The sequence below is a fragment of the Falco rusticolus genome, chromosome Z (genome assembly GCF_015220075.1).
Source record: "Falco rusticolus isolate bFalRus1 chromosome Z, bFalRus1.pri, whole genome shotgun sequence".
NCBI classification, from domain to species: Eukaryota; Metazoa; Chordata; class Aves; order Falconiformes; family Falconidae; genus Falco; species Falco rusticolus.
Genome location: NC_051210.1, coordinates 37,618,832 through 37,690,920, shown reverse-complemented (window position 1 = coordinate 37,690,920; position 72,089 = coordinate 37,618,832). Strand labels below are relative to the sequence as shown.

General features: G+C 40.0%; 1 protein-coding gene across 4 annotated transcripts; it reads left to right on the top strand.

The window, feature by feature from the left end:
* The first annotated feature begins 11,902 nt into the window (after window positions 1-11,902).
* On the top strand, window positions 11,903-61,006 carry SPIN1 (spindlin 1). Of its 4 annotated transcripts, XM_037373317.1 has the most exons (7): window positions 11,903-12,023; window positions 12,263-12,502; window positions 43,234-43,459; window positions 47,643-47,691; window positions 53,024-53,277; window positions 54,360-54,593; window positions 57,282-61,006. In XM_037373317.1, exons 3-7 carry the CDS (start codon window positions 43,408-43,410, stop codon window positions 57,479-57,481), a joined length of 789 nt encoding a protein of 262 aa, XP_037229214.1. In that variant the 5' UTR covers window positions 11,903-12,023; window positions 12,263-12,502; window positions 43,234-43,407; the 3' UTR covers window positions 57,482-61,006. The 4 variants fall into 4 exon arrangements, with proteins under 4 accessions (XP_037229214.1, XP_037229215.1, XP_037229216.1 ...); XM_037373318.1 differs by lacking the exon at window positions 12,263-12,502 and having other exon boundaries at window positions 11,907-12,023; XM_037373319.1 differs by lacking the exons at window positions 11,903-12,023; window positions 12,263-12,502 and adding an exon at window positions 13,238-13,682.
* The last annotated feature ends 11,083 nt before the right edge of the window (window positions 61,007-72,089 follow it).

The following is a 72,089-nucleotide window of genomic DNA, read 5'->3' as shown; positions in this document are numbered from 1 at the left end:
CTTCGAATAGAAAAATCAATTACCGCTTTAGAAAAATCTCTAAGATCATTATCTGAAGTGGTATTACAAAATAGAAGGGGACTGGATTTAATATTTTTACAACAAGGCGGGTTATGTGCCGCCTTGGGAGAACAATGTTGTGTATATGCTGATCACACAGGGGTCGTAAGAGATACTATGACAAAACTTCAGGAAGGCCTAGAAAAACGGAAACGAGAACGAGAAATGCAGCAGAACTGGTATGAGTCCTGGTTTAACCACTCTCCTTGGCTTACTACGTTACTATCTACCATTGCAGGACCCCTGATTATATTGATATTGATATTAACTTTTGGACCCTGTATATTCAATAGAATAATTACAATTGTAAAAAACAGATTAGAAGCAGCTTATTTGGTGTTTATAAGAGCTAAGTATGAACCTTTGGGAGGAATACCGGAGGTGGAAGAGACCTTCATATTAAGCCAACAGGAGCTTAAGCGATTTGATGAACAAAATGGTGAAAAGAAAAAGGGAGGATTGTGATAAATTGTGAACTGTTTGTTCATCAAACTTTGACAGAATAATGGAAGTTTACGTGAAGTATGCAAGGTCAGCCACAAGCATCCGGCTATGTAAACACGATATGCAGGAATGCTAAAGACACTTGAGAAAGAGAGGGAGTTGGGGCCTGAAACTTGAGAAAGAGAGGGGGTTGGGGCCTGAAACTTGAGAAAGAGAGGGGTGGGGGACTCATGAAGACGAGGAGGAGTCCGTGACGTGAGGAAGACAAGGAGCCTTCATCCCCACGACCACGAGGAGGAGGGCAGCAAACGACCCCCTTAACAACAAGGCGCACAGACGCAGAATGCACCACTAAAGAAGACACACATACTGGAAGACGAAGGGTATAAAACCAGTGACTTTCGGGAAGTGTGTGCGCGCCATTGGTGGAGCAGGAGACACCCCGGCCGCCCAGCGCTGTTTTGCTTACTTGTCGCTTGCTTTAATAAATTAATTTTTTAATTTGGCCAGTCTCTGTCATTTAATTGGACAAGTAAACTATAACAGAAGGCACCTATTGAAATGGTTGTGAAGATCTGCAGGTCTTTTATCCATTGTTCTGGTGCAATCTTGTTCCCTTTGTTGTATGCTCTCCTGGAAGCCTGGCCCTGATGAGTCTCATTGGGCTGAGGGGAAATGGGGCTTATGCAACATCCAAAACATCTTTAAATATATTTAATGAATTTTCTTAGAATTTTCAGAATAGAGTGGTATAAAATGACTGCATGAGTTACCACTTCATATTGCATTAATTCTATATTGGTGGGGTTTTTCTTTTTCTTGCAGTGCTGAGCCTCTCAAACTATATCTTACATGTGTTGCCATTATTCCTTGAATTCCTTTTAAGGTTGCATTGCAAGTGCAGCTGGTATAAAGTGATTGAGCCTATTGTGCAAGCATATGTTTTAGATAGCTGCTGATTTTATGAAGGTGTATGTGTTAATATGTGAGTTTAAGTGCACCTAGTAGTCTACAGGTTCCTATTTCTATATTCATCACCCTACTAGAAGCTTAGTAGATAAATACCACTATAAAATCAGCCTCATTTGTATTCTTAGACCATCATAGCTGAGACCACTAAAATACAGTAAATCATTCTGTCAAGGAATGGTCATACTCCATCTTCAGTATCAACACAGAACAGAGTAAAGGTTAATTTTCTTTTTACACAACTTGCATAAGAACTAGCAAATTCATCTAAACTGGAAGTGACGTGACTGTAATTAAAAGCAAAAAAAAAGCAATGAAAATATTATAAATAACAAGTGAATGAACAACAAATGAAAATACACAACTTTTATTTTTATTTATTAAATACTATGGAAAATTGAAACACAATGAGGCATTATACTCATTATGTAACTTTAAAATAGCCTATTAATATTTGCCAATTAATTCAACAATACTGGAAGCAAAACCACACAAGATTATCTACATTGTGTTTTCCACCTTGCAGGGAAAGAAACTTGGCTTCCTTAAATCAGTTTTTCATGTTTTTCTCTTCTCTCAGTACTAAATCTTTGAATGAACACAGTTTTCCTATCTTCTTTGAAAGCTATTCATAACTTGGGGTGCTCACCTTATCCTTGAATACACATCCCTTATATTCTATACAATCATACATGTGCATTACATTTCTCTGATATCCCATACATATTTCATTATCTCCCTGGGATTCGTTTATGTTAGTCCCTCCTGCTTTTGCACATGCATAGTTTCTTCTGAATTGAGTTGAAGGGCTACTTTTGCGACCATTGACCCAAATTCATTTCCAATTACTTCATGACCTGGTCATCTCAGTCCTTTTACAACATTTCTTGGAAAAAACCTGCTACGTTTTCATGAGACTCAATCCGTACTTTTCTTTCATGCTAGATGTTCAAGTTAAATCACACATCTTGTCCATTCAACACCAGGTCTTCTTGATCACTATCTTAACAATTACACTGATACAAGGACTTCTTTATTAGAATCTAATACTAAGGCTGTACATGTACTAAGATTATATATTAAGTGTAAGGTTATACATTAAACCTCTGGGATTACTGGTATCAGTCCATAAATCGGAAATAATGTAGAAAAGGTGTATTTTGGAGCACATATCTTCCTTATCTGTCATAGAGATTTCCTCCACCTACACAGAAATTATCAAGGGAAAAAACTTGCTATACTTTCTCCACCAAAAGGTTGAAGACTACTACTTTTGTGTGTGTGTAAAAAGGAGGAGGGAAGATACAAGAGTGGGAGGAGAAGGGTTTAAATTTCTGTAATAGTAGTATAATTCATTTGGTATTCTCTCTTGCTGTGACTAAAGCAAGTCTGTGAAGAAGAGTCTCATCTTACGTGACAGAAAGCCCTGTTTGAAAAGAATGTCATTTTTGTATCTGTGACCCTTCCCTCCAAGCACATTTATTAGACTTTTTTCCCCTTCAGTAGTTTATCATTCCTGGACACATAGTAATAGATCATTTACTCACAAAGGGATATAAATACACTGGTAAAAATGAAGACTTTTGTTGATAAGAAGAAAAATCTAATCATTAATTGAGACTGAGCTATGAAAAAAAAAATTTGCCACAGAAACTGCCCCATCAAAACTCTAAAACTCAGTGTTTGGATGTCATGGTTTAACCCTGGCTGGCAACCCCACGCAGCCGCTCGCTCACTGCTCACTCCCACTCACCCAGAGGGATGGGAAGGAGGACTGGAAAGGAATGTAAAACTCAAGGGTTGAGATAAGAACAATTTAATAGGGTAAAGCAAAAGCTGCGCACACAAGCAAAGCAGAACAAGGAATTCATTCACCACTTCCCATGGGCAGGCAGGTGCTCAGCCAGCCCCAGGAAAGCCGGGCTCCATCACACTTAACGGTTACTCAGGAGGACAAACGCCATAATGCCAAATGTAACCCCCTTCCTTCTTCCCCCAGTTTATATACTCAGCATGACATCCCACAGTATGGAATACCTCCTTGGCTAGCTTGGGTCACCTGTCCTCGCTGTGTCCCTCCCAATTTCAATCTCGAATGCTTCTCAGTCAAGTAAACAGTCTCCCATGCCAGCTCCATCATCACACTTGTGATGGGCATTGGGATGGGAATGCATGACCACACACTTCTCCTCCCAGGCATGAAAATGCAGGCTCCTTCTGTGGACAATTACTGGTACCCACAGAGAACTAGGAAGAATTGGCTCTTGAAAGAGTTGTTAGCACTTGATGATCCTATTCTGGGGCAGTTTTCCAAGGTCATGGCTTTCTGGAACTTCCTTTTGTTCGCAAAGACAGAGACATCTACAACCACTCTGAAGACAGAGCCCAGGATTAATAGTAGTTAAAGTTCCCCTTTTATGTTGCCCTCCCCCTAACAGGATAAAGAAACTACACTGTAAGTAGTTGTGTATTGAATCCAATGCAGTCATTGCTCCTGGGTGCCCCGAAATTACTCCTTGATTTCACATTTGGTCTGATGACTCCAGGAACAAGAAAACAACACTTAGTTGGACTTAAAACAGTATTTCATTCAAGAAGCAGCCAGATCCCATTTTTGCTTTGTGGCCAGCAAATTGAGAGACAAGCCCTGTGTGAAAATTGGAATGCTTGTGAGTGACGGTGGTAACTGCAGTTACTGGCAGTGCACACTTTGGTCTGGCTTTCTGCATATTCAGAAGCAACTGAACTCTATGAAGAGTGTATCTGGAATTGGTTCTTACAGAAAACAATGTAATTGTAACAGGCTTGTAATTTAGCTTTAGTGTTTGTGTAAAGGCAGTATGGGAAGTGCACAAGATAAAACAGCCCATGCAGGTTGTGCTAAAAAATATGGCAAAAAGGAAAAGGATGTTGTCAACCTCTAGAAGTGTGTGACTAAACAAAGGAAATACCCTTGGAGCATTGGCTGTTTCAAAGCAGCAGATCCCATCTTTGCTGCCTGTGAAGCATACATTAGTCATTGTAAATTGGCAAAATTGAAAGGCAGTAAAAACAAAGCCTGTGCCATTTGGACCCAGCTGTATGCCTTATATCATGCATAGGATGTCCCAAGACAAAAACGTAAGGCGGTAAAGAACTTAGAAAAAGAAATCCATAAACTAAGTAGGATGAAATTTCCAAATTAACAGCACAAAACATTACCTTAATCAGAAGAGAGGAAGATCTTAGATCCTGTTTACAAACTAAACAGCTAGAGTTAGCTGTTGGAAAAGTGCAAGATCATAAACATGAGGGTTTAGAAAATGATCTACAAAAATCTAGAACAACAGCTGAGTTTCTAGCAGAGCAAAGTCATCCAATCAGTGCACTGCACTCACTGAAGATCTAACAGAAAACGTTTCTTTGCATGAAGGGTTAATAGCTGTTGTGAGGGCAGAAGAAATTCCTGTTATTTTCCTAACCCTTGAACCTACTAAAATCCTCAGAAATTCAAAAAGTTATCTTGGTGCAGTCCAGGTGCAATTAAAAGACTTGAACATCTTCACAATCATACCTCAGTGTGCTTCCTATGTGAAAATAAGCCAACAGAGACAGAGAAGATAGACCAACATAGAGCACTGAGAAACACCCAAATCCAAGTTCAAGAGTTTCAAAAGTCTAGATAGGTCCTAATGGAGCAGATTTGTCTCCTGTTACTGCCAAAAAATTACATAATTGCTAATAAGCTTTCTTATATGTCCTGGTTTTGGCTGGGATAGAGTTAATTTTCTTCTCAGTAGCTGGTGCAGTGCTGTGTTTTGGATTTGGTGTGAGAACAATGTTGATGGCACATGGATGTTTTCAGTTGTTGCTAGGTAATATTTATACTAAATTAAGGACTTTTTGGTTTCTCAGGCCTTGCCAGTGAGAGGGCTGTAGGGCCACAAAAAATTGGGAGGGGGCTCAGCCAAGACAGCTAACCTGAACTAGCCAAAGGGATATTCCATACCATGGAACGTCATGCTCAGTATATGAACTGGGTGGGCGGGTTGGCCGGGGCTGTTGATCGTTGCCTGGGGACTGGCTGGGCACTGACCAGCGGGTGGTGAGCAGTTGCATTGTGCATCACTTGTTTTCTTTTCTCCCTTCCCTTTGGATTTCATTTCTCCCTCCTTCTCCCTCCTTTTCATTATAACTGTTACTGTTATTGGGTGTGTGTGTGTTGTTTTATTTCAAATATCAATTTGTTCTTATCTCAACCCTTGAGTTATCCATTCCTCTCCAATTCACCTCCCCACCTCTCTGGGTGAGGGGTGTGTGATTGAGCGGCTGCATGGTACTTAGTTATTGGCTGGGGTTAAACCCAGACAGTCCTTTTTGGTGCCCAACATGTGGCACAAAAGTTTGAGATAATGACAGGTCCAAATAGTGTGTCAGAACAGAATTGTTGTCAATAATAATCATTGGCCACAATGCTGATTTCTGTGCTTTTACAGTTTCTGCCCATGGTCTCACAGCTGCATTATTTACTTGTAGTATGTGTTCCCTGTTGTGCCGTTTCTTCTCATTGGGACCTGAACTACAGTTACCATTGTGTTGTACTGTATAGTACTGGTTTATGATACGATAGACTTGCTGATCATAAAACTAGTCTGGTCTGTGTATTTGGTGGTGTTGTCGCTCCTGTGTGTCTGGTGGCCCCTGGCAGGGAATGCCAACAATTGCACCTTTGGCTCTTCCAAAGAGTCATCCTATGGGTGGGATCTACACCTCTCCCTTCTCCCCAGGGCATTTAGAATTTTTGGAAATTCTGAATATCTATGGATTGTTGGAACCACCATAGCACTGATCCTGATCTTACTGTTAGGAGTACTGAATGTGTTTTTCACCTCCTGGATACAGTGGAGAATCAAGCGACTAATTGTAACTACTCTAGCCTCCCTGGCAGAAACAACAGCTGCTCCAGCCCCCTCAGCAGGCACTGTGGCTGCTCCAGCCCATGCAGCAGGCCCTGCAGCTACCTGGGCCCTCACAAGGAGTGATGCAGAAGACCAACCCAAGCCAGTATCAGTGGCACCTAAACAGAAAAAGAAATGGAAATGGAAAGCTTTGGTAGAGCTCAGTAAAGCTATTTGTTTGGTAAAGGAGGAGGATAAAGCAGGCCCATCACAGGATCAGGAGGAAGAAACTGAACAAGAGGTAACCTCTTGACCCCCTATCTCTGAATGAACTGTGGGATATGTGGAAGATCATGCCCATCGATCAGGTCACCTGGTTACTTCAATGCTGGAATAGTGGGGTTAATAGTGTAGAATTAGAGGGTAGGGAAGCCAAGCAACTGGGCCACTTTCTAAAGAAGGGAGCATTGATGAGGCAATGAGAAAAGGAACGCAAGTCTGCAGCCTCTGGAAGCGACTCCTGTCAAGTGTTAAGGAAAGGTACCCCTTCAAGGAAGATACTACATGTCACCCAGGCAAGTGGACTGCAACAGAGATAGGTATCCATTATTTGAGGGAATTAGCCATGAAGGAGATGATTCATTAAGACCAGAACAATCCAGTCACCCACAGATCCCGATGAAGTCCTATGCACCTGACGCATGTGGCAGTAACTGATAGAGAGCGCACCACCATCATATGCCAATTCACTGGCAATAATGGGCTGAAGAGACAACACACCACCAATGGTGGATGAAGTGTTTCACCATCTCTGGGACTACAGCATCCCTACCTCTATCATCCCATCTGTGGACAGCCTGGTCCGGTGACTTGCTGAGGTTATATCCCACTCTCCACTTGTACAGATCCACAGTTTGGCTATCAATGGTAGATGCCCATCTGTTTGGGAGGGAAAATATAGCAGATACACACCACAGGGTGCCCTGTGGGTTTTCTTGTGGACATGGAGAGAACATGAGTAGCTGTGATGGTAAACCTGCCTCAAACCTGGAGGCATGGGTATGTGAATTACATGGAAAAACAATCACAAACAGGGAGTCTTCCAGGAAGATAGCTGCTTCAGTCTCCAGAGGGTAATTTTCCAGAGTGATAGGGCTGACTTTACTCTTGATCCTGTGTAAAGGAATTCTAATCCATTCTGGTAAGACATAAGAGAGCAGAACTAGTCCACACTACATCCGCTTTGCACCACTGGCTGCCCTGGTGGAGAATCCTATGACGAAGATTAGGGGGAGCCTGCCTCCAGCCAAGTGGAGGACAAGGGTAACAGGGTTTACTGGACTGTGTGGATCCAATGGCCTGGCACATCAGACCCACAGGGATTTAAAGCTCTAGTAGATACTGGTGCACAGTGCACTGTAAGGCCATCAACCTATGAAGGGGCAAAACCCACTGGTATTTCTGGAGTGACAGCGGGATTCCAACAGCTAACTGAAATAAGGAAAGCTGAAATAAGCTTGACTGGGAATGAGTGGCAAAAATATCCCATTGTGACTGGCCCAGAGGCTCCATGTATCCTTGGCACAGACTATCTTAGGAGAGGGTATTTCAAGGATCCCTAAGGGTATCGGTGAGCTTTCAGCATAGCTGCCTTGGAAACAGAAGAAATTAGGCAGCTGTCTACTTTGCCTGGCCTTTCAGAAGACCCCTCTGTGGTGGGGTTAGTGAAAGTCAAAGAACAACAGCTGCCAATTGCTACTACCACAGTGCACTGGCAGCAATACTGCACCAACCGAGATTCCCTGATTCCCATCCATAAAGTAATTTGCTGACTAGAAAGCCAAGGAGTGATCAGCAGGACCCACTCACTCTTTAATAGTTCCATATGGCCAGTGCAAAAGTCTAATGGAGAATGGAGACTAACAGTAGACAATCATGGCCTGAATGAAGTCATGCCACCATTGAGCACTACTGTGCCAGACATGCTAGAACTTCAATATGAACTGGAATCAAAGGCAGCTAAGTGGCATGCCACCGTTGATACTGCAAATGTGGTTTTCTCAATCCCTTTGGCTGCAGAGTACAGGCCACAGTTTGCCTTCACTTGAAGGGGCATCCAATATACCTGGAATCGACTGCCCCAGGAGTGGAAACACAGCCCTACCATCTGCCACAGACTGACCCAGACTGCACTGGACCACGGTGAAGCTCCAGAACATCTGCAATACATTGATGACATCATCATCTGGGGCAATACAGCAAAATAAATTTTTGAGAAAGGGGAGAAAATAATCCAAATCCTTCCTAAAGCTGGTTTTGCCATAAAAGTCAAGGGACCCGCACAGTTTCAGGGAATAAATGGCAAGACAGACATCACGAGATCCCAATGAATGTGATCAACAAAGTAACAGCTATGTCTCCACCAACTAATAAGAAAGAAACTCAGGCTTTCTTAGGCATTGTGGGCTTTTGGAGAATGCACATTCCAAACTACAGTATGATTGTAAGCCCTCTTTATCACGTGATCCAAAAGAAGAATGATTTTAAATGGGGCTCTGAGCAACAACAAGCCTTTGAACAAATTAAACAGGAGATGGTTCAAGCAGTTGCTCTTGGGCCAGTTGTCCAGGAATCTTGGAAATGAGTATGAAAAACTGGATGCACCCCACGCCAGTTCTTTTGACCAACTGGGCAACAGACACCACCACATCAATAACAATCTTCCAACATGGGAAAATATTATAGAAAATTATTAATAGCTCATGCTTACAAGTATTCACTATCTTGCACCAGGGAAAATGACATATTTATGGCTATAGCATATATGCAAACTAAAAGAGTATTACAAATTATAATCATTGACATGATTAGACAAGCTACAATGCGAAACATTCTTACAGAGGTAGTATCGTTATCAAACCTCCACTAACCTAGAATGAGATTTCTCTAATTGAATGCAGCAAATTTTAAGAGCTATCTGTATCATCCAGAAATAAATCAGCTACAATTCTTCATAATCCTAATCTTAAATGCTGACATATTGAATGTGTATCATGTGATCCACTTGAGTTTGCAAACCACTATGATACTTTAAAACTATGAATGTTGAAGGTTGTCACAAACATGACTATTGTATCAAAGGTTAGAGTCATAATACTTGTCCATTGCCACACCCCACTGATTCTTCCTCCCGTACATCTGATTTAGTCAAGGAGAGTAACCCCTCTATAGTTTATGTTGCTACAGGTCATTTGTGTGTCAGAACTGTTTGTACTTACATTCTTAATTCTCTGGACAAGCTCAAGAAGTGGGCCTATTTGAAACTTATGAGGTTCAACAAGGTCAAGTGCAAGGTCCTGCACCTGCGCTGTGGCAACCCTCAGTATCAATACAGGTTGGGGGATGAAGAGATTGAAGCAGCCCTGCTGAGGACTTGGGGCTACTGGTGGATGAAAAGCTGGATCTGTCAATGTGTGCTAAACTAAAAGAGGGTAGATTCAGACTAGCTGCCAGGAAGAAATTTTTTAAAATTAGGGTGGTGAAACACTGGAACAGGTTGCCCAGACAGTTGGTAGATGCCCCACCCCTGGTAACAATTCAAGGTCACGTTGGGTGGGGTTCTGAGGAACCTGATCTAGTTGAAGATGTCCCTGCTCCTGCAGGGAGGTTGGACTAGATGACCTTTAAAGAACCATTCCAACCCAAACCATTCCATGATTCTACAATTATTTTAATTTCAGGAAAATTCAATCAATGGTTGCTTATCTCAACAGCTCTCTTGCAATATCTCAGTGCTATATACATGTGGTTATGGATTTTATAACCATTTATAACCCTGCTTGAACAGTACAGCTTTGCTAAGCTGTACTTTCATCTTTACCATTCTTTATACCCTATTTTGTGCTTTCTCAATACTTTCCCTAATGCTCTCAGAAATGTCTCTAGTTAGGCATCCTTGATGTAAGCTTCTTTAAACTATAAATGGATAATGTCCAGTCCCTTGTTGATGAATTTGAGAGTTGTGAAATTAACAAAAGGCTGACTGAAGACAGGAGGATTCTGTCCTGCCAGTAATAATTTTAAGCAAAGTATGTACGCCTGTACATGCATGTTCCTGTATTTTTTCTGTCAAAGAGTCTGAATTTATAAATGACATGATCCGTGACTGTGAATTGAGATCTTACCCTGTCTGTTTGCTACTGTCAGACTAAGAAACCCCAGATGTGTCTCCATCCTTTGAACCAAATCATCCATTCCCCAAACCAGTTTCATTTATTGTGACTCTTAAGTATACATGGGGCTCTTGGCCACACTTAACAGCACTTCAGGGCTCCCTCACGAATGGAACTTTCTCAATGTTGTAACAGGAAGTCATTGTCATGTCAGGATACATTTGCAAAGCTCTACTTCAAGAAAAGTAGCCATTTGATTTGCTAAGGCAGGCTGGGCTTCAGCTGTTCACCTCGTTTTCGTTGTTAAATAAATTAACTTCTCCTCTGACAAATTAAGTAATCTTTGTTACTAGTGTTTCCCATTTTCTTGTCAGTCTGAAGCTATGACTGACTCTTGGAAGTCTATGCTTGAATGAAATACTGAACTGATTCACTAGGATTTGATGACACTGTATTTTCACCAGGAAGTCTACAGATGCCTTTACTGTTTTCTTTCCTATGATTAAGGGCTTACACAGTTTCATCTGAAAATTTCTGGTATGGCTTTCTGAATTTCCTCATGTTCCAACTCCATCTAGATCATGCATATTTCATTCTTAATTAGAAAATGCTCTCCATGGCAGTCAAGAAACTTGCTGCTTCTCGTCTATGTATCCCGGGATTTAACACTAATAGTTCAGAAGATGACACTTATCTGTGGTCTGGCGATTGCTGAACAACAGTCCTGACTACCTGCAGGTTTTCCATCAACTGCCCTCTCAGCCTACTGGAAGCCAAAAGCTGGGAGGACACAGGACAGTCTATCAGGACCGTGTGAAGAACTTGTAACCAGTGCTTTTTTTCAGCTGGGATTTTTGAAGTGTTCCCCCACCCTGTTTTTTGTTTCCCTGTTCCATAAATGAAAAAAAGGATATGTTTTTAATGGAACCCTTTATGTTTTGCAGGAAATACTCCTTCTCCATCCCAGTAACATTGCCTCTCTTGCAACAAGAAAACAATTTAGTGCAAAATGCAGTCTTTTGCTTTTCTTTCAGACAGCCTCTATTACTTATGCTTTGCCTCGTCAGATGAAATGCTAGCCAGCCTTCTGGTACCTGCACACTTGGGCTTCTCTGTACAAACAAGACCACTTACGCTTCCCCAGATCACCTACACACTGAGGGTTGGAAGATGACCCGGGACACCGCAGAAACCCACTGGAAAGTGCTGGGCCCCAGGAAAACCCGCAGAGCAGCAGCCATGGCCCTGGGCCCCAGGTAGGCCGCGGCCCCAAGGCCTGCCCGGGGAGGAGCCGCTGCTGGTGAGCGGCACCGCCACCACTGACCGCGGCGGCCCGCCCGTGAGGCGGCGCTGGGCGCGCTGCGGAGCGGAGCGGGCGGGCAGGCAGGCGGGGCGAGGGCCGCCCGCCACCTCAGGGCCGGGCGGGCCGTGTTTCGAGGAGGCCTGGCACTCGGCGACCCGCCGGAAGGCTCCAGGAGCGGCCCGCGGCGCCGCCGTGATGGTGGGTAGCAGGCAGGGCAAAGCGGCGGCAGGCGAGCGGCGGGCAGCGGCCGCGGGCGCGCAGGCGCGCTGCGATCGGCGACGGCGGGCGGGACAGGGAAAGCGCTTCCTCCGCTCCTGTCGCAGTTTGGGAGCCGCAGTGCGCCTGCGTGCCGGCGGGAGGGGGCTGGGCGGGGGAGGAGGGCGGGGCCCGGCCCTGTGTTTTGAACGGCTCGATGCGGGCGGCTCACTATTTGGCAGGAAGGTGAGGAGGCCTCTATCCTGGCGGTGGAGTTCGCGTAGGGTAAGAGGGATCCAAATGTGGCAGAGGCGAGCAGGAGGCAGCGGCGGCGGAGGGGGGCAAACGAGACAAGGGGAGCGGCCGTCCCCGCTGCCACCGCAGAGGAGCTGAGCGGCCTGGCCAGGCAGAGAGCCGCGGCTGCAGCGCTGGCACCCCTGGGCCGCCCGCCTGGTACCCCCGGACGCCCGTCCCGCCGGCAGGTGAGCGAACGGGGAAGGCGGGGGGGGAGGGGAGGGAAGCGGGGGGGGGGGGGGGGGGGCGAGCGCAGCCCGTCGCGCCGCCCTTGGCCTGGCCCGGCCCAGTACCTGGCAGAGCCAGAGGGAGTCGCTGTGGGGGGAACCGGAGCTCCCAGCCCAGCCTCGCCTCGCCTCCCCTCCCCCGGGGCTGACATGTATCCACCCGCGGCGTCCCGTCCCGTCCCCGCGTCCCCTCCTCTGCCGTGGTCCGGCGCCCCTCCGGTACCACCTCCGGCCCCCGCCTCGGCGGCGCGCCCGGAAGACGCAGGAGGCGGGCGGCAGCGGTGCCGCAGGGGCCCTGGGCTCGTGTTGCCGTGTCTGCCCTCCCTTCCCCCGCAGCGCCCTGGCTGCCTGGCACCCCCCACCTTTCCGGGCTCCGGTGGGCTGCCGCCCTTCCCTGGCACGGGTCCCGCTGCACATCCACCCTCCGCACCCTGCCGGAGCGCGGGGGTCGGGGCCGCCCCGCCCCCCCCGCCTCTGCGGCGCTATTGTATGTGGGCTGGGGCCCGCCGAGGGGCTGCCGGCAGATAAGCATCCCCCTCGGCAGCGCACGCCAGGGGAGGCGGAGGCGGGGGGAGCGTGCCCCGGGCCCCCGCGGGGAAGCAGGGCGAAGGGGGCGTGAGTGCGGCGGGGCCGGAGCGGGCCGGGCCGCGCCGCGGCAGCCGTAGGGGGAGCCGCCGCCCCGGGCTGGCAGCGGCGGGGCTGCGGGCTGCGCTGCCGCGGTGCGAGGCGGCCCGAGTGCGCGTGTGTGTGCGTGAGTGTGTGCGCGCTCCGCTCGGGCTGCGCTGGGATCCTTTGTCTGCTGCTGCCGCCTTCTCCTCCTCCCTCCCTCCCTTCCCTCTCTCTGTGCCTGCCTCTCCTCCCTCCTCGCCTTCTTCTCTCCCTCCCTTCGTTCCCCGCGCTCCCAGACTCCAAGCGCTGCTGCAGCTGCAGGTTTGTAAATACTGGACCAACACACACACAACATGGCTGACGCTCGCCCTGCTCCTCCACCAGGGTCTCCGCCTTCTCCCTCTGCCTCCGCCGCTTAGCTTTTCCTCTGTTTAGGCTTTTGTTTCTTCCCCCTCCCCCCTCATCTCCCATCCAAAAAAAAAGAGGAAAAACAATTCACCCTTCTTATTGCGCGCATGGCGGGATTTCAAGGGTAAGGATCCTCGCTTTGGAGGCTTTCTCCTTTCGTTTTGCTGTTTACAACAAAATGAAACCTAAAATCAAAGGGGATTTCGGAACCTGGCAAGGCCTGGGGTGAGGGAGGAAGGGAGGGAAGGGGGGGGGGGAACTGGGTGAGCCCCGCTGAGAGAGGCTTGATTGGAATGTGCGTATCTTTTTCTCTTTTTGGGTGGGGGGAGTGCTGGCAGAGATGAATACTGTGTTACACTTGCGGAATGATCCAGGGCCGTTTTCTTTCATTTGAGGACGTAGTTCGGTATAAGGTGTCAACTCAGCACAGTCACATTAGAAAGACCTGAACTAGTTATGTCAGAATAGGCATTGTGTAGGTAAAAACCGTAGCATAGGCTTTTTTGATTTCTTGGCATTCCCTGTACCTCCTTGTCCATATCTTAAGCAGCTTGGAAATTGTGGGATAAAAACTGGAATTAACACTTGACAGGTCTTTGTGTTGCTAGTTTTCTGTCACATTAATTTGCCCTTGTGATGACAATAGCATAAACCGAAGCATTTCCTTTTTGCTTAAAAGGAGAGCTGAAGGTTTTTTTTAAAAAAAGACATGGCATTGTGAACTTAAGTGAGCTCCCAAACTAAAACAAGACAGCATGCTTCTGACCTCTGCTAACACAAGGCAATTGCTCAGTTCAGTACCCCCCACCTCAGTTATTCAGAGCACCCTCTTCTGGCTTTGATGAATATGGCTTATTTTTTTGCTTGTTTATGATGTAAAACCAAAATAACATTTGAAGGTACATTGTTGAGGGTATCTAAAGTGATCTGCTGCGGAACAGATTTATATATAGGTTGGAAGTTAAGGGTGAATGCTGAAGGAGCAAAGACATGATGCTTTATGTTGCTTTCTAGACATGTTACTTAATTCATAGTACATGTTTAATTTTTCAAAGATTGAATAAAGGCCGTGTCTTTAAATATAATCATATACACATAAATAGCCCTGGCTTCTGTTAATATCTGAGCGCAGCCCTGAAGTAACAAATGTCCTAGCTCTGTTGTCTTTGTCTACTTTGCTTTGGAAGCTTCTAGTGGAGGAGCACTGGCATGGCATTACAGCTTTTACTGAGACAGGAATAAAAACTCCACTTTCATGCTGGAATTAAGTATCATATATCAATACTTTTTTCTGCTACTTTTTTCATCCCCGTTAAAAAGCGTTGATTAATTGGAGGTGAGGAGAAAATAATTTATAATAATAAGCTTACAGCAACATTAAGACTTGAGTGGAGTCATCCAAGTTACAAGATCATTTTGGAATGTGTACCTACGTCATGGCTTCTGAGCCAACTGTACTACTTCTAGATGGAAAAGTCCGAGCAAAAGCCTGTAACTTGAGTAGATCCCTGCAACAGTCACTTTTTTTTTAACATTTAACAACCTGAAGGCAATATTGGTAAAGCTAGAATAGTTTACTAGTTGTAGCTAATTAGTCATTCATTACGATAGACACCAAATGTTGAAATTTATGCTGTCCTTAAGTGTGAAATGTACTGAGGTATGCAGCTTCTCTCTCAGAATAGGCCTTTGGATACTTAAGCTGATTCTTAGGCTGAAGAGCAAAATAATAGACTATCCGCAACACATCCGTTTAAATAATGGACCACTTAAAAATAGTCACATTTGTTAACTCTGGTACATTGTAGTTTTGTTGCTAGAACTGAATTTTATTCTGTAAAATTCAGCTCTACTTCATTAACTTTGTGAAGTTTTTTGCCAGTAGCATCTTTGCTATAGCTTGCAATTGGGTTCTTCTCCATGACACCTAGATTTTGGTCTTGGTTGTGTTGGTTTGGTCAAAAATCAGTATTATGGGCCTTCATATCCCATGAATAGCTGACCTAGTTTAAGAACTTGCCTTGTGTCTTTGGTATCACCAAGTGAAGACACTAGAGTGTTTTTGTCATTGTGGGTAAAACTAGGTAGTGTTTGACCAAATTAAAACCCTGCTACTAGTAAAATCTAATTTTCCAAAACTGTTTACTTTTTCCTATTGGGAGGTGAGACTGACGAAGACAACTGCAAGAAAGGCAGTCTCAGTGATCAGCTTGCTGGACAGTGTTAAAATTAACTGATTTCTTTTAACAAAAAATACTTTTCAATGCACCTTTTGATCAATAAAATCATGACTCGGTGTAGTTCTAAATATTTATGAAATTACCAATTAAAATAAAAGGTCCGAAGGGTAATAAACACTTCTAGTTCCTCTTATTCTTCAATACTCTTCGTTTATTTTCTTAGTCTGACTAGTGTTCTTCCATTGACTTATTACGCTGTATCTCTCCTTGCTATCTGCTGCAAAGCTGCACTCTTTGACATGTTCAGATCTGTGAACATATAGCTGATGCAACAGCTGTTTTAAAGTGGTTTTTAATGTAGTGCATAATTTGCTTAATGTTTGACAAATGAAAGATTTTTCAATAAGATTCTGTTTTCTGAAGAAAACAAGCAGCCATTTTTTTTTCTCTTTTTAGAATGAAGGTTGTTGCTGTAAACTCTTCATGCTTTCATTTTGGTTTCCCATGCTTCCGTTCCTTTCTTTCCCCAGGTATTGGAAAGATCAAACTTAACTTCTTAATGGTATGGCATGAGAGTATGTTTTTGCAGATGGCTAGAACTGACTCAGCAAAGTGGTTTAAAAAACATCTTTCAAAAGCTGTTCACTGAAGCTGAACGAAGGGAGAAAATCACTATTATGGAAATTTATTTCCTGTTGTGTGGTTAGATAGCTTGTTTCTCTCTGAGATTTTTTTTTTTATTTGTTGGTTTTATCGTTTCCCTTCTCTTACTGCTCTCCAGAGTTCAGTGGCTTTATGGTTGGAAGGTGAGTGCTGATCCTTCTGGACACTGGTTTTCCTAATAAGTACTTTCTGCATATCAAGATGTGCCCCACTTCCTATCCAGATACTACTTAGGTGTCAGCATACCATGTGACTTAAAAGAATGAGGAATTAGAACTTCCTTGTATAAATGTGCAGACTGGGTCCTTCCACATCTCTATGACATGGATAAATGTTGAGTTCATTGAAACAGCATAGCTACCTGATTGCTGTTTATCTATGGACAGTTGATTGTAGAGATGAAGTGTCTCATCACGGATCCATTTCAAGCAATAGTGAAATATTGTAATTAAAAATTCCTGCTTTCATCGTGTGTGGGGGTTGCAGTTAAGTTTCCATTGTAGTGTAAAGTGTGTATTTGCTGATGGCATGTGGAATTCGGGAGACGGATTGATTTGGCTATCAGATTGTGGAGAATGGTTCTACAAATCCAACTTAACCTTTATAGGTTTCTTTCCTGTAATATATATTGTGAAACTGCAGTAAATCTATGCTATATGTTTGACTTGCTTGGAAACTTTCTTGAAACAGGTCCACAAAATGCTGAAATGTATAGAAATTGTCATCATTACTTGTGGTGACTGCTAGCCTTAATTACTATGTAATCATATTCTAATTTTGCAGTTATTGCAAAGCGGTTCAGATATTGTTGAGATCTGCTTGCAGAATAGGGGTTACTGGGAGTATACTGTAAGCACTTAACAAGTAGGTTTTTGTAGTCTTCTTGGTAAGACTATAAAGCTTATAAATCCTCAAGAGCTGATTAGCTCTGGGTTGTCCTGTTTGCTTGAGTTTTGTTTGCTTGCTTGCTGGGTGGGTTTGTTTGTTATTAAATGTTACCGTTGAATATTCCGATACAGTATTCAAGGTCTGCACCTACAGGTACTGGTGAGAGCAGTTACTTATATCAAGAGCAGTTCTGTGGATTTCAATCGTTTAGTAAGTACTTAACTTACACAGAATGACTGCTGAGCTTTAGAACTCTGGCTCCGTATGTTAGTTTGAACAAAATGGAGTTGTATCATTTTAGGTACTCCTTTGCAGTTCTCCGTGAATTTTCCAGCTGTTATCACATTCCTGATTACGATGGCCTTGCACAAGGAGAACACTAGTATCATGGTGACGAACTGTTGAGTCCACTTGCTGTCTTTGAAATCATCGCTTTGTTTTCACTTCACCACTTCTGGCCCAGCTGTATGCAAGTCCTAGTCTGTGACTGCATTGGGTCTGGTAGTCCCTTTCTAACGGTGCCAGCTACTTCAGCAGAAGGGCCTTAGGTTCAATCACTGCAGCTGCCTTTCTTGAGGGGCTGGTAGTGTGTGGTAACCTAATTGTCCTTTAATGCTGGTTTCAGGATGTTTGTTTTAGTGTCAGAGTGTTGGGGAACCTGTCTGGTGAAGTCGTAAGACTGCTTTTATGCACAAGTTTGGAATGAAAGTACTCTTAATAAAATCTGTTGCCTGCTTTAATGTCACTGGTGGATCTTCCATCCTTTCGTTTTCAGAGAGTCTTTCTAATTGTTCAGAGGTAGTCTTGAATCCTGAGATCCTGATCTTGGCAAATAATTATTTAACTTTGGGAGTAGCCTATTAAGATGACAGTTCCCTCTGAATGTGTACCTTAGAGGCTTTTTATTCCTAACCATTGTGTTGCTTTTTCTCTCTTAGATTCTTGTTGGAGCAGAACAATTAGTAAGTGAATACAGGGAATGTTTGTATGTTTTATCTGTTTTACAACCTAGTTAACAGAGCAATAAAGTGTAACATTACCTGGAAATTTAATGGCCACCACTGATGCGGCTTCTTAAAATGATACCACTCTACCCAGATGTGGTGAGTCCTATATAAAATCAGTAATTTTTTTCCAATTATGTTCTTCAACTTGTTCTAAAGCATAGTAAGCTGTTCTGGCTGGTCTGTGCCATCTTGTTGAAGTCCATACAATTTCACCTATACAGACTTGAATTTTACTCCCTTTCAAAAAAAAAACAAAACCCAAACAACCCAACTTTTTTTCCCTGTGAACTTGTATTAATCCAATTTAAATGTAAAAATTAACTTTACTGGATCATAGTGTCTTAGCCCAGGTGAGTAAGAACTAAAAGATTTATTAGATGATAGATTTCTGGTCTGGTATTTATTAAAATCAAATAATTATTTCTGTTGCAAAACTCATTTTCCCAATTTAGTATTTATGTTCCTTATACAGAATTCTTCCCTAGTATTCAAAACAAAGGTAGCTTAAGTCTGGTGTATAATCTTGGGTTTGCTGTTGTGATTTTTAAATATCAAAATTTCCAGCTTTCTGTATTCAATGAAAATGTTGAGAGTCAAGTAGCATAGGAGAAGGCATGTTCTAGAATTGTTCCTTGCTGACATTGCTGTTTTCTTGATAACCTTTATCCAAATGCCTTGACAAAAAATGTCTGCTAAAATTCAGTAAAGTGCTTTCTAGTATGCAGAGGTTAAGTACTTACTATATATGGAGAAGTACTGTGTCTGTTCTTCTGCAAGTCTGGAACTTCTCTGATCTTCAGCTTGAACTGTAAAAATGTCTGCAGATTAGACTGTCTTTATTCAATTTTCTAGGAATGATAAAAATAAATAAAAATAACACTTGGAGAATGTAGGTTGTGATACTTGTATAACTACACTTGGAAGACAGTTGGCTATGTCTGTATGATTCTGGACAATTCTTTGCCTGTCCTGTTTCATAACCATGTGTGGTTTAGGCAATGATCTGAACATCAAAGTGAAATCAGAATGGGAGCAAGTATATTAGAGATTAATTTACTACTTCCTTCTCCAAACCTTCTAGTTGCAGAAAGCTAAGCATTTATTAAATGGATATAATTACTTCTTTCTTCATTAATCCTCTTCAGAAGTTCTTTGTCTTAATGGTGAAAGATCACACACAAATTCATTAACGGTTGTTTTATTGTCAGTGGAACTGGTTTTGGAAGATATGATCAGCCAAAATCCATGCTTTGACGAGAGCATATGAAAAGAAAAAGCTTAACAGTAAATTCTGCCTTTCATGTGACTTCATAGACATTGAACTCTTAAAGTGCTTTTCGGGTTAAGGAATATGCAGATTTTTTTATGTACTTGGAAACCATAGATTGTTGGGTACTCATGGTTGACATCACATTGGTAGCAGGAGGGAGCACTCAACAGTGGCTGTCTAAGCACTCATAGCTGCTGGAGGGAGGAAGAAAAGGCTTCTCTAGCAGTGAATAAAGATAAAATCTCTTTTAGTCCCTAGACTGCAAGTGTACACCTCAGGTGAATTCCTTCTGTCTTCTGCACCCCCCATTTTTTTTTAGTAAAAGTATACTTTACATTAATGTTAGGTGCCAGCCATAAGACAGAGAGGGCAGGCGGACTGTCTTCTGGTTCGTGGGCTCTCCTAACTGTTCAAGTTGGGGGGAGATTCATTCCTACCCTCACTTACACTTGTGGTTTGTTTGCAGAGACATGAGACAAATTTATGTTATATCACTAGGGACATGTGGCTGTATTAATAATGGATGAAAAGTACATTTTCAAATAGGAGTGTCTTGCTGTGACCTTGGTGGGGCACCAGGAGTGAAGGAAGCACTGCATCACAGGTCCTTTTAAGCTATATGCTTGAAGAACAGAATTTATATGGATTAATTTGAGGGTGAGGTGGGTTGTTTTGTTTTTCCCCATATATATAAAATTAATTGAAGGCAGAAAAGGGAAGAGAGTGTGAGACTTTGCTATGAATAAACATCCTAATTTTCAGTCAGGCTTGTAACCACATTTCTGAAAGATTTATACTTGGGCTGGGGTGGCATAAGGTTAAATTTGAAGTAGCAATCAGCATAAAAGGCAGAGGAATGGTTATCTGTTCTCATGTCTGCTCTGTTTATCTGTAGGACAGACTCCTAGAAAACTTCACCCACTTTTATGGGAAAGGATATCCTGCCTTCTGAGATCCTGTTTTCATTGGAAGATCCCTCATTCTTTTCCCTTTTTGAATTTCTGTTTCTCCCCTTCTGCTTCTCAGTTGAATAGACTCAACCTTGTTTTGAGTACTATGGGACAATTTAGTCCTGTCTGCAAATAAGTGTGTGCATTTCCAAAAGGAAGAAGGGATGTGGGTTTTTTGGGAGGCCACTTTTTGTTGTTACTGATACCTAGACTGATGCAGAATCTCAGGAAACACAATAAAGTGTTTATATTGGTGAATCTAGTTCAGGTTAGATATAAAGCTTTCTGGAGAGAAAATTACGTTACAGAACTAGAAACAGAAAAGATTACATCTTGCTGCTGAAAGTTCTCACTCTTACTGTTATCTCCAGTCTGGGTTCTTCACCCCGTGTGCAAGAGCTGACCTACACACAGAGCAGACCAATTTCTTTATTGCGTATCTGTGCAGAGATGGGTGCTGGGTGGTAAATCCACAAAGCTAGCACACCTCTTAACACATGGTAAAACATTTTATTCCCTTTGAGTAATTGTTTATAATTACATGTAGTCACACTTAATTCTCACTAGCTCAGCCTCATCTCCATTTAAAGGTACAGTATTCTTTTTACCACCCACTTTTTGTGGGGAGAGGGCTTTCTTTGCTTGAGGGTGGATTTTCTAGTATGCTAATTAGGATGATTCACACATAGTGCCAGAAATTTTCTGTTTAGTCTCATTAACCATTTGGCTCTCCTTTTTATTTTTATTGTTATTTCCTAGAGTGGAGGGAGAATGAATAGACACCATAAATACATGATATATTGTTAACTACTTGTAAGGATTAACTAGCATCCTTTATTTTTAAAATTCTTCCTTGTTTTTTCTTTATACTTTTTTTTCCTCTTTTTATTTTTAAACTAAGTAATTCTTGTGTCAATATGAAACAGTGGCTTCTCATCTGATCACAAGAAATGGCCCCAAAACAGAAAACTGACCTTCCTGAGTTGTTCTTCACCTGGATTCTTCCATTAGCAAAGCAAAAGAAAAGGAGATAAGGATGGAGTGCTGAATAAGAGTAGGGATGCATTGCATGTTATTTGTAAGGGTTGATTAACATTCTTCATTTTTCAAATTCTTTGTCTTTCATTATAGATACTTAGATGTGTCTTTTTTTAAAGTAAATAATTCTTGTATCACTATCTTGATTGATTTACTTTCTCATTTCCATTCAAGCTGCATGCATAGTGCAGTAATTTCAAAGCACGGGTTTTGATCAGAGCTTACTACCAAAGTCTAAGAAAGGAGAGCATGTTTGCTGCGGTACGAGCAAGGTATGGTGGGGACCAAGTGATTCCAAGGTGGTCCTTATTCTTAAAGTGTTGGCTTCCCTCTTGCCATCATTTTATCACACTTTTGTGCTGCTATAGAGAAAAAGGAGTGTTCTAAAATTTTCAAATATATTTAAGCTATGCAGGTGATCTCTTAAAGTACCTTTTTTTTTTCACAGCCCAGTAAATAACTCTTCAGAGAAACTTGGAACAGTTCTTCAGCCTTTTAAGTACTTCAAGATCTTCTAATTTGTTTCATGACTATGTGAATACCATACCAGTTTCAGAACTAGTACTTTGTGTATTTTTCTTAAGTGTTTTAAAAAGCACCAGCAGTATGAAGATCGGTCAGTTCTGATGTCTGCACTGCTTTAAGGCAGTCAACTGGTTTCACAGCTTGATTTTTCTTTCCTGATTGTCCTGCCTCTCCCCACACACCCCTCCCCAGCTTATGCACAGTGTGTTGTGCTTCCCACCAAAAGTCTGAAAGATCTGTGTGTAAGCAAAGAAAATACCATTTAATGTCACAATGCTGATGGCTCTTATGTTTCTTAGAAAAAAGTAAGATCAACAGTTCAGTAAGTTACCATTGTCCCTACTGACGAATCCAGTGTTGACTGTGGTACTTAATACTATTACAAATCCTTGATACCTTTTCTCTAGTGCTATATGACTCTTCAAGTAACAATTTTTTTTAAGTGCTGGTTTTCCAGTGATCCTCCAAATTTATCAAAAGCATTGTAGTTAGCTGTAGCTAAAACTCATAATACAATGCTGAATTTTGTTTTCAGTGCCTTGCTGTTACTGTGTATTACAACTTTGGCATCTGTTGCAGCTATTCACCATTTAAGCTGATAATCTGTTTAGGCTGAGATTCATATTAACATCGTAGACAGTCAGTGAATATTCTACAGGTGATCTGGAAAAAAGGAAAAGCACATTATTGCTTAGTAGCCACAGCAAGAGACTTGCATTTTTAGTTGTGATTCGCATTTCCAGTGTAAACAGTTACTTGAATACATGTATGAAAACTGCTTTAATCTAAGCTAAAATGGCTGAAGGTGAATAAAATAGTTAAGACTAATTCAGTTCACGACTGATTGCTCAGCTTTCTCAAGACACAGATTAAAGGCAAGAAATAGTTTTCCCTGAGCCCTCTTTTTGATGTTTTTTTTTTCCTGATTGTTGTGAAGATAGGATGAAAATCACTCCTGATTTTAAGTTGTCTAATGACTTCTATAAGCTTTTCTAAAAATAAAATGTGTAGGGACGTTTCTTCTGTTTTCTGAGTAGAGCTTGGAGTCTCTGAATCGGTGTGATTGTGCTTCAGTTTGCAGAACGTTACTGTTTACTCTTTCATTGCAGTAATTACTACCAATACTATTTGTCCATTTTTTTGTGGCTGGAGGAGGCCATAGTTTACCCAATAACTTCACTCTAATTCCTGTCCATTTTTTTGTGGCTGGAGGAGGCCATAGTTTACCCAATAACTTCACTCTAATTCCTCCCCCGACTCCCAGCTGATATAAGAAACACAACTACATTTTTATCGGGCTGAAGGCAGTCAGTATCTGTGTCCAACAGAGATCCAAGTTAATACCTCTGATTCATTAAACACTGTCGTGATTGTGGTTACTATGGTGTTGATTATGGGAGAGGTTTAGGCATGTGTGTCTCAAATCTGTAAATGAATGCTCTCATAGTGCAGCTTGTGATGGTTTTGGCTGTTCACAGAGCAAGTGTGGATAACTGTTTTCTAACCTGATCTCTCAGCATTTTGTGGCCTTGATTTTTTTGCTTTTAAGTGCCGAGTTACTACTTATTTGTCAATATCCTTACTGGTTACTTAAAATGAGGTTCATAGCAAATTTTGGCTTTCTGATCAATTCTGTGAATAATAGCTTGTCCTAACAAGAATTTTGAATGCACATGCATTTTTTTCTGCTTTTAAACTGGTAGGTGGTATGTGCTCCAGCACATAAGTATTGCTGTGTAATTGGCTTGTGCTCTCCCCCAAATTGGTGGCCTGCCACTGCTCATCTTAAAGACAAATAATGAATGTTATGAATAAGTTACAGAACAGCTGAAGAAATTGGATGTTGACTGTAAGAATCAATGATTATTAAAGCATGAACTGTCGCCTCTGAATGCAGGAAACAAAGTATGTTTGTGGGCCTTCATGAATAAAGTTGTAGAAGCCTGCTGAATTAGAGAGAAAAAAGTGTTTCAAGTATGTCAGCAAAATATTTGCTCTTGCAAAACTGATGTCACAAATTCTGAAGTTTGGCTTAGGAAAATATTTTAATTGCACTTATTTTCAATTTTGTGTTGCACTGGCATCTTCTCGATGTGCTCTAGGCTCTAAGGTCTCAGAACACATGTCCAAGAATAATTTGTTACTAGTGATTTAAAAAGCTTGAAAGTGGTCTGTGAAACGGCAGATTTCCACCCCCCCCACCCCCCCCCAAATATGTTGTGAAACTTAAAGTCCATCAATGTGAAAGGTGTATATAGCAGCATTACTAGACTGAATCGTTGAGAACTGGCTGTTGTACACTTAAAATAGCACTTGGAAAGATCAGCCGGCCTCCTGAAGAGGTGTGAACCCAAGGGTGTGATTTGCTGTGATTAATTAACGTAACAGTCTTAGCTAAGTGCAGTAAGTTACCACTTCATTACCTTCTAACGGCAAGGTTAGGTATGTTTGCCCTGGGCTTGCTCTTCCAGAATGTCTGGGTGATCCTTCTGACTTTGGAGAAACGTTTCTCAGACTAACACAATAGCAATTAAGTCTAGTCTTCAAACAAAGGCTGATGACCTAAGTATACCCTATGAGGAGACACTTAAGCAGAGAACAGAGAACCTTATTTTTTCAAATAGACATTCCCTCTGGCTTCCAGGGACCTGTCTTTGTAACTGTTACCAAACCAAACTGAGCGAACTTGCTTACACTTATGATAAACTATTAGGTCAGCTCCCATCTGTAAGAGCATAAGTGAGGACAAAATACTTGCATTACAAAACTTAAAGTTCACTTGCATTTACTGTAGAAATAGCAAGCATAGGGCTTGTACAGTGTTATAAATTGAGACCACAATGGATCATAATCCAATTAAAATTTTATTAATTATAGCAAGTAGAATATGAGCAAAGACAGCGCTGGACGGCAGGGGAGTCTGCGCTCCGCCAACTGCCGTACTGAGCAGTTCAAACAGTCCCTTTTTATACATCTTTACTTCCGTGTTCATGAAGTAGTGGAGGTACTCTGCGCATGCTTCAGTTGTTGTTAGGGGGTCGTTTTCTGCCTCCTGGTGGTCGTTGAGGCCGAAGTAAGAAGTCTTCCTCCTTTGTCCTATAGTTGACCCCTCACTCATACGTCCTTATATAGGGTTGTTTGTCCTGTTTCTGTCGGTTCCTGGACATCTGGCGGTTATCTTATCTTGCACAAGCGGTATCTGGTTTAGTTTGTGTAAGCGATTGAGGTTATCCTATCTTACACAAAAAAAACCAGTGTGTCTGTTTTTAATACCAAATTGCAAATCCAATTTTTTGTATTCTTGTGTTCAATTTTTGGTATGTATTTTTTGGACTAATATGGGAAACAAGGAATTTTTCAAAGGGCAAGCATATGGCAAAATGTCATTGTGTCTCTTAGCCAACTATTACCAGATCTAGTTGTGACCTTGCTAAGAAGTGAGGCAGATCAAATAAGAAACTTACATTTAAATCAGTCTAATATTAGACAAATGCTCAATACCTAGCTTTATGGTTGATAAACCCTAAAAAACAAACTAAATCTGCAAAGCTTTCTGGACTATATCTTTATAGAGAACTTAAGCTTTCTTTTGTTTTCTGAGTTAATGTTATTTATGTATTCTTAAAGTGGCAGGCCTATAGTTGTCCTTTACCTCTTAAGCCTGGAGGGAATTTTAGTAAACTAATTTTATTTAGTGTGAGCCTAAACTTCAAACCTGTAATTGAAAAGAGATTTTTTTTCCTTACTGGATTCTAGTGATGTCATGTGTATGTAATTTCCCACTCCCAACCATTTTTACCTCAGGATTTTCATTTTTCTTTAATTTGTCACTTTGGTTTTGTCAGTGCCTTTCTTCTTTTCTTTCTTTTTTTTTTTTTTTTTTCTTTTTTTTTTTTTTTTCCCACCCCCCCTGTGTGTGTTCATGACTAGCTTTTCTCCCTTTCAGGCAAAATCATATGCCTATAGTTAATTGTAACAATCATCTGATGTGTTGATAGCTTGTCTGGCTTACTGAAAGTGTAGTGTTACCACTGTGCTTATTTCTAATCAGCCAGCATGACTTGAGGTTTAGCATGTAAAGATTAGTGCTCATTGGATGTTAAATACCATAACCACTGATGTACAGTTGCATTAGTGGTGGGCTTTAGGCCTCTCCTGGTCTTTTTGCTTTCCCTGAAGAACTCCAGGAACATACAGAGCAGCACATAATTAAACATAATGAAGAAGGCTTTGATCAGATGTTCCCAAACTGTTTCTGGTTGATTCAAAGACCCAAACAATGCAAGAAGCCTTGATCTGTGAACTGCTGTGCTAGGTCAGCCAAGATGATAATCTCTTGCAGATGCACCTGTCTGTTCATCGAGGGAAGATTCAGAACTTCAAAAACCTCTGGACAGAGGTGAGCTAATTCCTGCACAACAGTACTGGTCTGAATGATGTATCCTCTGATGGAACTTCTTTCTTGGATGAAAAACAAAGCATGTAAAAATACACCTTTCTTCTGATGAAAGCAAAGTTAATCATCCCCTTTCCATCTTTTTTAATTCTGCAAGTGGAAAAACTAGTTGGCCTCTGGTTAGCTTATTGGGTAGCAGAGGGGGGGGGGGAGTCAGTTTTGTGTATCTGTACTTCCAGTGCTATTGCAAAGGTCACTTGGTGGATCATGTACACATGTAGGTGTGACAGAGGCTGCAAGTTCAGAGAACTGTATTCTGGTTATACCCAACACAAAACAAAGTATAAAAGTGGGGGTTTTGTATTGCTTTCACTTTAGTGACTTCTATCCCTGACAGATAAATAAGGCTGCAAGCTGAAAGATTGTTATGGAGCTGTGCTAGAATACTCTGTGGACAATCAAAGGTTCACAGATTTTACTGAAGTGTATTTCTGTTTATTTCCACAATTTTCTGCCATTGTGAAGGATCATTCTTCTATTAGTTTGGAGTTCTTCTCTGAACAGTTTAAACAGCAATGTCAGTCACTAATGGGTTGGAATGATGCAAATTTGTTTACAGTTGTTTGTAGGGATTTCTTTCTGTTGAGCTAACATTAGCTTCCAGTAACTGTTTGTAGGTCTTTTTCCGCTTTTTAGGAAACTGATTTAAAAACCTGGTAGTGTATTGTTGCACATCTTTGGATTGTTCTGGTCATTAGAGCTAATAAGCAATGCTTCATTGCTGCCTGAGGATGAGAGCTGTCCAGTCAGTCACTGCTGTTAAAAGCTTGTGAGGGCAAGATGGAGGAGTTCTTGCTGTTGAAGTTCATTCACACACACATCTTCTCTGTGTTCATGATGCAAGTATTGAGGTATGCTTACGGACACTTGTAACATGTGGTGAGTTTTCAGGTGTCTTTGTATACCAGATTGCCTGTCTGGAAATCTGTCACTATCTCATCAGTATTTACTCACGGGGTTTGCCTTTTTTTTTTTTAAATTATGGTAATTTTGTGCCATAAGGATCTGTAACAATGTTTACAAGAGTTTTTGTGAATTTTGAGAAAGAAAATGTGTAATCTCTTAGAACAGAAATGTTTTTCTTCAGTATAGTGAAGTATTGTGAGGGCATTTTATCAGACCAGAGACTAATTTCATCAATCAGCTCACTATCTTAAGATCAAAACATTGCTTAATTTAACCTACTTATGGAATCTCTAAGTATGATAGATAAATTCTAGGTGTGCACTGAGAGGTTCATTTTGTTAGGAAGGTTATTTTCTTCAGCTGTAGAAGATTATTGTAGATGTAACTTGTTACATGGTTTCCGGGGGAGTTCTGATAAACCACCTATAGCATGTCCTTGTATTAGTTTACATTCAAGTTCCATTAGTGATTTCAAAGATAAAATGGAAGCACGTTAACAAAATTCAAGAGAAGAATTGTAGGCATCATACTTTAAAAATAAAAATGGAAAGTACAGAGGAATAGTAAATAGAAAACACAAGATGGAAAATATGCTTTAGCTGCAATGAATTTAACCTACTGTCAAGAAAACAGCTTGAAATAGATGATCATTTTGAGGAATTTTTAAAGGCCTATTTCCCCAAGATGCGACTTTACTATACATGTTGCAGAGAGAGGGAAAGCACTCATCTATCTGAAGCCTTCAGTATACAGAATAATTCAGGAATATTTGGGAAATCTGTAGACTAATAATGTAGACATTTTTAGAAAAACTGTTGCTTTGGTTTTGTGTGAGTAGGTAACAATTGTGTTTTTTTAAAGCTAGTAAAAGAAAATGCTGATAAACAACTCTCAAACTGTATTTGAGTTTTATTTGTAGGGGCTTTCGTTAGAATTTTTTTTGCATAACACTTTTTTTATAATGATGTGGGCTATATCGATCATGTTGTTAGAAAATTGTTGTTCTTCCACTGTTCTCCAAAAATTAGTTATGTTTTTCTTAAGTCATATGAAGAATTATAGGCTGTGATGAATTCATCTTACTTTGAGGGCCAGTATTATAATATGCTATTAGGTCACTGACTACCTACATACTAGTAGAATCAAATGTTAAAGACTTGTAAGAGAAGTAGTAAAATTCACCAGCTTGTCAGTGAAGTTGTAATTTTAATTGTCAGCGTCCTGGGAAATTAAGGGAAGAGAAAGCAGAAGGATATGTTTTCAACCAGCTCTTACAGCAGAGACATAGTCAGTCCCCAGCTCCATCAATACAGAAAGGCATCCCTTTGTATTACTTCTCACAGAAACAAGATCACATTAAATCCCTCTTGCCTTTTCCCGTTGTTTGTACTGGGTTAGTAGGAGACCTCAGCAAAGGAACTTGATTCCAGCCAGCTTTACAGGTGGACAAATGTAGATGTGATGTAAATGGAGAGTTTTAAAACATGCTTGCGTAAGCTGGGTGTTAAAACTGGTGATCTGGAGAACCTTTCGGCGTTGACATTTAAGCCTGGAAAAGTTAGCTTCTGATTTAGAGGACTAGCAAGACACCCAGCCTTACGTGTGATTTATTTTGTAAAGAGATGCAATTCACATGCCTAAGGCTGAATTACAATAATTTTTCATTGGGGGGGGGGGGGGGGGGGGGGGGAAACAATCAACATTGTGGTATATTGCTAGTGGAACTACTAGCTACCGTGAGGAATACTTGTGCTTCTGAAGGCCTTCTAGGAACAGCTGTAATTGTAGAGAAGCTTGAGACGGATTTTGCAATACTTCGATCCTATTACAACAAGCACAAGAGGGACATGCTGAGTTGCTGAAAAAATGGGGCCAAGTGTTCAGTGCGTGGTTCACAGCTGGAATATTTGGCCTCTAAAGGGATATTGACAGTCTGAAGCATTTCTAATGCCAGTAGTTTTTGTTGTCAAATGTTGTGTGCCATGTAGAGCATAAAAAGTAATGTATTACTTGTGATAGAAGGTAGTTTAAGTGAGAACTGTTCCTGCTCTGAAACTTCTTTAGCGGCAGAAAACAGGGAAGAAACTCCTGTGTAATTAGTAGTCATATACTTACATATCTAAACTGTTCCAACAAAGCAATGTATAGTAACAAGGTCAGAATGAACAATGTTAAGGATTGGATTTTGTGCAGATCTACAGCTGATAGCCTTAATTATTTTGCTGATTTTAACAATAAAAATAGGAAACCTTTTTGCTCTTTCTCTAGAAATGTTGGTTACCTCATTCAGTATACCTCAAGACTGTCCCTTGCTTAATGTATGCACAGTGCTTATCTGCCTTATGTGATAACCGTATTTTGTGTTCAGCTGAAGTTGGCAAAGTTCTATCAGGGTTTAGAGCTGTTGCACCTTTTAAACACGTAAGGTGAAGAGGTCACTTGAATTAACTGTTATGGTTCGTTCTTCTGCTGTACACAGTTGAGTATGCATGAATACATGTGCTTGAAATGCATTCTGACCAGTGCTTGTTTTCATCCTAAATGTTTCCTGCTGAACAGTGAGGAAACTCAACAATTTTCAGTTGTGTATTCACTCATCAAGAGAGAAAGGCTGGTGAAGTTAGGGCTAGTAAAGTGTTTGTTAAGAGGCAAAGTCCTGCCAGTATTAACTAATACAGTTTGATTTGTGTAATTTGAAAAAAATACTTATTTTAAACTGGAAGGAAATTTAAAAAACGCTTCCAAATCCTGTGCACCTCTTTTGTTCTTGAAGTTGTGGCTAATAATATAAGATCAAGTGTGTGAGCTGTTGAGTTTTATGTATTGTAATGGAAAATATTGCCCTCATTTAAAATACAAACACAAAAATTTGGATAGCTTAACTAATATTTTAAATAGTATTTTAATAACATTTTCTTTTTTAAACTTCAAAAGTAAGAAATTGCAGTTTACTTGCTTATGTGTGTCCTTTGTGTTGTAGTTGGCTGGCTAAAACTGTTGAATACTTAACTGAAATTTATTTATGGCTTGCCAAATATCAGTTAAAGTTTTCTGACAAACATGGTTCATTGATGAAGATTTGGTACTTCACTGCAATGACTGTTGGTGAACTAAGAGTTGACAGTGCTGGAAAGCATAATCAGCTTTGGAGTTTTGTAAAGGTGGTAGCTGATGAACTGAATTTCATCTGTAAGCTTTATATTATTTGGGTGGCCTAACAAATATAATTGTAAATGAGAGATAATTGGGTGGAACGTGAAAAGGGACCACTGGTTCTAAAACTGGAGAAACATCCAGCCTCTAAAAAATGATGGAAAGAACAGTGTTGAAAGAGCTGGTCAGAATACATTGGTGTAAGATTAGGGATTAAAAATGGCTTCCTTTAATTTCATTTTGGACTGGTAGGATGATAGTGTGGTTGGGATATGTTTTTAAAGAAGGTATATAAGTACTTTGTGTTACTGGGGGACAGTGGTGCTGTGAGTCAGTGGTTCTGTCTGCCACAGAATCGTGGTGTTAGGGCTGGAAGGGACCTCTGGAGGTAATCTAGTCCAACCCCCACTAAATCAGATTCACCTAGAGCAAGTTGCACAGGATCATATCCAGACAAGTTTTGAACGTCTCCAGAGAAGGAGACTCCACAACCTCTGGGCAGCCCAGTCCAGTGCTCTGGGCTCTGGACTCAAAGTAAAAAAGTTGAATTTCCTTTTTTTTTTTTCAGATGGAACTGCCTGTGTTGCAGTTTGTGCCCATTGCCCCTTTTGCTGGGCACTACTGGAAAGAGTCTGGCCCCATCTTCTTGGTACTCACCTTTAAGATATTTCTGTGCATTAACAAGATCCCCTCTCAGTCTTCTTCTCCAGGCTACACAGGCCCAGCTCTCTTAGCCTTTCCTCATCAGGGAGATGCTCCAGTCCCCTCATCATCTTCATAGCCCTCCACTGAGCCCTCTCCAGTAGCTCCCAGTGTCTCTTGAACTGGGGAGCCCAGCACTGGGTACAGCACTCCAGGTGCAGCCTCACCAGGGCAGAGCAGATGGGCAGGATCACTTCCCTCAACCTGCTGGCCACACTTCTAATGCATTCCAGGACCCCATTGTCCTTCTTGCCCACAGGGTCACACTGCTGGCTCCTGGGCAACTTGCTGTCCACCAGAACTCTCGGGTCCTTCTCTGCAGAGCTGCCTCCCAGCAGGTCAGCCCCAGCCTGTGGTGGTGTGTGGGGTTGTTCCTGTCCAGGTACAGGGCCCTACACTGCCTTTGAACTTCATTAGGTCCCTCTCCACCCAACCCTCCAGCATGCCCAGGTCTTGCTGAATGGCAGTGCAGCCTGCTGGGGTATCAGCCACCCTCCCAGTTTCATGTCATCAGCAAAGTTGCTGAGGGTACACTCTGTCCCTTTGTCCAGGTCATTGATGAGTAAGTTGAAGTATGCTGGAAGCTACTTCATGTTCAAATTTGGGAGGGCTTGTTTGCAATTGCTTTCAACTGCCTGAGATCGGACATTAATTAAAGACTTGCGTATCTTATTCTGGATGCATGCTTTAAGCTCTTCAGAGTGAACTTGTAATAAAACTTAATCAAAATTGCTTTATTATCTTAATGATAGTAAAACTAGTAAAAAATACTTTTCTGCAGAAAGAACTGTAGCCTTCTTGTTCCAATACTTGAGACTTTAGATCAAAGAGATGAAACTGAAGAGTATAAAGAGTGTGTATATGTATCTTTGATAAGGACGCAGCATGTTTTTACTTAAAAAAAAACAACAACCTAGTGGACTACTAATGAAAGACATCAACTCTGAACAAATAAGCACTGGGCAATTCCTGTTCATGCATACTTAGCAAAGACTCACTGGGGTTTGGCAGCAGAACTCCTTAAGTCCCCGCCTATGTTTTCTGTCTATCCAGCATTGTGTGGGCTGGATAGGATTGCAACCGTAATTCTGTAGCATGTTGTTTGTTGTGCTGCTGGAGATGACAACTGAGACTTCCTCTGTTTGTATTCTGTTTTCTGCTTTATGCAGTGTTTGTTGTTGACTGAACTGTGGAGTTTTTCTGAGGTGATGGATCAAAGTTTTTATTTGTGACAAGTAGACCTCAGTGAGAAACTAGAAACCATAGAGAAGCCTGTACTGCAGCTAGTTTTAGAAACAGGCTGGGACAGAAAAAAATGCTGCAGTGATCCCAAGAGACCATTGATATGAGGAACTATGTAAAAAAATAGCTGAGCAACTGATTGAACTGGTTGCTGTCAAATGACTGGAGGAATTTGTGTAAAGCAATGGTAAAGTGTCTTAGCTGAAGTCAGGGAGAAAAGGATAACGCAGAAAGAGTGTAAGGCAGTGCTTGGGAAGTAAGGTCTTTCAAGTTTAGAAAGAACAGAAAGACTTCCAGTTTGCTTTAATTCAGGATTCTGGAGTGGCAGATAGCTTTAGAAACTACAGTACGGTGACAAGTGGTTTTGACAGATAAAGAGACCTAGGCAATCTGGAAGGGTAACTGATGCATAATAAAGTGGGCAGAGCCAGGCAAGTTAGGTGCTGACAGTGGCACAGACTTCTTAACCTGATACCCTCAATAGAAGGGCTTGAATGTATTTGTGTGGTATGAATAGCCACTTCAGTTTTGCACTGATGAAGGCATATCTCAGCTCTAAAACAGTTGTTGTGCATGTATATATAATGTTGTGAAACGTGAGAAGAGCAGAGCTCTGAAGAACATGGAAAGAATTAATTGTGGTTTTATAAAGAAAGCCATATGTGATTAGAGTGAAGCAACTGTAATGGGTGTTCGACTTTGCCTTTAATATTTGTTTAACTCTTACTAAATAGCAATGCCTTGTGTCCAGTTCCAAGGATGCCACTAGGAAAAAAGTTCATAATTTACATGCATTAGAGTAAAAGAAAAATTTCCCAGAGTTCTGAAGAATTAAGTTTTTTTAAAAAAAATAAAATTAGAAGCCTTTTTTGACTTGCAAAGCAGTGTCTGTATGCACAAAAGTTGGATTTAACCTTGATACTTCCAGGGCTTGATTCTGAATTGTACTTCAATGTAACTTCTAGATATCGTTCAAATATTTTAGATTGTTTTCAGGATACAGTGTATTGTATGCCACTTCTTTGCGTTCTGTTTAGTTTGCATATTCTTTGAGCAGATTTGTATTGCTCTGAAATACGACATCTAAGTGAAATATAAGTATTAGTTACATTGTAACCCAAGCTGCTGAAACTCCAAGATAACAACAGTTCATATTGCAGTTCTGTAATTTGATCATGGGCTGTGTTTTATAGTGTTTGTAGTAGCACAGAATTTGCTGCAATAAGATCAAGGGGAAAATGTCTTAGTTTTAACATAGGTTGTGAAGCAAGCTTCTCTATCAGATTTACTTGATCAAAAATATGATTTTGGGTTCTTGTTCCCACTTTCTTTTAACAGCTCTTACTGTCCTAAAAGAATCTGAAGCATAGTTCTAGGCAATTTTGAATGTATAAGGCAATTCTGATATAACCCAAGTGATGAAGTGTAGTTATAAAATGTCTAATAGTATCAGTGTCAAAGTTGTCACTTAAAATTATTTGGCAGTTGCATTTTGCTGCTGCATGTAGTGTTGATGACACTGAGGCATAATGTCAAGCCTAAGAGAACATTTACAGGTCTTTCTATGTTAAGTGGTAGAAACATCCAGCTCAATTTCTTAACTTCTGGGTGGCAGTCTCTCTAGGGTAACTACTAATTCTGTGTAGCGCTTTCTTCATATCTAGGCATGGTACTTTCTAAAGGTAGTCCTCTCACCATTTGTGAGGGCAGCAAGAAAATAGTTGTGGCTCACTTAACTTTTAACAGTTAGTGCACTTCAAACTGATCTGTTCTATCCTTAATCCTGTAATCCTTATCCTGTGATCTTAAATTCATGTTAGAAAAGAAATCTTTCTATGGGAAGGCTTTTTATGCATTGATCTCATAGCTCTGTAGCCTAGAGTAGGGTTTCATTACCATAACTGCACATTAAAGCTTCCCACACAGTGATTTCTTGAATTATTTGGACAGACACTGGAGAGCTAATTATGGAATTTCTTACAGGTTATGAGATTCCTACCTAACTTTTATATGCAGGAAACTCTAGAAGATACTTCTAGGTCTCTGATGGATCAGGTTTCAACTTCTGCTTTTGTTTGTGAAGAATCTTTGGACAGTTTGTTCAAAGGGCTTTTTTTCCTGCCCCACTGAAGAATAAAAAGAAAAACTAGGCTGGTAGGTAAACATCAGTTCTCTTACATGTTTGCACATAGTTAATATTTTAAGTGATGTTCCAATATACTGAAAGTATGAACATCCACATGAAAGGCTCTGCAAAGGAAGAAAGCCAGATATTCTTTCCAAGGGGAACCCAAATGGCAGCTGAGAACAATAGTATTCTACAAACAGATGAAGATTGGTGGAAAGGAGGGAAAGAAGTAGTATGAAGGGCATGTAGACTGCAGTACAACATATGTGCCTGATCTTTGGCTGCTGTTACAGTCAAAAGTTACTGCTGACTATCTATAATAGCTTTAATCTAGACTGGGGAAAAAAAGAAGGTAAATTGAAATGTATCTGTGTACAGTTGTTCAGATAGCTGTTTATCAGACAGTTGTTAGGCTTTGCCAGGCTAACAGCTGACCTGCTAGTTCAGTTACCTCTGGGCAGTTTATCTTTGACAGTTTACCATTTACTCTCTGCTTCCACATGTGGTCCACTGAATAAAATCTTCAGTGTAAATGTAATGTATTTCATGGAGAATCCCTTGGAACTATGTTTATGGTACCACTCATGGAGACTGCCACTTGTTGAGGCCAGAATCCCACATTCATGTTGGATATGGAGTTTACTAAATACAGAGGGGCAGCATAAAATACCAAGCCAGTCAGATAAGAATGAGATGACATCACCATAATCTTAGTTGACCAGAAAGTCTGAAATTGTCTTTTGATTGCAGTAGGGTTTAGACACACTTTAGGAAGTGCCACCATGGTATACTTCTAAAAAATAGTTCAATTCCACATGCTTAAACTTTTAAAAAAGTAGTTCTTACTAGCTGGAGAGACTTTACTTCATTTAGTGCTTCGTTTCTAGACAGCTGAACTTCATAATTAATTTCAGTGGTGTGGCACTAGGCAGATCCATGAACTGTGGTCTTGAGTTGGAAAACGTTTGGGAAATCTTGCATTTTATGATTGTTCTTCCACTATGGATTTTATTCATTTTAAATTTGCAGTGCATACTTCTGTGAATATTTGACAAACACCCTACCCTTCATTGTAGGGTGCTTAGAATTCACTACCTAAAATTGATTTCTCTCCCAGTAATCCAGGGTTTTTCAAGGAATAGGTGCCAGCAAAATAGCCAAACAGGATCTAATATGTTCTCACTGCAATTTAGAGCAGTTGCCAAGGGCACTAGTGTCAAGTGATTACTCTGGGTTTTGTTTTGGTGTTCTGCAGGAAGTGAAAAACCCTACTTGGTTTCAGGTGGGTTTTTTTGTGTTCCAGGCTATGGATGGATGGATGGGTGCTCTAATGCAGACAAGAACACACTTATGCTTTACCTTGCACCTCCCACAATACCTGTGTAAGCATAAGAATAATGCAGACAAGGCTAAAAATTATTTATAAGCTTTTGGAGGAAATAACATCTTTTTAGCATTTAACCTGTAACAGTTTGTTTAAAAAAAACAGAAGTAGGTGCATTCTGATGTGCAGGCTGAGAATCCTGTGCTCTTCTGCTCTCTTTGCTGCTGCTTTTATTACAGTTTAGAACTGTAGTGCGGAAGTTGTGAAAACTAGTCTTCCAAGACAATACTGTGATGCTGGAAGGGTGGTCATTAAGTCCCTGAAATTAAAGATAAGCAAATTTGTTTAGAATAGCTTTATAATACTGGCTCTAATGAAGTTCTAGATGCTGCTTTTACAAAGTGGCTGAATTATACACTGTCGGAATTTATTTCAAATTACATCCATTGCAAAAAAATCTTAAATGCTAATCTGGATTAAGTGAGACAGGCTGCTTTAATGATGTATGACCTGAGGAAAATGCAGTGGAAATAAAGAACAGACTATAGTGTTGTTTCAGTAACAGCTATGTTTTGCTAGTTCAAGAGGAAAACAACAAGCATGGATAGCAAACATTGGAAACTATACTTCCAGGATTTCTCTCTGGCTGTTATTTCCTTTTATTTTTTTTCCTCTTTTTGTGTGTAAGAAGTTTGAATGCAGTCTTTGAGAGTGGCAATTTGCATGTGGTCTTGTAAAACTATACTAATGCTTCAAGTTAGCAAAGTCAATTAAAAAAAAATATTCCATATTTCACCCAAAATACCATCTCTGTCTTTAGTAGAACTATGGTAAGGACATGTGCTGAAAAGATGGTTTAGACAAAAGCTGTTGAAAGTGTTGCATGAGATAGAAGGCTTCTGAATAACTAGTATCCTTTGTCAAGCTACCTATCTAACTCTGAACCATTGGGATAATTCTTAAAAATAATATTACTGTTGGTAGTTTTTCTTCTACTATAGCATTTTCAATATTTTTTAGGATTCCTAAATTATGTCTGCTTCCCATAGGCTTTATGCTATAATATGAAGTTCTTGTCTTCAGGACTTACCAGCAAACCCTTTTTTGCTCTGTAATGATAAATAGTATGTCCATTTGTTTATGCTAAAGTGTTTTAATAAATAATTATTTATAAAAAGAAACTGCAGTGTGCCGTCTCTTGCATTCTGTATTGTTAACACAAGGTTAAAATACAGGAGTTTGCTGAAGGGTTAAAACAGTTTTATTCAGTTCCAGAGTTAGAAATTACCGTAGTCTGATCCCTAGAATCCACTGAGTTTGTGCATGTGCTGGTTCCTCTTTAGCAGAAACTGTACAGCATTTGCAGTTCCATTCTCAACAAAAGTCACTTTAATAGACACCCTATCAACAAGACATAATTTGCACAAACTACAGATTCTTTCAGTCTTCTGCTGAATAATCTGCAGTTGCATCACTCTAACATTTGTAGTGAGTTTGCATGACAAGGTTTTGATAGGGGGAGGGGGAAGGACACAGGGGTGGCTTCTGTGAAGAGATGCCAGAAGCTTCCCCCATGTCTGACAGAGCCAGTGCCAGCCGGCTCCAAGATGGACCCACCGCTGGCCAAGGCTGAGCCCATCAGCGATGGTGGTAGCGCCTCTGGGACAGCATATTTAAGAAGGGGAAAAATATCTGCACAACCCAAACTGCAACAGTAGAGAGGAGTGAGAGGATGTGAGGGACAGCTCTGCAGACACCGAGGTCAGTGCAGAAGGAGGGGCAGGAGGTGCGTCAGGCACCAGAGCAGAGATTCCCCTGCAGCCCATGGTAAAAGCATAGTGTGGCAGGCTGCACTGCCTCAGCCCATGGAGGTTAACAGTCGAGCAGATATCCACCTGCAGCCTATGGAGGGTGCCTCGCTGGAGCAGGTGGATGGACCTGAAGGAGGCTGTGAACCTATGGGAAGCCTGTGCTGGAGCACGTTTGCTGCCAGGACTTGTGACCCTGTGGGAGGGACCCACGCTTCCGCAGTTCACGAAGAACTGCAGCCTGTGGGAAGGACTCACCTTGGAGAAGTTCATGGAGGACTGTCTCCTGTGGAAGTGGACCCCATGCTGGAAGCAGGGGGAGGGTGTGGTGAGCAAGGAGTGGCAGAAAAACCTGTGCCTCTAGGGGGGAGGACGTAGAGAAGTCAAGAGTGAAGTTGAGCCTGGTAAAAAGGGAGGTAGTTGTTGGGGGAAGGTTGTTTTTTAAGCTTTGATTTTTAGTTCTCATTATCCTACTCTGATTTGAATGGTAATTAATTTTCCCCAAATCAAGTCTATTTTGCCTGTGACAGTAATTTCTGAAGGATCTCCCTGTCCTTATCTCGACCCATGAGCTTTTGTTATCCTGTCCAGCTGAGGAGGGGAGTGAAAGAGCGGCTTTGGTGGACACCTGGCATCCAGCAGGGTCAACCCACCACACATTGTAGTGTAAAGGTAACTTGAAATTTAGAATTTCATTTATGGGTTTATATCCATCATAGAATCAAGACAATAGTTTGTGTGAGAAGGAACCTCTAAAGATCATTTAGTCCAACTCCCCTGCCATGGGCAGGGACATTTTTCACTAGATGAGGTTGCTCAAAGCCCCTTCCAACTAAGTACATGTGCATTTGTATATATGCACACACAGTTGCATGTCAGTACCGCTTGCTTCCATACAACTGTATACACAATACATCTACCGGTAGGGGAAAAACTGCAAAGGTTGTCATAGGGGAGGGGTGGTAGTATTGATTTGGGGTCTTTCAGCTCATAAATCTGTAGTTGAAATGTATTGCTCTTCATGGTTGTCAGCTGTAAATAATTCTGTGTTCAGAGTTTACATACTTAAATCTCTCCTCTTAGAAATCAGATGTTAACTACCCACAGAAAATCCTAGTGATAGGATAAAGAAAGTTAATATACTGGTTGAGCCTCAAGGATATTTGAAAATAAATTTGCGGTTTGAGTGCCTGAATTCTTATACAACAGCAGTGTGTTTGGGGCTTTTAATGAGGGAAGAAAACCAGGTAACTCAAACTAAAACCAGGCATATATTTTTATTCCCCCTGTTATTTAGGGGAGACTTTTAATGTTATGGTTGTCTTTTGGAGAGGGGGTGCAGGGTCCTTCCTCTTCATATGGTAAGACTTGGGGAGTCTAGCACAACCTTCATCCCACTTATTAGTGCTAAAACCATGGTACTGCTTCAGCTGAAATACGTGCCAGCAGTTCTGAGTTGAGTTATGGAAACCAAAATAGTACTTGCCAAGGAATATCTTCAGCTGGTGCATTTCATTTGAGAATGACTGCTTCCACAGAACATTCTTGTGAAGCACGGTGTTGTGCTGGTCCTCCACTGAACAACTGGCAGTGCAAGCTTAGAGCAGGGGAGTTGCGTGCAAGAGAAAAGGGTATCGAAGTGAAAATGTCAGAGTCCAGCAGGTGGTGCCAGAAGGCCTCCTGACTACTAGCTCTGAAAGCAGGAACGGTTGGCATCAGAGGGTGTGGAATCTGAATTTGCAGCTCTGTAGTTAAGAGTTAACGAGCGACACATGCTATTATCCTCTCCTTCCAAACTTACACCTCTAAAGCAATGCCTCAGCAAATGTTCTGTTACTCTTTCCTTCTGTGTTAATGGTGGTGAAATTTAGATAAAATGTTCAGGAGTGAAGAAGCACTTGGTGGTTTTGGTGCCATTAGCATCGGTTGTCACAACTGTGTTTTAGTGCTGCTGACATCCCTCTTCCATGGATAGTAGGGTCTTGAAGCTTTCACTAGAATACTGGGAACAACATTGTGCTCTGTGTTGCAGTGAAATGCGTGTAATTTGGTGGAAAAAGAAGCATGAATGTTAACAGAAGGTTAAGCTAGAGAATTGTTTTAGGTGGTTACACTTATTGTTATGGAGTGAAAAGCTCACATAAAAACATTCTAATGTTTCTAAACAAATGAGTTTACAGAAAGGGTTAAACTGGTTCACAGTGAAAGCTACAGTCTGTGTGCATGCTGGGTTTTCCTCCTTTTGCCTTTATACTGCAAAAATAACTTCTTAACACAGCTTTATTTTTTCTGTCTTAATATTGTGTCTTCCTCCCTACTCTGATAGTAGGATTGTACTATTCTTACTAAAACTGGTGTGACTGACAATTTGTAGGGCTTGCATTTTCAGTCTAACACTTCACTTCCTGTGAAACACTCCATAGTAACTGGAATACCCTCAGACAAAGTAGTCATCTGATTTCCACAGTGTTGGTCTAGGATGGTTTGTAAAAACAAAAAAGCAAAATACCTGGGGTGGTGAGTAGTTGCAGCTGATAACAAGTCAAAAGAATACCTGTCTAAGTGAAACCCGCAGCTGTGCTGCTGGTGACCTGTACTGTCAGGTGTTGGGTAAACCAGTGCCGAACTGGTAGGCAGTGGCACTTACCTTGTCTTTATAGACTGCCAGTAACTTTCAAAAGATCAGTATAACTCGTGTTGGACATGTCACTTTGAACCCAAAAAAGCTGCTAGTTTTTGCTATATCTGCTGTCAACAGAATTACCCTAAAAAATTGCTTATTTCCTAAGTTATCTTATATACACCCAAACAAGGAACGTCTACTCTTCCTTAACAGTATAGCTTATTGCTACTGAATATGTCAGAAGCATGGTTTGAATTTTTCTTTTATGTGGAATGTGACATTCTTCAAGGCTTGTAATAAAAGGTTTTGCATTTTATGAGTTAATTTTTTTCTTGATTTTTTTTCTGTATTAGGAATTTAAGATATTTCCGTAATGATATTATATTTGTTGTTTTGTCACACATCATGTTTAAGAATCCTAAGTTTTATGCATTTTGGTTTATTTGTAATGAAGTAAGTGAGACTTTGTTACATATGCTTTAAAAGTCAAGATATTCTCAAAGTATATCAGCTTATTTTCAGAAAATCAAGTTCTATCCCTCCTTATTAATATCTTTAGAACTGTCAGTATGCAACTGAAATGTAAATTGAATTTAGAATGCTAGTTTTAGGAAAACTCAAGCTTCATTTGTTTTCAGCAAAAATCTTGAGTGAATCTTTGAACTAGCAACAGGTACTGGCTTAGTTTCTAGAAAATCGGTTTGAGCTGGTGAATCAGGTTTTGACTTCAGTAGCTTTGTGTCCTTGGGTTCAGATAGCACAGTGAAACATTTCATTAACTGGTAGCAAGTGAACTGTGACTTTAAAAGGATTAGGAGGTAGCTTTCCTTTTTAGAGGTATGACTTCAAATTTGTGGCGTAGTAATGATTGGGCCATACCATAGGGGAAAAAAAGTTAACTGGTAGAAAACCACAGTGTTTGTGGTGTTTCAGTTATCTTTGTAAACATAGCTGCTTAACAATCCTTTATATTTTTGCCATCAATTGGAAATCTTGGGAAGCGGGTGAGTATACAATACAGGCAGGTGTTATGAAGTATTTACAGCTTCTTGAACTGCAAAAGTGTATGTTAGTTTCAAAATCAGAATGATTTTCAGTCTGTAGTTTGGGTGGCTGTTGTTTGGTTTATGTTTTTTGGGGACTTGGAGGTAGTGGTGAAGTAGAATAATATAATAAGATTATAGTTGAATGTCACCTGCTAACTTTCCTGGAGGAAAAACTGGACCTGTCTTGTATGCTTATGCAGTGTGTGTGAGACTGAATATGGTAGTGTATCACAGCAGTGCTCTGAATTCAGTTTAATTATCAGTGATGCTTCTGTACTAATGTATTTTAATCCATAGTATAATAGTTTAGTAGGAAAAAACATCTTTATGCCGTGTTCTATTAAAGTTGTTAGGCAGGCTTCCTGTTGTGTTTTCAAGTGCTTTATAAAAGTTGATTATTGCTGCCCTGGTATCATTCAGCATTGTTGTGTATACACTATTAGATTACAGGAGGAGATGAAATGTGGAACTACTAAGTTCCTGTAAATGAATTTCTAACTTCAGTTTCACAAATCATTAGGAATTCCTGACTGAATGTCTCAAGTTAGCTCTTCGAAACAAAGTATAGATCTTTCTAAAACCTGGAAGTTACTGAATTTTATGTCTCCCTATTCCTGTTTTTTCCTAGGAGTATTTCTCTGCCTCTATGTTCTCAGAATTTAATGGGTGCAATTCATGGAAGAATTGACAAGTGCTAGATGTAAATGTGTTTTTTCTGCATAACAATTTTACCATACCTCAAGGCATGTACGTGTATGTTCCCCTATTCAGTAAGGCAGGAGCAGAAGCCACACATTTTCCCTCAGCTGGGTCACTAGTTGAGTGCATTCCTCTGTTTTTAATCCCTGTATGAAAATTGACAGCAGGTTCCAAACTGAAGTAAAAGAGGGAAGACCAGCACTGATTGACAGGTTACAGAGAACATGACTGCAGTGATTATATTTATATTACTTAAGGAAATGAAACTAAAAGCACAACCAGACCTCTCTTGTTTTAACCATGTGCAACACTGCAGTAATAGATTAATCTTGATAAATGTTTCCTGTCCAAAAGCGTTAGTCTGAAATAAGTTAACCTGTAATTCTTCGAATTTTCATGTGATACAAGTTGCTGTAATTAAATCCTGAAAAAGACTTTAAAAAGTTGTCCTCACTTATCTCCTTCATCTACAGGAATGTGATGACTAAATGTTTTAGGCATCTGATGAGTTTAGGCATAGAGAATCTGCCAAAACTTGTGCACATCTTCTATGAACCTGACTTAACCAAAAAAATTGGTGGCTTGAGCAGTCCTTGCAGTGGAATCAGTGGTTTTCATAACTTTGTGTTGGATTTTTTCAACAGACTTTTAAACTTAGCAGAATAACTTTGCTTCATATATGTGGGGTAAGGGTGTTTTGTTTCTAATGAACGGAAATAGTTGATTTGTGCTTTACCTCTGGTGAAGGTAGTACAGTTTCTTACAAAGTAGTAGTCATTCTTCCATGTACTAACCTCAGTGGTTTTTCAGAAGAAGCTTTCCTTTCTGTACATAGTTGACTTTGATATGGAACTTGCTTGTGAATGTGAGGCAATAGTAACAGCCCTGATATATATTTTGCTTTATTCTTGCCTATATGCCCTCTGTTTGTTGACTGTTCAGAGTAACAGAATGTGAAGGAACTTCCTGTTGAGTATGAAAAAAACCCATTAAAGTGAAACAAAATATTTTTATCTTAACCAACTCTCAAATCAAACTATTTACACCGTACCTCTTTTGTTTTTCAGAGTAGTGTAATTGAATGTGCATCTTCTACATTCAAGGAAGGACAAATTCATGATTGAATGGTGGATTAATAAGTAGCTGTCTTATTCCAAGAGTAAGAAGATATCCTGGGAGTTGGAAAGAACTGGATTTTCACCCTAGTCCAGCAGCTTTGCTGCTCACTTAAACACAGATGAATGAAGACCCCATTTGGAAAATCACCAGGTCAGCGGTCCAGAGCTGATGCAGGTGAGTTGTTTCTCTGGGTGATTTGTTTGGTTGTAGCAGGTAAAAAGTGTACTTACTTTATAATTTTTTTTAAAACTATGTTAATGGTTTTGTGAGGGTGTTATAATTCCTATCTAAAAAGAACATAGACTATTGTTACAGAAGCTGATGAATTGAAAAGGCATGCATAATTCTAATTTAGCAGAACAGATTATATATTATAAAGCAGTTTTACTAGAACTGTAAGTTACGTAGAATTCTAAAAAGGAACAGAATCAATGTTGTAGGATTACATTGACATATTAAGGGGAAAACATCTCTGGTTCATCTTAGTGCTGGAATGTGAACAAATTTATTCACATATTTATAATTTTAAGTAAAACTCTTCATGGTGTTTTAGAAGCTGATTAGCTAGTAAAAGAGAATCTGTTGAAAACACTACAAAAAATGGAAATGCTGCTGCTGTGGGTGCTCCCTGAACTGAAATAGGTTAGTCAAATACTTTAGAACAATTTTTTATTCAGAGAAATGCAAAACATGAGTAAGTGTTCACCTCTTAAGACTAGTTAGGCTTATTCAGAGTGTTTTGCAGCTTGAAAAACTAATGAATCTCAGTCAGTCTTGTGTGCTTTGTAGGAAGGGTTATCTGCAATGATGGAAAAAAGCATCAAGTGACCAGTGAAGAGTTGTTAGTAGGGTGATACTTGGTCCTATATAAATTAAACTAGACTCTTTCTTTGGCTGTGCGTTCTGCCTTGTCTGGTGTGGGACAGGAACTAGAAGCTGTTATTTGCAAGTTGTACTTCTTATATAAATGCAGTTTAGTTATTTGGTCTTACAACAATCAGAATCTGCACATGGGATTATTTGCTGTAATAAATTGCATGTAAGGCTTAATTTTTGAAACCCAAATATTTCATATGTCATTACAGCTGGAGATGCAGGTTCCTGAGGATTTGATACAAGCTTGAGTGTTGTAAACATAAGACATAATACTGTTTCAATTCTGCCATTTCTGTAACTGTATGTCCTCTTGAATTTTTCATTTAAACATGAAAAGATTAAAATATGTATAAAGCCTTTGAAGGTTAATGGTTGACACTCGTGTGATGCTACTACTATCATGAAAGTTTTCAACATACCTATTCAAAGGTATGCTTGGAACATGCATATAATGTTACATTTAAAAGAATTGGCTTGTTTAGACCTATAGAGAAACTCTGTAGGTGTTAGTTTAAGTATCCAGAGTTGAAACTCTGAGCATGTTTGTACATACATGTAAGACATTAGTTACACGTGTCAGTCCAGCACACTGATCAGGTTCTTCTAGATATTGCGGTCAAGGAGGCTTTAATATTTTCATAGCAACTGAAGACATGCAATTGATTCTGATTTAGCAGAGTAATGTACTGAAATCACAACACAATCGTAATACAGCAATTGCACTGACAGTTGGTGGTGTGAGCTGCTCCCTGCCTTTTATCCTGAGCCCTGTAAAAACCCATATGGCTGGCCCATGACTGATCAAGCATCTCTGCGCTGTAGTGCCCAGGAGACTTGGCAGCTACCTGTCCTGACCTACAAGACTCAGATTTGCCTAGCTAGCATGTCTGAGATGGCAGATTTCAGCATGGTGATTTGCTGCTCTTGAGTACGGCCCCACCACCATCTCCCTTGCCCACCTCCATCCCTCCCCAAAGGCTGACAGGGAGCTGCCTGGCCCAGCAAGACAGCACAGCCCCACAGCAAGTCTGCATGTTGCGGTGCAGGGTCTGTAGGAGAATCCCCAGTCCTTAGTACCAGAGGCTCCTCCATTGTGAGGGTAACCTGACTTGCTCCTTTTCCCATAAACAAACAGGCCATCCATTCTAGGGGTGAATCTCCCTGTTTAGCTGAAAATCTAGTTTGGAGATCAGTTAACTAACCCTTAAGAAGATAAAACATCTCACAAGGGGATGCATCTGGTGTTTGCTCAATTTTTATCATGGAGGCAACCACTGTGAAGTTACATTCTTTCCCTGGATCATGTGAAGAATAGCCATGAGTGTCATGGTTTAGCCCCAGCTGGCAGCTAAGTGTCACACAGCCACTCAGTCACCCCCACCCCCTACACCTCTAAACAGTAAGGGGCCTGTCTGCAGACAGTCTTTTCACTACCCCTCCTTGCTCACAGCCCAAGTCACCTCTCTTAGGCTTCTACTCATGATTAAAGTGCTAAATCAGAATTTCCAGTATTATTGAACTCTTTAGTACTTACATTCACTCTGTCATGTCACAGGCTGTCATGGTCATGATGCAAGATAGTGTCAAGAGTCCCATCTCTCTTCTGACCAGGTTCTCTTACATATTGCACACAAGGAGGGTTTAATAATACTTTTTTTTTAAGCTTTTTCAGACGTTGCACTAGTTTTTGATTTAGCAAAATATTACAACCATAAAATCACCAGTAATTAGCAGAATATAGTAATAGTAATTACAATATACAGTTACATCTCAATACAAATGTGATTCTGTTTACTGATCTCTTAACGTACTCGCCATCACAGCATTGGGTATCCCTAGCTGCTGGGAAGGAATACATGGGTTGGAGCCAGCTCAAGGCTATTGCTCTTCTCAAAACTCTTTTTCCTCATCATTTGGTTTTTATGTGCTCGTTAGGTTGAGATGGGTATATGCTTCTCCAGTGCTGGTCTGGGTAACTTGGGAATATGTGTATGTGCCCCTTTTTGATTAACTTAAAAGTTACACGGCCAGTTGATTTACTTAACTGTTGTAGCTGATCAGTCATCTCTGCTGTTACAGCTGTTTTCCTAGAACGAAGACCACACAGGTCCCTGTTGCATCAGGTTCAGCATTCTTTTTAGTAGTTGTTATCAGTCACTCCCTGTGTTCATCCCTGAGCTTCTGTATTGGGTTGTGTGGCAAGGTGGTGGTGCTACAGGGGTGGCTTATGTGAGGAGCTGCTAGAAACATCCCCTATGTCTGACAGAGCTGATGCCAGCCAGCTCCAAGATGGACCCACTGCTGGACAAGGCTGAGCCCCTCAGCAGCAGTTGTAGCAGCTCTGGGACTACATATTTAAGAAAGGGGGTAAAAAGCTGCTGGGGAGAACAGTAGCCAAAAGAAGGGAGTGAGACTATGTGAGAGCAGCAACTCTGTAGACACTCAGGTCAGTGGAGGAGGGGAGGAGGTGCTCCAGGCAGCAGAGCAGAGATTCCCCCTGCAGTCTGTGGAGAAGACCGTGGTGAGGCAGTTGTTCCCCTGCAGGTTAACAGTGGAGCAGATACCCACCTGCGTGCTGGAGTAGGTGGATGCCCAAAGGAGGCTGTGACCCCATGGGAAGCCCATGCTGAAGTAGGCTACTTACAGGACCTGTGAAGGGAAGAGCCCACACTTGAAGCAGGCTTGCTGGCAGGACGTGTGACCCCATGGGGGAGCCCCACTGGAACAGTCTGTTCCTGAAGGGCTGCGTACTGTGGAAGGGACCCGCGCTGGAGCAGTTCATGAGGAACTGCAGCCCATGGGAAGGACCCACATTGGAGAAGTTAGTGGAGGACTGTCTCCCGTGGGTGGGACCCCACACTGGGGTAGCGGAAGCATGTGAGGACCCTCCCCCTGAGGAGGAAGGAGCAGCAGTGACAGTGGGAGATGAACTGACCGTAACCCCCAATTCCCCATCACCCTGTGCCACTGGAGGGGAGGAGGTAGAGAATTCCAGAGTAAAGCTAAGCTTGGGAAGAATGGAGGGGTGGGGAAAGGTGTTTTAAGATGTGTTTAAGATGTGGTTTTACTTTCTCATTATTCTACTCTGATTTTATTGGTAATGAATTCAACTAATTTTCCCCAAGTTGGGTGTTTTGCCCGTGATGATATTTGCTGAATGATCTCTCCTTATCCTTATCTTGACCCAGGAGCCTTTCATTAGATTTTCTCTCCCCTGTCCGGCTGAGGAGGACAGTGAGGGAGCAGCTTGAGGGCCACCTGCTGTCCAGCCAGGGTCAACCCACCACATCTTCATGAGCCTGTAGCCTGAGTCTGTCTGCAGAGCCTTCTCCTTTTGTAGCAGTTCATTGATCAGTCTTAACATGGTGTTTGGATTCTTTACAAGTTGACATTCAAAAGGAAGACTTTTGTATAAGATGGCTTTTCTGACATTATATGCACACTTTATTTTTCAGTAATTCCAACATTGTTTATATTGTAGGTCATGCAGGAGTGTCTGCCAGCATGATGAAGAAAAGAACTTCCCACAAGTAAGTTCTTAATATTTTTACTGAAGTATAGCTCTCAGTAATCTGTATTGTTCCACTCACTTTGTTGTTGAAAATCATGTGGAGTAATACTCAAGTCTGCATATGTGTGTAGAGTCAGGCTTTTAATTCTTTCAGGAGGGTGGTAGGGAAAAATGCCCCACAGTTAAAGTTTTAGATATTGATTTGACTGTTAATATGTAATTACTCTTGAATACAATTCTGTAAGTCTTTCTGGAACTCAGAGAGAAGGAGTTGCAAGCCAGAAATTAGCCACATGTACTGTAGGATATATCTCTGTTCTCTGGCACAGAGTTCATGCATTGTCACCAAGCCAATAAAAACTGCAGATCATGCTTACTGGTAACGCAGTCTGAAAGTAAGCTTAGAAATATCTGATCTTGTATTCACTACAACTGAGTTTTGGAAAGGATTTTTCACTTTTCTAAAATAAAGAATATACTGAAATATTTCTGTAATGAAGCTGCTATTTGTGTGTAAAGGATACTTGCTTATCCTACACATTCATGGAACATATTCTTCCCTCTACAACATTTTTAAATAGTAGCAGCTGACCATTGGTGAGTAGCTGTGTGAAAACAGAGGTAATGTTTTGGGCCTAAGTGGTCTTAGTGTCAAACAGTGAGATACCGTATCTGGCTATATCTGGAGAAATCTAAGCTGGGTAAGTGTGAAACTTAATAAAATGTTACTAGTTGTATTTCAAGTATAAAGTTGTAGAGTGGTGCATCAATCAAAAGTGATTTGTTTGGCAGGTGTATTTTCCACGATTAACATAGTTAATCACTGCTAACAGTGTTAACTGTTTCCCAGAGACAACACCTGATGTAAAACTACTCTAATCCCTTCCACCAGCTCGTCATTATCCATTCTTGTCTATCTTCATAGAAGGCAAAGAGAAACATTTATTTGTCTAGGGGCAGGTAGAGTTGGTTAAAACTTAATTTCTCTTGTTCTCTTTCAACCGCTCAGAGAAAGGAGTGTATGATGGGAAGACTATCAGAGGTGGGTTGCCTTTTGTACTTGAGGGTGGCTAGATTTGTCTTTATTGTTGTGTTAATATACACTTATTTAAATACCTGAATAGGCTGTAAATTTGTTAGCATAAAGGCTTTTACGGGGCATAAGAAGTTTTGATCATAAGTGATATGATTCTGAGGCACTTAAGCATCCAGCTTAATTTTGTGTTAATTTAGCCTAGTTTGACTGTTTATTAATTATTTAGTAAAGGGGTTTTGTACCAAACAAAGATGATTTCTTGTGTGCTGCTCACTGACTTGGCTGAGAATAAGGTAGAGTAGCAGAGAATTGTTTATGTTCATAGTTTTCCATAAATGAGTAGGATGTGAATGATCATATGCTGATATGACTCTGAGCCATTACAGTAGACCATGAGTTAGTAATGCATACTTTGCCACCAATTTAGTAATTTATTTAGTTCTCCTCATTTAAAGAAGAAGAGGAACAAGCCTACTGTCACTCAAAGGCCGTCAACGAGATTTTCAAGTAGGCTCAGAATGTTTACAGCAGAGGAAGAAGCCAAGTGGATGTAACAGGGCATGACGCAGGACTTGAGGATGTGGTAGAATGAGCAGTGTGGATGAGTCTTCTGAACTCCTCTTTACTAAGTGATAGTTAAGCCTTTTGGAAATGGTTCCGGTGGTTATAGGGCAGTTCTTCCAAGTGCTCTGTCAATGTGTAGTGGTAATCTCTGCTAATAATGAAGCTGACATGGCATCTGATCAGTTGGTAATCTCAGTGATCTCATTCTTTCCATCCTTGGTGCATAAGGAAAGAGTACAAGAAATAGTTTAAGCCAATCCTTTCTTCATAGGCTCTCCAGATTTTTTGTAGTTGACAATTCAACAACTTTGAGATGCAGGTTATACCTGCAATGTAAGTACCACTGAACTTAAACATTTTGAAAATCTGATCCTACTTCAAGCTAATGTGTAATCTTCGTTCCTACAGCATCTGAAGATGAGATTCACAACTCAATGATGGCTTTTGAGGGAGTACAGAAAGTATTTTAAAACTTTTGCCTCAACTAATGTGCCTCATAGTCTGAGTATTTGTGAAAAGTAGCTAATAACAATTCTCTCATCACTATTGTGCTATTAATGATAGTCTGTAATAAGATCACAATTGTCATAAGTTTCGGGTCCTACTTTTAATAACTTTTCTACTTAGCACAATGAAAGACTTGAAATTGTACTGACCATTGCTGCTGTTACTGCATTTATATGGTTTTGTAGTTTTCCTTCCTGTTCTTCACAGTTGTGCCTTTTTTGCACATCTGAGGCATATGGTTTTCTTTCACCCTTCTGTTTTTTTCCTTAGTTCTACCCTGTGGTGTTTTTCTGAAATGAGATCATCAGGAAAAAACACAACCAACCAACCAACGACCAAACCTAAATGGATACTTTACTTGATAGGTTATTGGGAATTCATGTTCTCCTTTTTACAAATGCTGGTTTGTGTTTTAAGCACAACTCTGAAGTAACAGTTGATATTTCTGCTACCAGTCCTGGTACAGTTCTGCACTACCTCAGTTTCTTTGCTAGCAGCTGTCAAATAAAAGTTTGTGCGAGGACCATATAAATACAACTTTTAAAATCTGGGAAGGTTTCTCTCCGCCTGTGTAGTCTTTAGAAAGTTTCTAAAGTATCTGGTTCTGATAATAAAACCTTTTCATATAACCAGGTTTTACTTACCAGTTTACTGCCTTTAAGATAAGGAAGAAGAGCTGAAACTTTTGGTGATTGAAGGGCCATTTACAATTAGGAAGTGTCTGATGTGTCAAGAGCTATTTCCAAGACTTGCTATCTTCTGGTGTTCCTGGCTTCATGTTTTACGTGCCCAGGAAAATTGTTACTCAATCATCAAGAGAAAATCTTCATGGAATTTTAAAGATAATTCTAATGAAACTGAAGGGAAAATTATGTTGGGCCTTCTGGATCATAGAAGGCTATGTAAATTTGTATTACTTGATGTATCACAGGAGTGAACTGTTGGAGGAGAGGTTTGAGTTGGTTACTTGGTTGTCTTACATGGAAGTATGTTCACAGCTATTACTTATTGATAGTTACAAACCTGTGCTTGCTTTGTCACCACATATGCAAGAATTAGTAGGTTTTTTCTTGGTAATTTACTGGTTTGAAAATATAATTTCTTACATATGAACCACTGCAAATGAAAGTGAATGACTGCTGAGTAGTACAGCCTTCAAACAAAAATTTGAACTGCAAGTACACCTGGCGAGTACTTGACTTGTAGTTAAATTTATAATGCTCTTTGCTCTCTGAGGCATTTTAAAGGTATTTACCAGTTTGAACTCTGTTATGTAGTCTTTATCCATCATATTTTTTAGAGTGGCTGTGAAGCTTTTCACTTAATTGTTCCAATTGTTCCAATCTGTTAAAGTGAATTATGCTTTATAGGCAGAAAGTAAAATTGACTGTGAGGTTGACCATGAATAGCGTTATTTTTGCAGTTTTCAATGAGATGATTAGAAGCATAGACAAACTGCTTAAAACTGACATTGTTTTACTTTAATTTTTACTATCTGCTTTTGGTTTCATCATGCTGTAGAATGGAATAATGATTCATTGAAATGAAATAAATGAATTGCATGCAAAACAAACATTTTTATTGTGCCAAGAACCAGATCTCTGATCCAATTTTGTAATTGTTTACTATTACTGATACTATTACAATTTTTTAAAAAAGTGTATGTGTGTGTGTATATATATATATATACTTGAGCAAGAACTAGAATTTGGAAATGCGTTCTAGTTTCTGCATAGAAATAGAACCAGCTTTTTTGGGAGAGTGTCTCATAACTGGGTGAGGTTGGAGTTCTTAGAATAACCTGTGCTGTCAAAGTTAGGAGTACAAAAGCGCAGTTTGATCTTACTGAAAAGCTTAAATGATAACAAAAGTAAAATTTCACAAACCCCCTTGCTAAGATCTTCATGGTGAGTGAAGGTCTGGAGGTGGGACAAGCTGCTGAAGGAATTGTGTATCTTGTTTTTAATAACTATGCTGACATCTTCAGTATTAAGTTTTCCAATGTCATGTAGTGAGTGCGTTATTCTGAAAGACTTGCTTCCAGAATTTCAGTGGTATCATTATTATTTGTCTTTTTTTGGATCATATAGGGACATCTCTAAGAGCATTCAACATTCCTGGAGATGTTTCTCTTTGTTCGCTATCTTCAATCTAAGGAAGAGTATTGTTCTCTGCAACTGATACTCTTTTATATGTTGCTTTTAGGCATACTAGTGGTGCACATGTTTTACTGCTGTTTAAATGAAGTGTGCGACAAGTAATAACCAAAAATTTATTATACAACTAGTTGACATTCATGAGAATTTGGTCAGGCAACCCTCTAAATGATCTTTCTAGGATGTGTATCATACTGTATCGTAAAATAGATATAATATTCATTTCTTATTACAAATTTACTGTCGTAATCTTCCTTAGCTTCTTCCATTTGTATTAAAAATTGATATTTTGTATTTTTAATAACTGGGTAGAAAAAAACTTGTATAACACTTCCAATGACTTGAAACTGTCAAATAGCTTATGTGACTGCTGATCAGAACAACTTGTTACTCAGCAGAGGGAATTTCCATGCAACTTCCATGAAAATAGCGGCAGGACAAAAAGTTGTATTTGATTTGTTTTCCACATAAAGGAGTATCCCTTCTATTGCCATTACCATCACGTACCATTTTTATTTTGCTGTACTAGAAAGGAGTGCTAGAGAAGTGTTGTTGCTACCATGTGTCTTTAAAAATACTTGGAGTCAAAAATATCTGTAAATTACTTTTGCTTCAGGTGAAAACACAGGTTAGGGCAAAGAAATGCCTTGGAAGAATTTTAGTTAGCCACTGGTAATGTTTCCACTGACTTCTTCCTGGGACAAGAGTTGTGTTTACTGTTCTCCAGAGAGTAATAAGGTAGTAAAGTTATAATACTGCCAGGTAACCTTGTGTTTGAGACCTGATCAGGTGAGTTTTACTTTTGACATTCAGTGTAGCAAGGGCTGAAATAGTTCTTTTGGCTTAAGTAAACTAGTTCTAGAAATTACTATCAGGAAACTGACCTTATAAAGTACATCAAAAATGTGTCACTACTTTTCCATGTGTTTCTTTTTTCCAGTACAGTATAATACGCTTTATACCCTCATTTGAATAAGGTACACAAAGCTATAAAACATATTGCCATCTTATAGCATACAGCTCTTGTCTGGAGTAGAATTTTGAATATGTGTACACTTGTTTAATATTATGTTTATATCTGTGTACAGAAAGCATAGAAACAATGTGGGACCAAGCAAACCTATTTCCCAGCCACGAAGAAATATTGTAGGCTGCAGAATACAGCATGGATGGAAAGAAGGGAGTGGACCTGTAACACAATGGAAGGGCACGGTTCTTGATCAAGTTCCTGTAAATCCTTCTCTCTATCTTATAAAGTATGATGGATTTGACTGTGTGTATGGACTAGAACTGCACAAAGATGAAAGAGTTTCAGCGCTTGAAGTTCTTCCAGACAGAGTTGGTAAGTTTTTGGGGGGTTTTCTCCTAAATTCACATACATATAAGCTAACACTTAGTATTAAATGTTCTCCACTAACCTCTTCACACTTCCCCCAACATAAAGGTGGACCACTTAAAAGTTACTAGTCAATTTCATTTTTGTCACATGGCAGGTAGTCTTAAGTGCTCTATTTAGATTTTCTTGATTCCATGGAGATTCGATGATACCAGTGAGTGCAGTGGTGTCTTCTGTATTTAAGTAGTGTGCAGTACATTCTGTAGTTTTTGTTTAGATCAACATTGATATTTCTAAGCCATCTTGGCTGTGTGGTCTGTTGTTTGCATCTGACAGTAATAATGTCACATGTACTCATGTACTTCCTCTAAGTACTTTAATGTGGGAGGGAGGCATTTTTTAAGTTAAATAACTTGATTAGTAACAAGACATTTTTGAGTTTCAGAATTAGCACTGGGTTGTTAGACTGCAGGTTTTAAAAACTGCAGAGTTTGATATTTACTGAAGTAATTACTGGTTTATAAACAGAATAAACAGTTGCTTCTTCTGACTGCAAAGCAATTGGTAACTGTCTCTAGGGTGGTGGTAGTGAGAGCAAAACCCCAAGGTTTCATTAATAACAGAGTTCTGTGATTGGCCTCTCTTCCTCTTCTCCCCTACCTGCCTCTCCCTGTCTAGTGTCTAGTTAAAATTCCAAAGTCTTCAGTGCTGTGATCTCAATTGATCTCCCTTCACCTTGCATTATGATTATTTAATCAAAGGGAGTACAATGATGTGTTGTCATTTTAAGAACATTCTAAAGTTCTCCAGTTCAGGGGAATTCAGGGGGAGTATCGTCTATAGTCTCAAAACAGGAACGGTCAGTCAGTCTTGACTGAAAACCTGCAGACAGTGATCAAGTTCCACCTTTCCACCATGGCAGAAAGTAAACTTAAGTAGTAAACTCTCCAGAAGGGATAGTGTTTGTTTTGTATATGGATTGACTGATTTCCAATCAATATTTTTTTAATGAATTGGTGTAAAGATTATTTTTCTCAAAGACACGTATCTGTGCTTTTGAATGAACATACTAAATGTTGTCATTTCAGCTTCATCTCGAATTACTGATGCCCACCTGGCAGACACAATGATTGGTAAAGCTGTGGAACATATGTTTGAGACGGAGGATGGCTCAAAAGATGAATGGAGGGGTATGGTTTTGGCTCGAGCTCCTATTATGAACACATGGTTTTATATTACCTACGAGAAAGATCCCGTCTTGTACATGTACCAACTCTTAGATGATTATAAAGAAGGTGACCTTCGCATTATGCCTGATTCGAGTAAGTAGGCCAGTTACTGTTTTATTCTGGAAAGCGGCAGGTTTTTATATTGACTGTGATTTATTTATGGACAGGAGAATTGACAAAGATCTTGTTTGCTACTCCCTTGAATTGTTTTTAAGCATCACAACGTCTGTGTTAACTACTGAAATATTTTATCAGCAGTGACACATGCAGGGAAAGCATTTTCCATAATTATTCCTAATTCTGTTGAAAACATGTACATACTACTGTGAAGGACTTTGGGTTTTTTAGTGGAAACTGACAAACCAGAAGTTTCCCACTGTTGTTTTCTTTCTAGAAGTATCACAACTCATTGAGATGGCTCTTGATTTTTTGTCTTTCTGAAGCAGTTCTTGTGGGAATAATATTTTGAGACCAACTAATAGTCAGATTAATTTTGTTGGGGTAGGTGTCTTCAGTGTGAAAAACTTTCGAGTAGTTTCTTGGGGAAGAGGCATACTAATCCCTTGAAAATCAATTTTTCCCTCATATGTCACAACAAGAAAAATATTTAAGCAGATAAAGATGAATATTCTTTTCCTCCCTTCTTGAAGTGAAAGTTTTCAGGACTTTTCCTGTCGATTTAGAAGAATTTTCACAGAACCAATATTGTTCAAGAGATTTGGATATCCAGTACCAAAAAAGAGGGAAGAAGACCTTGTAAAGAATACTTTTTTTCTGCCATGTACCTAAACCACACTTCTCTGATAGTCTGGGCTTTAAAGAAAATTAATAACTGGATTGACTGTAATGGCTGGCTACGTAGTGCTTTACATAAGTATTGATTACAGTTAATTTGTTGAGTCTGAGAACTCAACGCCTGTCTTTCTTCAGATCTGGCACTGGTAACAATCTGGTGGCTAAATAAACAAGTGACACTCTTTTTGCATTATGTCTGCATTAATCATCTGTGTTTAGATTCCATGCCCCACACCCCCCATCCTCTGCCCCACAGATAAAAAAGCAACGTATCTGCTGCTTGTAAAGAGTGAGCCATAAATGTTAAAGGAAAAAGGCGACCTTCATCTTCCTTAAGAAATAAAGCAAGCTCTTTTAGATTTGAACATTCAAATAATTTGTTTTTTGTCTTAACTATTAAAAAGGACTTGGAACGTATTTTAAGTCTGCTGTGCTTTCTTCCATCTTTAGGGATGCGGGTAGGGAAAGAGCTGGTATGATTTCTTTCCATTTAAGAGCTAATTTATTTTAGTGTACTTTTTCCTCCATACTCAGCACAAGGCTATCTACTGCTTACCTGCTTGCAAAACACTTCTAAGTATTTGCCTCTTTCTCTGAATCTGAATGCTTTTCAGATCTTTTGAATTGTGTCCTTAAGCCAATGATTGGATGTTAAAAGTAGTATTTTTCAAATAGGATTTTAGAATACCTGCAAGTCTGTCTGTAAACCTGGTGGAATTTTCCTTAGTATTCTAACTAAAATTTCTGGGGAACTCTCTCTTCTCAAAGACAGGCTTTGCATATATGAGGAGACCAACATTTGGGTAATCTGAGGGTTTTTTTGGTGAGGAGAAAGTGTGTTGCTAGATCTGATACTGAAACTTTTGTCAACAGTTTGTAATTCCTTCTAAATGAAAATGTAAGAGTTTAACTTGCATCTTTGCCAAGGAAGATTCTTCACGTGAAACCAATATTAAAAGGATAAGAACTATGTGTGACAGTGCATTTATAGGGGATCTGAAACAAAAGTTGAAAGATAAACTTCTTAAGTTTGTTGAAGAATCTTAAGTACAAGCCAATCTGTTCATTCCCTGGTGGAGGTTTATTTTCTCAACTCACAGAACTGATAAGAAAGTGGGTGAGGTCTGTAAGGGATTCTGAATGCAAACTTGGAACAAAGACATTAATTTACAAGCTTAGGATTTCCAGAACAAAAGCCACATCAGGTGTGACCATAACTGAGAAAATTACTTACTGGAATACAAAACACAAGTTTATCTACACTAGTCAAAAAGAAGATGGGAAAGAAGATGTGGTTATCTACCCCTTCTCCAGTGTAGTACCTTTTATCACATTTGTTCTGTGATTGGCTTGTAACCAACCCCGTGGCAACTGGCACGTTACAAATCATGCTTTTTTGTATCCAGATTTAGCATAGGCATCATCTAAAATTAAAGGATATTTCTGGCTAGGTTTTTCTAGACAAGAAAACAGTATAGTTAGACTTTTATCAACAGTGTTATTCCAATGTAGAGTCAAAAGCCCCTTTTAGTAAGGAGTTTACGCTTAGCTAACATTTGTTGCAGTGGCATACACGTACTGAAACTTTGAATAATGTGTGTGGGAAGAGGGAGGTTTAATTTGGTTGCCTTTCTGCTAAGGAGGCCCAGTGCCTTTTTCTACTGGTGGCTTAAATATAGTTATCCACAAACATTTTCTGTAACTTCTGCGTAAACTTTCATGTGAAAAGATTTACCTCACTTAACAAAGTGCTATTCTTGTTGTAATAAAACTGAAGACAGTATTACTTGAATTTTTTTCTGCAACTGTTTTTTCTAGAAGCGTGGCAATCGTTAAGTGCTTGTCTGAACAAAACTAATTTTCTGCATACTCTGTACTTAAAACTTCTCGTTGCTTCATGTAAGTTTTAAAGAAGACTCCGCAGTTGTCTTCTGTATTGAAAAATTCCATTAATGTCTACCAAAGTGCACTGGTTTTGTGTTACAGATGATTCACCTCCTGCAGAACGGGAACCAGGTGAAGTTGTGGACAGCCTGGTAGGCAAACAAGTGGAATATGCCAAAGAAGACGGCTCAAAAAGGACTGGCATGGTCATTCATCAAGTTGAAGCCAAACCATCTGTCTATTTCATCAAGTTTGATGATGATTTCCATATTTATGTCTACGATTTGGTGAAGACATCTTAGACATCATTGTGAACTTTTGCCAAATTTGTGGAACTATTAAATGTAAAATTTGTAGACAAAGACTTGACTGCTTTCCAGTTTAATGAAAGCTTAAATGTCCCTGCGAACCCACAATCTCTGCCAGCAAAACTGTTTTGTTCTGAGTAATATAAACAAACGTGACACATTTTGCATAAGAGAACTCCTTTTCTTGAAGGAAGTCAGTATATTTGGGCAGGAGGGAGTTAAAAGCAAAGAACAGCTGCAAATTCAAGCTGTGTAAAGTTGATCTAGTATTTTAATCATTAATCTAAATTTCTTTCGTAGATTTTAACTTTTTCTTCAACCTTGCACTCACTTGTTCAACTGCCACATGCAAGTGTAGTTTGGTATTTTGATATGCCTTCTTTTGTAATGTTAAATTTTATTTCTTGGCTATTGGCAGTCCTTGTTTTCAGGGTTGGGACAGAGGTGACTTTTCTGAAAGGTTTAAACAGTTTGTGCAGCATTGAGGAGTGCCTAACCCAAATAACATCAATCTGCTGTGTTTCTACACTTTATTTCAGGTTTAGCTTTTTAAGAGCTTGCAGTACATCAAAATACTCGTGCATTTTTACTAGTTACAGGGCAGTAGGATATCAAGTGTTTGACTTACGCACCTTTCAGTGAAAAGGCTTTAAACTATAAAAATACATTTAATCTGTATAACCAGTTAATTAGAAAATGCAGGTTAATGCCCCATATTTACAAGTCATAGAAACCAGTAAAATACATGTGACAAGGCTGCCTTCAATCCTAAATGTTGTACTTTTCTTTGTTTGTTATACACACTTAGCAAAACCCAAGTGCTTGGTGCCACAACTTTTTAACAGTATATATGCTACTTCAGAAGACTTTAGACTACACATTGGCAATCAGTAGTCTCTCATTTAATAACAAAACCTAGCAACCTGAATGTTTGTGTGTGGACTTAGAAGCCTAACAGTAGTTAATACGTTACATGGTAAATACAATCTCATACCGGGGGGTGGGAGGGTTTGTTCTTACACGTTGAAGACTTAGAGGAGAAGCATTTGTTGCCTTCTACTCAGTCTGTTTCATTCCTTTGTTTGTTTTGGTTTTAACCACTTTGGGTTCAAGAAGGCATCTTCCAAATTTATTTTTTTTCTGGCTTTTCCACATAAGGAGTGTCTGGACAAATCTACAGCTTATACCTGTTGTTGCCTTTTGTGGTGTACATTGTACTTGCTTTGAGGTATGCTGTTAACGTGAATTTCATTCTGTGAACACTAGAGTTCTGCATGCCAGTTGTGTACTATCTAATGGAAGCTATAGGCAGTCTCAGTGGTCCAGTCATCTGCATTAGATTGTGGATGTAAATAGCAGCCCACAACAGCAAAATCCTTTCACGGTTTTAATCTTGCAAGATAATTTAAAATGAAAATTAGGGTTTTGAGGTGTGGCAGCTTTTAAAAGTATCAGAATTGCAACAATGATCAGCACAGCAACAGAATTGTCGTGTTACATAAAGGCAGAGCTCTGCAAGTTTCAAAGAACTGCTTCACAGAAGTACAGTATGTGAAGACAGTCAACACTGTTGATGGAAGGAACAAATACTCTGATATCCAACCGTATGCCATTAGTGGAAGGATGCAGGAGAGGTGCTGTTAATCAGAGATCGGAGGTCCAGATGACCTCTGTTGTGGGTATTCTTGATATTGAAGACTCAGTGGTTTAAGCCCCTTTCTGTCCATTTTTTTGCCTGATTTTATATTTTAGCCTTAAGGCTTGTGCCTCATTATGCTGTTGAATGGTAATAAATACTCTCCATATAAATATGATACCTTAATTCTTTGTCCATTGCTACTATATTGCATTATGTCCAGTATTTCATCATGGGCAACCAAAGGCAGGCTATTGTCTTGCAGCGAATAGCTTCTCAATGCAGTCCTTAAGCACTAAGTACCTGAGTCGTAAATGTTCCTTGTGTTTTGAACAAAGTGAGCAGATTTGCAACAGTGTTTTCATCCTGCAGATCTGTTATGTGTCTTCTATTGACTCTTAAGAGTCCTGCATGTAAATCTCAAAGCTGAGCCTGGCTCCATGAGCCCAAGTTGATATTTGTGGCACAAGAATGAGTGAGTGTATTGATTATACTCAAGATACATGAATAACCTAGTACACTGAACTTTGGGCTATATATCTGAGGAATACAAGGTTTGTTTTGAAATATCTGAGGTTTAGGTCTACTGGAACATTTTTAGCATTAGGCTTGCATTTGTGGGTTTTCTGCAAGCCTCTTGAATACACCATGGATTCTGCCAATTCGAGTATAATCTGTAAACTTCATGGTTGTTTTTAGGTGTCTCCCTGTTGTCTGTTGCGTGGCTATTACTCTTCATCTTTCTCTTTTTTTTTTTTTTTTTTTTTTTGTTGATAGCTTAAACCACCTTTTTGAGGCTTGAGACTAATTCCACTCCCTGCCCATCTGCTTTGGGCTTTGTTTTAGGCTCATGTTTCAGATCTGCATGCAGTGCTTGCGTTACCCTGGTAACTAAATGTTGGTTCCTTGTTATAGGGGTTCAACATTACTTTCCAAAATCACATAGGGCTTGTGATGGCACAGGCCATGGATCTTTGTATAAAAGTTACCGCCTTTCACATTTACCTGCTGTAGTATTGTTGTATATTGTGTGTGTGTGTGTGTGTGTGACGTCAGGCTGCCATGTAAAACTTTTTAAAAGGGAAAAAAAAAACACCTTAAATGCAGACCATCCTTTTTTGCATGCTTAGAGGTTAGAACATTCAGTGTAACAGACTAAAGTTGCATGTTAAAATGTTTAGGTTTTTGTTTTGTTCTGTTCTTTATTTTGTGTTCAGTTTTTTGTGAATTTGCTTATTGTGCTGTTTTAATGGTTGTTAGTAGGATTAAATACACCGGTGAGACGAGCATAGTGCCAACAGAAGGTAATTTTCTAGTTGTATGTGTTATACAGCATTTGAAGGGACCATGTATTCTGTTAAAGAAAAAATAAAATCACAGTTGGTTAGCAAAACACTACATTTTTCTTCTTTCTTTTGAGTGCCAAACCCTAAACTATGTTGGAGTAGACTGGGGAAAACCCTTTTTATTGCAACAGGTAGAAACCTTCTTTAAATGAATTATGTGAAATTAGAGGCTTTATGAAATTGAGTAATTGCTTCAGCAAAAAGAATTATGGTAAAAACAGTTCCTGGTTCCTTGAAAATGCTGTGCTTTTTGTATTTTACATCATTAGTGCAATTTGGATGGTTCTTGGTATGTGTATAGTTCAAAGGTCTTCGTGTTCACATTTTTAAATTAGGTAATGACTTCATCTTTAGAGCTTGGTTTCATTATTTTTATTTTATTTTGAACAATGTAGACAGTTCCCTGTTCTCTGCATTTAGAAGTATAAACACTTTAAATCTGTTACTTAATTCTGTAAGTAATTTTTATAATTATGATGTAACTCTATCCTTAAAACATTTAAAATAAACCCTTTATGTGCAACTTACGACTGTAAACTTTGTTCTCATGAGCAATACATAGTGATGTCATTTCAGATTGTGAAGAAGCAGTTTCTTCAGTTTTCTAATTAAAAAGGATATATTATTCTAATGCTGAGCCATATCTGCTGGTATAATACTTGCCCTGTGAAGTTTGCTTGCAAAACCAAAATCTTTATTCTTTTTTCCAAGTAAGTATAAATGCTGATAAGATGGAACTTGGCTAAGGAAAGCATACTGCTTAAATTGTGTTTTACTAAACACAGAAAAACTCCCCACCAGGGGTTTGTGCAAGTCTTTGAAGGAGTCTTTTATTTCCAGAGCACACAAAATACTTCAACAGTGGGGAACAGCAGAAGCATTTGGCAGATATTCAGGTGATTTGTCTGCTTTGAATTAATAAAATTCAATTAAGCACACTTTACTGATGATAAAAAGCAAAGTTGATCCAAATTAGAGGTGATGTTCAGAGAAGGTAACATCACCATGCTGCAAATTTTAAGTCATGTACGTTGTTACAATTAATGCATGAAGACTAAATTATTTTATGTTGTTAAATTGCTAAAGCAGGCTGTCAATATTGAGGACATTTTCTTTATTCCTGCCTCTAATAAAGGGGAAAGTGTTATATGGATACCCCAAAATACTCCCCCCCCCCCAAGCTCATTAGATGTACACCTAAGCTCTTGGAGCATGCCAGCATGCAGTTGGGATGAATACCCAAGCCTCTTCTTTTCCCTTAGTTCAATGTCCTGTTTATTGTATCCTGGTTGCCTAAGAGACTGGTCCCAGTGAAGATTTATATAGTGTACATTTGCCAATTAGGGAGGGTGTGTATCACACCCAAACCACAGATGTTAATCTGTGTGAGCTATTAAATTATAGTTAAAAGTAGATAAACTAACATTTTATGACTAATGCATGAACCTGTTCTGGATTACAGCTGATCAACCAACTTTCTGTTTTGTAGCATCACTCCCTCTTCATAGAGGAAGGAGCCTTCTAAAAAACAAGATATTTTTGCTCTTTTTTATTGCAGTAATAAAACTGCTTTGGAAAGATTGTTACTTACGAGCTCTTTTAAAAGCAGCTCAAATGTCAACGCTTTCAAGAAAGTAACCTCCCACAGATTTAGGAGGTTGGAGATAGGAGTCCTACCCAGAGGTATGGCTTTAATACTACTGTACTCTGTTTTCACATGTCAGGTTCTTCCTTGTGCATATGAACAGGTGATATTTTCAGGAAAAAACAGCTGCTCTCTGCTCACTGAAATTTGTTTTGAAATTAATAATTTTTAAATACTCATGCTCTAAGCTGTTGAGCTGCAGATGACTTCAGTGGATTCCATTGTTTTTCAGGAAGAATAAGCAAATGGGCTGCTGCAATCTAAGTTAAGGTCTAAAAGGATAAGTAAGAGCAGGTCAAGGAAATGACAAGTATGTTCTTTCATCCTCAGGCACTGGATAATAAAAGATTTTCACTTTTTTTGCACACTTAACTTTTTATTTCCCAATCTAACTGATTTCTTTTTCAGCAAGTTCCTGCCTTGGTGTGTTTCATCGCTGAACTATTTTCTCTGCCAATATCAATACCTTACCATTTTAATTCACTTCAGGATTGGCAGCCTGGGACGTTAAGCTACTAAGCATTTTTTTCAGGCTCCACTCTTCCTGTTTTAATAGTTTACTGTCCTATGAATTCTTTGATTTCTCTTCCAATTTCAGAGCTGCATGTGCACAATACATAGCTGTGTGTGCACAACAGGGCAGCCGGGGTCTCACCAGTGTAAGAGGAAGGTGGACTCAATGCTTCTCTGTTCTGCTTAGATGTTAATTACGCATTTCTGTACATTATTTTTTTAAAATCATTATATTGGGTCTGGCTGAGCCCCATAGCAGCCCTTGTACTGCTGCGTTTGTATTGGTAGCTAGAAAGGTGCTGATAACACACCAGTGTTCGGCTGCTGCTGGGCAGTGCTGGCACAGCATCAAGGCTCTCTCCAGCCTTAACCCCTGCTGCCCCCCAGCAGGCTGGAGATGGGCAAGATCTTGGAAGGAGACGTAGCCAGGACAGCTGACCCAAAGTGGCCAAAGGGACATTCCATACCATATGACATCTGCTCAGATATAAAAGCCAAGAGAAAGGAGGAGGAAGCGGGGGCATTCGTTAGTTATGTTTGTCTTCCGGAACAACTGCTACGCATACGGAAGCCCTGCTTCCTGGGAAGCAGCCAGACATTGCCTGCTGATGGGAAGTAGAGAATAACATCTTTTGTTTTTCTTTGCTTCTGTGAATGTGACTTTTGCTATTGCTTTCATTAAACTGCTTTTATCTTGACCCACAAGTTTTTTCATCTGATCCTGATTTTCCCCTTCCCCCCACCCTATTCTGCTGAGGAGAGGAGTGGTAGAGTGGTTTGGTGGGCACTTGGCATCCAGCCAAGGTCAACCCACCTCAGCCAGTTATGATTTGCATAACTTGAGTTGTACACAGTTTGTGTAAATGGTTTTGCAGCCTGACAGTTAAAAAACCCACATGCTTTGGCACTGGTTCCACTCACCCCACCCCCATGCAATTAATCCTTATATTTACTTGTATTCAATAGAGCCTGACTTGTACGAGTCCTTGAACTTTTTGGTGCCACATTGTTCCCCACATGTCTGCGCTAGAGACTGATCTGTTCAGAGCTGACTTTGGTAATGAAGGTGAACATTTACTTTGATCTAAGCAAACTTCTTTTTGTTAGTTCTTCAGAATGTTCCACCCAGACCTGACATTTCAGAGAAATGTTTTTGTTAGTAAATAAAAATAACACAACTTTACACTGTTTTAAATGCATATTCATGATAATTGAAATGATTTCATGTAAACAGCCACTGCTTTGGCAGCAGAAGGGGCTGGGTTGGTTATTTTTTCTTACATTGGTATGGAAGATTGCTCAGTGACGGGGCACTAGTGCTTTAATTATTAGAATGGAAAGGTAAGATACTTATACATCTCACACAACTGGGTTTTGAGCTGATGACTTTTAGTCCTGCTGCACTAACTAGCCAGACATGGTATATACTCACCTTAGACCTGGACTGTGGAATGATTTCTTAAATTATCTTAGTAGAGACTTTTTATCTTTACCATTGAAGTCATGCACTGGGAACTTTGGTTGTCATGTTTTCTGTAAAAGTTCCAAGTAATTTGATTTTACAACACTGTTTACTAACTCCTAGCCACTTTCAACTTACAGAAGTAGATGTCTAACTTAAACTCTCATGAATTTAATGAATTAAAACCAAAGTAACCTTTTCAGCTGTAGGAACAGAATAATTCAACGCTAATAGCAAAAGCATTAAGAGGAAATCTCTGATGGTAAAAGGTTATGCTCAAAAGTGTAAAAAGGATAGCAACAAGAACTTTTACAAATAACTTTTTGCTACATTACCACCCATTTCATTATGGAGAGTTGAAGCTGTGTCTTGCTGGGAATCCTTGTTACTCTCTGGCTTTCTTCTCATTCTCAGTTTTCTGCTTTGAAAGGGTATTCATTCTACCTGACACAAAGTGCTCATGGTATTGTCTACTTGGAAGCTGGCAGGCAGAGTAAAATTAAAAGTGTTGTTATGATGCAGTTTTCTGAAAAAGCAAGGCAGAAAAGTTAACTAATTCACGATTTCTGATGGGGGTGGGGGGGTAGGGCTGGGGAATGGACCCAGTAACTGCTTACCATGAACTGAGAATAAGTGTTCATTCCAAAAGAGTGAAAGTTAAGACTAACCAAGAGGATGCTCATAATATATAATAAACACAGTGTATTAGGGTTTACTGAGGAAAAAAGAAAATGGTTAGTTATTGCCTAGTAGGGGCAATACTTTCTCATGCTGTAAATTCAGACATCACTATCCTGGTCTTTAACTACAAGGCTAGCAGCGTGCATGGGAGAAGATTAATTGTGTTTTGGTTTCCACAGATTTAGTTTTACACATGGAAATTCTCATGTGAAAAAGCATAATCAAATTATGCTTTTTATGTGAATGTCATATGTGCTCCAAATTCTGAATTGTTAGTTCAACAAGTAACACTCTTGCAGATTACAAAATTACAACTACCTAAAATTGCTAATTATTATTACTAACAAATCATACTCTTATGGGTAATATGGAAGTATGAAAAGGGAGATTAAATTGTTTTCAATTTTTATATAATATAGTCATGTGGAAAGAAGGAAATCCTGGAAGAGGGCTAAAAATCTCACTGCAAATATTATAAAACCTGTTATAAAAAAATGTTATAACCAATAACATTTTTTTGCTTCATGCCGAGGTGTTCCTCTGTGGAATAAAAACTTTTTTTTTCACTCAACAGAGGCTCTAGATTGCAAAGGTAAGTGATGCTGATGACTTGAGTCAATAAATAACAGAGGAAAGTATGCACCGTGCGGCTGAAGACAGAAATCTGAATTCTGTAGGTATCTGCTTTTCCATAAACTATCCAATTACATCACCGCCAAGCATCTTAGAAATAATTAATATAATTTCAAGGTTTGTTTTGGTTTGTGTTGTTTTGTTTTTCTTACTGGGATTAGTCATTAATCTTGAATGGCTGCTTGGCAGCATAAAGGTCCAGAACGACCACTGGAGAAAATAGTGCAGTAGAGTGAAGAAGTAACCTTGCTGACTGGCTGGCATCCTCGGCTGCGCTCTGCGATGGCAGTGGGACAGCAGGCACTGGCAAGGTACAGCAGCAATTGAACCTGCTTTTCACTAGGGTCTCTACCGTAGCTGTAGGGATATGAATACTTAATTCTGAAGCAATAATCTTTTAATTGCTGGGCCAGATGAAGGTTGGTCCTGTCCCATGCTGTAGTGCTCTCTTTGCAAGGCGATTGACAGCAGGTAAGGAAGGCTTTATCTGTCTTAATGCTGTGGTACTGGGGGAGTCCTGTCCCATTCTAGTACTGGTTTTCAAGATCCAAGTCTCTATCTCGCAGGAGGAGTTTGTGCCACAGCCAGTCAGAGATGCAGGATGTGATGTGGTTTCACTTGTGAACATTGGAGACATGCTCTGAGGCTTCTTTAAGACATAACTCCTGATCTGTGTGGACAACAGATCTGACCCTCTAGCAGCACGACCTGCAGAGTTTCCAGGTCCTCGTATCCTGGGACTGACTTTGTGCCTTTCACCATGTCTCATTTGCAGTGATCTGTGGCTTGGCACCAGAACTTAGTGTCCCTGGAGCAGCCAGTTGGCAGAATTAACAGCCTCCCAATTTCTTGAATATGAAGAAGATGAGTGAGTTCAAATAATTCCTCCCCTTAATTGTTTCAGCTGTAGAACAAGTTTTGGGAGAAGTTATTCTTGGAATTCAAGAAATTAAAATAGCTGTACTGGGTGTACATGGCAATGTGGTGGCAGCAGGGGGGCTGTAGGAGTGGTCTCTGTGAGAAGGGGCCAGCAGCTGTCCCCATGTTGGACAAGCCAGCCCCAACAGATCCATCGCAGGACACAGCTGAGTCCACCAGCTAAGCTGGTAGTGCCTCTGGAAAGCATATTAGATAAAAGGTACAAAATGCTGCACAGCAGCTGTGGGAGACGAGTGAGAAGAATATGAGAGAAACAGCCCTGCAAACACCAAGGCTGTGGGGGAAAAAAAAAAAAAAAAGAGGGAGACAAGGTGCTCCAGGCACAGGAGCAGAGGCTCCCCTGCAGCTTCTGGAGAGGACCATGGTGGAGCAGACTGTTCCCCTGCAGCCTACCGCAGACCACGGTGGAGCACATACCCACACTGAAGACTGTGGAGGACCCCACACTGCACCAGGTGGACATGTCCTGAAGGAAGCTGCAGCCTATGGAAAGCCCGTGCCGGAGCAGGCTCCTGGCAGGAGCTGTGGCCTGCAGAGAGGAGCCCTGGTGGAGCACGTTTTCTGGCAGGAACTGCAGCCTGTGGGGGGACCTGCACTGGAGCAGTTAGTTCCTGAAGGACTGCAGCCTATGGAAAGGATCCACAGTGAGGCAGTCTGTGAAGAACTGCATCAGGGATAAAGCATGAGGAGGAAGAAGCAGCGGCGATGGAGTGTTATGAACAGATCTCAACACCCGTTCCCTAGCTCCCTGCACTGCCTGGGGAGGGTGGAGGGGGTAGGAGGTTCAGAAGTGAAGTTGAGCCTGGGAAGAAGAGAGGGGGCGGGAGGAAGGTATTTTTAGTTTTATCCTTGTTTGTCACTATCCTACTCTATTTTTAATTGGCAGCAAATTGATTTCCCCTGGGTCAAGTCTTTCTTACCTGTGATGGTAATTGGTAAGCGATGTCCCTGTCTCTATTTCAGCTGATGAACTTTCTCGCCATACCTTCTCCCCCTGCTCTGTTGAGGAGGGGGACTGAGAGAGAAACTGAGTGGGCATCTGGCAACCAGGCAAGGTTAACCCACCACAATAGCCTAAGGATTTATTCTAGTCAACAACCTTGTGTATGATTGATTTTTTATTTTTTTTTTCCCCCTTGGCTAGGATAATTTTGTATGTAATTGAAAATTATATGTTTATATGAAAACCAAAGTTCATGAGGAAGACTAGCAGGTGACACTTGAGTCTGACATCTTTCATTCTCCCAAGTTATATGTGATTTCAGGGCTCTAAAGTACAGTCACTGTTTTCGTGACCCACATTCCACCAAAGGAACAGGGTTGTCTTTTCCTAGACCTTTTCTTTTTGCAGTGAAGCTTTCAACCTATGCCAATTTTCTGCTGATGTTTCTTTCTCAGTGCAAAACATACACAATGTTTTAACTGTCTTAGCTCCTAATTATTTCTCTGTTTCTAATGGTTTCAAAATTAGAAAGCATGAGACTAAAGGCTAGAGGATGTTATGTATTCTACATACGTCTGTGCAAGGGGAAGGTCTTTGGGATTTTATAGCGGTTAGATAAAACATGTACAATATACGTGGCAGTGAAACCCAGCTTTAAAGAAACATTTCCTTTATGCAAACAGTAAACCCACAGATTTTTTATGAAAATGAGCATGCTAGACAGAAGAGTATCTCTGGAGACTATCTGTAAACCTCTTGAGACAGCGACTGCAGCGGGGTCGGTGTGCTCCGGCAGCACTCCCGTTAGGAGCTCCTGCTAGCGGCCGCAGTGTGGCTGCATCGGCAGCTTGCTTATTTGCAGAAAAGTATTATGGCTTTCAGACCTCTAACAGTTATGTCGCCTTGGCTTACCCCTCCCCTCCCCCCCGGGACCTGTTTGTTTATTTTCTAATGAAGAAAGGTATACAGTGGGAAACGGGCATGGGGCAATACAAAACAAGGCTGAGTAAAAAAATCTGTGTTGGTGTTACACGTGATGAAACTGTATGGACGTAATTAATGAAACAATAGGTCATTTCAAGTATCTCTTTTAAAAGTGAAGCTGGGGAATACATTATTAGGCTGAAATGATGCCATTATACATCACAAGCTTTTTATTAGTGTCATCTCCCTTTCTATAAATAAGAACGTAATCCTTTTATTCTTCAAAATACAACTTTTTAACTCATCGGAACTAGTATTATGAATGATCACCTGAAATCCTTGGATTACTTAAATCACTCAAAGTCAATCTAGCTAGAATGGAGGCTGCTAACAAGAATGGCAGAGGTAGATGCAGGCTGTCCTCCCCACAACTGAAGCCTTTTATTGGAGTTTTGCCATAAGAGAATCTGTTCATACATAGCAGGGGCCACTTACTTTTGTATGTGCCTATTAAATTACTTAAACAAAGCAACTGAAACTACCACCAAAACTCTAGAGTCTCTCGCTGTGACAGAGTGCTTGTGACAATCAGGCCTCCTTCTTCCATCACAAGCTCTGGGAAGGAACAGGACTAGATGGTGGTCACTAGAGAACTACGCTAGATTCTGCAGGAAGTCTCACAAGCCTTGCATTTCTCATAAGATGCAGAAATGCAGAATCTTATGTTGGAGGATTCAGACCATTGAAGGGATGCACCTAGTCAGAGGTCTCATCAGAAAAAAAAAGTGTCTAGTTAATTACACTAAACTGCCAAAAGGCTAAAGAGTGAAGAGGAAGGAGTGTCTGAACTCAAACTTGAGCAGAATTTTATTACAGATTTTTTCTGCTGCTGCAGGCACAAATGTCGTTACTTGTTGCCATGCTGCTGCTGCTGTATTAGACAATTCTGAATTGCTTCCCTGTTCGGAAGTCAGAAATGCTACAGCACTGATATTTAGCCTATCTAATACTATTTGGCAATTTGATACACACCAGCCAGGATAAAGTTAGGTGCAAATGATGGCTGAGTCAGGCTTTTCATGCTGCAAGGAGAAATTTGTATACTTTGCAATTTTCCTGAAGTTCAGTACTGCTGTAATTTTGAACCCAGGGAACAATGTGAAGAATGTAGCCCCAGTTGTTGCACTTCTTGTAATAGATTTCTTGCTTAGTTAGTCTATTAATAGGTTTGAATATTTTCTGATTAAAAGACAAAAATATTTCTTGCCAATCTCTCAAATCCAACTAATTTGCAAGACTTTGTAATGGCATTCTTTCCTCCTCGCTGTATATGCTATTGTTTATTTATGCCAAGAATGTATATTAAGCTGGGACCCAGAGGTATGTTCCAAATGCTGGTATAGCAATTGTTACCTATAATAATTATTACCTGTTATTTGTAACAATCTGTTGCTTGAAAAAAGGGGGGTATTCCTTATCTAAACAGTGTCTTCTGTACTAAAATGTTTAGGTGAACTGGTAGCCGTTACAGCTGTTACTCAGTCCTGACTTCATGCTGAATCTCTTTGTTGTAAGAGTGATAATCTACGTCCCAGTACCTCTCTTATCCAGGGAAGGAAAGATTCCCTTACAGCTAGCCTTTGATGTGTGCAGTACGTCATTATGCATTAGAGAGTTTGAGTAACAGTAATAAAATTGTAATTTAAAGAACTTATGTATTACTTATTTGGTTAATATTCCTACTTAAAAATGAGATATCATTATTACTTCTGTGTTTGGAGGTTACGTAGGGCAAGTAGATTCAAGAACAGCCATGAAGGAACATTCACAAAGTATTTGTATTATTGTTGACTATATAATAATGACCCACGTGTTTGGGTCTCCTGACCCCAGCTGAGGAAACAGTGTACCAAATGTGGCAGCTCTAAGGAGTGCTATGAATATCCAATAACTACTTTAGATGACAGATTATGTATGATAAGATATATATGGGGGGTTTTTTTCTTAGTATTTCTTTGTGCACTGGTCTTTTTTCACAGCTCATTGGTTAACATATTGGGTTGAGGCAAAGCAGCTTTCTTTCACTATTTTTCACTCTGTACACTGTGGAAACCGATTTTACCTGTTTTCTCATTAATAACTCTTTCCTGTAAAACATATTGATATGTAATCTGAAAATGAATTAAAGAATAAATATTTCATCTTGTTTTATCAGTGATTGCTATATATTTGACTGTTTAATCCACTGATATGTTTCTTTTGTCTGTGTGTTCCTTCCCTTGACATCTCCTTGGGGGTCTGAGTTTCTGACTGGCTAATATTCACACACAACAGGTTTCTCCAAGGTCAGTTTCTGATCTGACTTCTTCAGGGATTGCATTCCATATAGTTTTGCCCAACCAAAGTTTGATTAGGTTTGTCACTTCTATTTTTTTCATTAGAGTATAATCAAGTATGTGCTGTGCTAATGATTAAGTTGAACACAAGTCCAACAAGCCCTTATCCAGGTACCACTCTTTGAGTAGATTTAATCAGCTTTTGCCTTATGGCTTCACTGGATGTGTATATGACTTGTCAATTTCATTTGTGTTATACAGATACGCTGTTTCTACAGACAACTTAAACACAAGGTTTCAATCTGTTTATAATTCTTAATACCTTTTCACTTAAAAATCCAGCATCAGGCGTATACCACAAGTTATAAAAGACTGCTTATTGCAAGTGCTTACTGGACCAAATACTTTACTACCTGGAACAGTGCTGGCTATGGAAAAGATGCACAAAAGGGAGAGTGAAGTTCATTAAAGGACCTGCACAGGCTTTCAGAACCTTCTCCTAATTTAACTTGTATATAGCCCATAGACACAACAGCTCTGCCACCAGAGGTGTATGGAATTACTCTGCCTGGAGTGTGTATTACATAGGAGTTAGCAAGTTTGAACGTTTTTTCACTTCCATTTCATCTCATCTGTGTCTTTTTTTCCAGCATGCTGCCCTACTCATTGAAAACATGACTTTATTGATGCAAGTTCTTAATATATTTTTTTTAAAATTCTCATCTGCTTCTCAAAACCTTGATATGTAATTAATTTCCATGTTAACTGAAGCAAAAAACACAAGGGAAGTAGGATCATCTTTGCAACATGAGCACAAATAAACTGGAAATCTTGCTTTTAGGTTAAAAGACAGAACTAAATATTGGTTTATCAAAATAATATAGTAAATTGAATAATAAAATGCTTGTTTTCTAGCAAAATCAGAAATGCAGTGTTTTGTGGGTGAGAATTTTTTCTCTCAATTATTTTACACTGGAATTTCCCACGGGTTTACACTAGATGAGCATTGTTCATGAGCTTTCTGATAGCGTCATCTCATAGCTAATACACTCCCTTGAGAAAGGACCACAGGTTCTGTATAAGAAGCTCCATTATTATCAGTCCAAGTGGAGATTTAGGAATGGAATAAATCACAATAGCATTAACAACTTTAATGAGAATAGTCCTAGAACACATTTGTCGCCAAAACAGGCTCTAGCCTCCTTAAATCATAAAGCAAAACTTTTCATATTGGTCCATGCTGGTGTCATGGAGAACTGTCTTTGTAGTCAAATCCAAGGCAGGTGCAGGATAAGACTTTCCACGATACGCAGCATTTTCAGTGAATCTGTGATGTCCTGGCAGAGTTGACCACCTCAAGCTTCCCAAGGAATGTATCTGGTTTCTCATGCTTAGTAGGCATTCCTTAAATAGTTTCAAGAACTTTAATATCACTGTCATTGGGACACGATCTGGAGCACATCAGCCAACAGTTTATAGTTCTCTTTTTAAGCTAGTATGTGTGCCTGTGCCTGCTTTATGCATAGATAGGGTGTGGCTCAAGC

Coding starts and splice junctions, on each gene's coding strand:
- SPIN1 (XM_037373317.1), top strand. CDS start 43,408: ATGAAGACCCCATTTGGAAAATCACCAGGTCAGCGGTCCAGAGCTGAT. Junction 43,460..47,642: donor GCGGTCCAGAGCTGATGCAG/GTGAGTTGTTTC, acceptor TTTATATTGTAG/GTCATGCAGGAGTGTCTGCC. Junction 47,692..53,023: donor AAGAAAAGAACTTCCCACAA/GTAAGTTCTTAA, acceptor ATCTGTGTACAG/AAAGCATAGAAACAATGTGG.